This window comes from Gallinula chloropus (genome assembly GCF_964237585.1).
Source record: "Gallinula chloropus genome assembly, chromosome: 9".
NCBI classification, from domain to species: domain Eukaryota; kingdom Metazoa; phylum Chordata; class Aves; order Gruiformes; family Rallidae; genus Gallinula; species Gallinula chloropus.
Window position 1 is genome coordinate 8,357,182 of NC_140094.1, and position 72,089 is coordinate 8,429,270.

The 72,089-nt window shown below is 41.7% G+C and overlaps 3 protein-coding genes across 3 annotated transcripts; 2 read left to right on the forward strand and 1 right to left on the reverse strand.

Moving 5' to 3' along the window:
* Window positions 1-28,838: 28,838 nt before the first annotated feature.
* On the forward strand, window positions 28,839-37,391 carry SLC24A5 (solute carrier family 24 member 5; the record flags this gene model as incomplete). The annotated part of the gene is made up of 9 exons (XM_084268326.1): window positions 28,839-28,947; window positions 29,166-29,345; window positions 30,631-30,714; window positions 30,804-30,907; window positions 31,228-31,328; window positions 32,107-32,390; window positions 33,091-33,297; window positions 36,094-36,195; window positions 36,750-37,391. 9 exons carry the CDS (start codon window positions 28,839-28,841, stop codon window positions 37,070-37,072), a joined length of 1,494 nt encoding a protein of 497 aa, XP_084124452.1. The 3' UTR covers window positions 37,073-37,391.
* A 51-nt stretch (window positions 37,392-37,442) lies between these two features.
* Window positions 37,443-55,263, reverse strand: MYEF2 (myelin expression factor 2). Its single transcript, XM_084268185.1, has 17 exons — window positions 55,031-55,263; window positions 50,525-50,754; window positions 49,278-49,330; window positions 48,039-48,046; window positions 47,831-47,924; window positions 46,798-46,989; window positions 45,986-46,139; window positions 45,537-45,586; window positions 45,392-45,455; window positions 45,140-45,241; window positions 44,894-44,944; window positions 44,753-44,821; window positions 44,365-44,463; window positions 41,389-41,460; window positions 39,946-40,154; window positions 39,779-39,830; window positions 37,443-37,970 (listed from the first exon to the last, which is right to left on the reverse strand). The coding sequence occupies exons 1-17, from the start codon at window positions 55,246-55,248 to the stop codon at window positions 37,807-37,809; spliced, it is 1,881 nt and encodes a 626-aa protein (XP_084124311.1). The 5' UTR covers window positions 55,249-55,263; the 3' UTR covers window positions 37,443-37,806.
* A 13,240-nt stretch (window positions 55,264-68,503) lies between these two features.
* On the forward strand, window positions 68,504-68,752 carry CTXN2 (cortexin 2; the record flags this gene model as incomplete). The annotated part of the gene is made up of 1 exon (XM_084268000.1): window positions 68,504-68,752. One exon carries the CDS (start codon window positions 68,504-68,506, stop codon window positions 68,750-68,752), a length of 249 nt encoding a protein of 82 aa, XP_084124126.1.
* Window positions 68,753-72,089: the final 3,337 nt, after the last annotated feature.

Below are 72,089 nucleotides of genomic sequence, written 5' to 3' on the forward strand. Positions count from 1 at the left end.
ATCTGGTTTACAATTTCCTAGACCCACCCCCCCTCAGGCAGGTGAGAAGCTTTCTTAACTGTGTTCCAGCCTCAGGAAAGGGAGCAAAAATAACTGAAGCCAAACTTTTCTCCATTGTTTACTGAGTCCCTCCTTGGTTGGTTGTGGAGGTTTGGGTTGTTTGTTTTTTTTTTTTTGGGGGGGGGGAGGGGAGGGGGGAATGGGTTGTATTCTCAACATGCATTTTTTCCTCTTTTGACCATTCTTCTCTTTGGATCTTCCTGGTGTAAAAGTGAAGTTATTCTGTCATCTCAGGGCTTTCGCAACACCCATCGAACTCAGCCCCACCTGCCCTCTATGGCCCCTATTGGAACAGGCAGCTCTCTCCTTTCAGTCAATTTCCTATTGTTTACTCAAATTTTTTTAAGCTCAAGGGACCTGCCAGGAGGATTTGAGCACCTCAAGTCTCCTGGTCCTTCTTGACTCATGCTGTAATCCTCTGCTAGTCTACTGCAGAGATGTTAAGCGTGCTTTAACATTCCTTTTTAGAAAACAAATTTCTGAGATTAATGTTCCCTTTGTGTCTCACTTTTCCTCCCCTTAGATACTTCACTGCCTTTGGAGTATATAGCATTAAATTTCTAATTAAAGCATTTTAACACTCATTTTCACCACCTCCAACAAAAAAAATATCGTCTGTAACCTGCCACACCATATCCACAAAGCAAATAAATCTGGAATTTGTAGCACCTGGACTGAGGTCCACAAAGTAGTATTAGGCATTGCTTCAAGTGAATGAGATGGCAGGTAGAGGTTAATCCCTTCATAAACCCAATCCAGTGAACTACTCTAAAATTCCTTTTTTCCAGGCTGAAAGTATGGCTCAGATACAGCTGACTGATGCAGCACTATAACTCCCAAGCAAAACTGCAGCCCAGAAAGGTTTACTTTATTTTCTCCTTTGGGTTTGAGTCTAAAGTAACTTTTCTGCTGGATCAGATTGGGTTGTTTGTAGCTAGAAAAGCTCTTTCCTGATCTCATCATCCATGAAGTTTGGCCACTTTTCCCCTACTCTGAAGTAACTTACAACAAAATTGGATAAATGCCAAGAAGCATACAATACTAGTGTTAGTTTGGATTAAAAACTCTCCATGTTTTGTCAAACCCAGAACTTCAGCATCCTCCCTGAGAGATTCTGGACCAGATCCTCACTGTTTATGTGCTCATAGATGGAGTTTTTACCTTGTTGTTTAAGAATAAGGTTAAACTGTCCTGAATAAGCTTTAAAATTCAGTCATTGCAAAATAGATGTTGAGGGGGAATAGCAAAGTACAAGTCCTGTACATTCTACATCTTTTTAGGGGCTTACTGTCCCCAAAGGCATCTGCCTTCAAAGCCATTCCAATGTGAAGCCCCTCTCCCTCGGTATCTAGTGGCACATACTTAAAACAAGCTGCCATACATTTCCTATGACATCTTTTACAAAGACATTCCTAATATAGTTGTCACTAAAGCCCTCCACACTTTCAGAACAAAACAGCTCTATGTGATTCTGTCAAAGAAAGTCTCTTGCTCTGATCTTCCAGCAGTTGTTTCCTGTAGTTTGAAGACATTTCTGTCTCTTCTCTCCCATTATTTTGTCCTGCAACTTACTGTATTTTTACACCAACAGCAACACTACAAGCTACCAAAGCTGAACCCAGCTTTCAAGGTGAAAGCATTCTCTTGCTTATATTTTGGTCACCTCAAAGAAAAGCCAACAGACATCCTCTTCTCCTGCTACTTCCAGTCACATCACAGGGCCCCGTGCGGGGAGTCTGCAGGAAGATTCCCTAACCCACACAACACTTCCTTCTCTGTAGCTTCAGGCAGATGTGAAACCTGGTTTTGGTGTTCCTTGAACTTTTAAACCTGCAAGCTTCTAGGCTTTCCTATTCCTCAGAAGCCCACCACATGTCAGTCATGAACAATCTTTTCTTTTAAGATGCACCCAGGGACTATATGGCAGCAAGGACTTTAGCTAAGAAATAGTATTGAGCTATGCTTCCTACCTCCCCACAGCCTTCCAAACTACTATTGTGTTTTCATGCAGCTGTAAGGGGAAAACAGAACCTCTGGAAACTATCATAATATAAAGTAGTATCATCATCTACTTACTGTTCACAACATTTTTAAATATTTGGAGTTTTTTAAAAGTAAAATCTAAATAGGGATTCCACTTCACAAGGGGAATTTAAATTATAGTTAGCAGCTTATGAACTTTGTGATGAGTAGGTAAACCAGCAGACATTTCTGGAGAGAGTGTTAAAATTAGGATGGCTTCTCATTCCAATTTACTTAGGCCAGATCCTTTGTTAGCATAACCTAGTACAGCCATGCTGACTTAAAGTAGTCCATGGAAAAGGATGTAGCTTCAGTTATCCCAATGCCAGAAGGGGTCCATTACATGTGTCTAAGAGGTTTTTTTGACACATGCCTGAGGACAATACCTATTAATTCCCTCATCAACCCAAATAAAGCTTTCTTATACTATCCTAGAGTCTGTCTTGCATGTAAGGGGTACTAAAACCAAAGGCTGATGTGCACCCCAGTTTATGCAGTACACTACTTACTGCGTCAGACATGCATATCACAGAAGGCAAAAAAGGCAGTGAAGGCTCCCAGCCTAATCCTCCCTTTTCTCTCATAACACGCTCTCTGATAGTCACACGCCCTCTGCTAGACAGTCCTGAAGAAAGGAAGCAGCAGTCCACCACAAAAGGAGCCCTGACTGAACGAACCGTGACTTCATTTCACCCCGCGAGCTGCCCAGCAGCAGTGTAGCTGTTGTACAATTGTCTAGATTGCCTCTGAGGGGACTCTGTAATAGATATTCTTGTTTAGCCATTTCTGAAAAAATCCCAGGCTTTGTTACACAGTTGGACTTCCTTTGAGAGCTGGCTATTGACATCCCCTTGGAAGAAGCTGTGCTGCAAAGGGAAGCTCAGGATGCACAGCACCTTCTACCCTCCTCAGCACTACAGCAAAGGCAGGGCAATTGCAGTGTGGAGGGAACAATTTTGTTCAGCTCATCGTAAATTGAGTCAGGTTTAAGGAGTGGGTGGTTATTTTTGGAACAGATGCTAAAATGATAGCATAAACATACAGGCAGGACTTAAGTCTGACCTATGAGTCTATCTTTGCAACAGTATATTCATCCAGCATGATAAAAATACTGAAGTCAACCAGGGAAAGTTTTTTAAATATATATTGGATTCCTGATATCCTTGAGGAAATTATTTTAACCTTATATTGCTGAAAGTTCTCCCACAGTTATACTGCCAGAGCTCCTTCGTGGCATATAAGTTTATTAAAAAAAATGCCTGTTGCAGATTCTCTGATCAGAACCTAGTAATGCAAGTCAGAGGCTTCTGTTCAGCTGATTCAGTGATAGCTCTCTTCAGTAGGGAGAAATTACTTTTGTGTAAGAAGCAATACCCAGCTTGTTTCAAACCTCAGCCTCTGGCAAATCTGTCATAGCAGGAGACATTCCCTGTTTCTTTGACAGATTGGCCTGCGGCTGAAAGTTAATCTAACATGTCAGAAAAAGTACACAGTAGGTAAAGAAAAAAGCCAAAGCTAACCCTCTCAGCATTTTACATCAGGGCATATTTGAAAGAAATACTCATTTATAGACAGTAAAAATATTGCTCTAAGTCTTCAAATTAAAAGAAAAAAGGCATAAAGATATGCTAGCAATAAAAATAAGCTTAAAGAATGAATGGACCAAAATCTGTAACCTACACCAGAGATTAAAAAAATACTGCCACCAGCTAAGATGCAAGACTGTTCATTTTTGCTATTACAGATCAATTTTCTTTCTCCTTATCACTCAGTGCCAAATTAATAACTGGTTTCAACTATCATGATGCATAAAAGCATCAATTTTGGCTACAGCAACAATCCTGTTTAAGAGAGACACTTGCCAATGCTATCAATATGTAATTTTGCTGTTGTCACTGCTCTATATATCACTCTGCTCAGTAGCAGAAATTTGCTTCTGTTTGTCTATTTTTTCTTGCTGATAAGGTCCCTGAGGTTACATAAAGCATCGTTCTTAGAAATGCACAAACATATAAACACACCAAAACTTTTGCTTTAAACCGTACCCCAGATCTTAGGCAAAGTCAATAGGATTGCTGCTGGCTAGAACTAGTCTTAGAAAGCCAAAGCAAGCCAGAACTATGTTCTCTGTGGGAAATGCAGTTTTATCAAAAGTCTAAACATTTTGCAAGAATAGTTCAACCACTGAACTCCCTTGACAAGTACCAAAGCAAGAATGCTCGTGCTATTTTGTTCCAGTGACTTGATTTTCAGTTGTATCAAAACTGTAAGATTATATTTATGACTTTGTGTTAGTAAAATGAAAATAATGGATGTCACAAAAATTACTTCCCATTCAATGAGAAACCCTGGAAGCAGAGGGTGGGGGCTGGAGAGAGGAAGGGTCTGATAGAGAAAACACATTTAGCACTGTGAGATTTTCCCAGGGGGGTGTATTTCCAGGCAGCCACATCAGACCATTAAAACAGGATGAAATACTACATGCTTATTCCTATTCTATAGAAGGAAGGAAAATTTCATTAAAAAACCTTCTCCTGTTTCCAGCTTTCTTAGGCAAAGCAACAATTCTGATTCATCTATAAAGGGTTTATATTAAATGGCTAAAACTGAGAGAGGAGTGTGATAATCTTTAATCTCTATCATTTTATAAGCTAAAAAGAACACACAGAATAAAGCAATTCACCAACCAGTCTAAAAGTTGTGTTAAGTCTCTGAATGCCCTTTTTCATTGTCACCTGAAGTCTCATTTTCCACTTTTCAGGTCTTTAACTTCCTATTCCAATACCCTGACAGTTTCTCTCCCAATCCATTAATGCCAAAATAAGGGCAATTGTTAAGAGAAGTGGGGTTTGTACCAGATGTCAATGACTTAGTTCAGTTATTTTTCATTCCCGTGCCCTGCAATGGAAGGTCAGCCCCTCCCTACAGCTCTGGTCCCCACAGGACACTCCTGCACTCACACAGCTACAGACAGTGCACTGTTCACACGCGATTTTGGTTCACAGCACAAATCTTTACTCTGAAACAACAGAAGCCTTAGTCCTAGGTTAAAAAAAAAACCAAAACAGAAAATGGAAGGAAGTCTATAGGAAGACCAACAGCTGAGGACTTCTGGCAAGCCTGGGAGGACACTCCAGGCCCCCCTCCATCGATGGGAAACTGGATGAGGAGCAACACTCGGGACAAATGTGTGGCATCCCTCTCTTGCAGGGCACCTTCTCTCTCACTCAGCCCCACCAACCACAGCAACCTCTGCCCTGCCACCTTCTCTCAGTGACTCTGCAACAGTGAGTCTGTTGGGCATCTCCCACCAGGATTACAAGCCTCAACTAAGGATGGCAGCAGGGGCAAGGAGAAAGGAAGAAAGTTTTAAATGTTTGAGAAACAGACTCTTACTGGCTCATGCACTGACTAAATAAATCCTGAATTAAATGCTTTCCAAATTCTGCTTAAGCACATCCTTTGTATCTCAGAGGATGATTTCATGAATGGCTGAAAGCACCTTGAAAACATAAAACACTAAGCATTGTTCTTTCCATAATGTATGTTTTGAAAAATTGACCAGGCTCATATTAATCTAATAAATGGCAGCTTTCCAGCCTGATAGCTTCATAATGGGTATCTTGGCCTTTCAAAAGTCTTTTTTTTTTCTTAATCCCTCAGAGACTATGTACGTGCAATTGCTTGTGAACTGTCAGCCTCAGGAAGGAGGAGGTTCCACATCATGTTTTCCTGCTAGCAAGCTGCCTCTCCTAATGAATGCACCAATCTTCGTCTTTCCCGTTATGATTTTTCAGGGGAGTATTTTTCACAACAGGCATAAAGAATCACATCTGCTTTTGTATGTATTTTGTTCCTCAAAGTTTTGGAAGAAATTGCAACAAAGAAAAAAAAGTGAGGTTTCCTCTTCAGAGAAGGAGAAATATGAGAATTAACAGTTACCCATCAATGTAGCTCCCCAAATAGTCACTGAATGAGTTCTGCTTGCATACTGTGTGAAACAATTTTCACAAGCTAAGTCCAAGCTTTAAGAGACAAAATTTCATATTTTACAGTACAGAAAGTCAACGAGTTCCTGTTTTAGACAAATTCTCCTGCAGTGCAATTGTAGCAGACAGAGGGTCTGAATGAGCCTGCATCATAGAGATTAGATATTTCTGAAACTTCATTTCACATGATTGATCAGAAGAACCACTAAATCATTCATACTGCAAGCATGACAGTCAATTCTTACTGTCATCAGCAAGCAACAGGATCATATTATCTGTTAATCATCACTGCCAAACTTCAGCTTCACGGAAGTGACAGTACAGGTGTTGATATGGAGAGGACCAGACACTCCACACTAGGCTGAAGCTTTTGCTGAACTGCACACATATTGCTCACTACAATGTACTGCAGTAAAATGGGCAGAAGCCACTTGCAGGAACAAGCATGAAAACTGAGTGAGGAACAGAGGTTTAGTTCTGTGAAAGGTTTTGAGTTTTCAAACCATTGGCTTTCTGCCAAATCTGAATGGAAATTTATTAAAGTTTCCTGTAAAATTATTACAGCTCCATTTAAATGTCTGGTTTTTACTTCTGTTATATGTTATACATGTGCAAAAATGCTTTAAAATTAAAAGCTGCTTCCAATTTAGAAGGAGAAAAAAAAAAGAAAAAGCAAGAAAAACCCCACAGAAAATAGCTTTCTAATCCCAAAAGGTGAAATGAGAATGACATCATCAGAATTTTCTCTAATTTTCTTCCAAAACAATGTCCCTGTTCAACCTAATTTGGCAAGACTTTTTGGTTCATATGAAGCACCCCAGGAAAACATCCTTCTGTCAGTGTTTTGGACTAGCTTTGGCAGGCTTACTACTCCCCAGAAAGAAGGGCTGATACACTGCTGTAACAAATGCTGTAGCTGCTGGTTACTGAAGAGAAGAAACCACGCAAGCTACATAAACCCAAGTGAGCAAAAAGAAATTAAAACAAGACCCAGTCATGATCTTGGCTGTGCAGCCCTCCTGCTCCACAGGGAGCTTCCAACCACTGAATTAGAGGAAAATAGAGGTTGTTGGTCAGGGAGCTACGCACCGTTCATGAATGCTGTAAGACGAGGTGTCTTTTAAAGGAATAACCACTGATTGAAACCTCAAAACTTAGTATGAAGCCCTAATATTTTACTTGGTAAAGGACTACAGCCTCTAGAACTTTCTGAACAAGCTGTTACCATTTTCCACATCAGATACACACCACGTACACAATCTAGTTACTGTGTCCTGCTTCCCCATATGAGGCAAAGGGTCTAAAACAAACTTAAAGGTCATCATCCTTTGACTCCAAAATACCAGCTTTATGGAAACTGCTGCCAGCTACAAAAGCACGTCAGATTGGCATCAACAGAAGACAAAAATATTTCCCCTTAGGATACTGTTCCCAAACACTCCCAGCAAAAACCTTTTTCTTCTAAAGTCTTCCTCTTGGGAAGAAACAAGTCCAGAGCTTTGTCCCCTGTGGACTGGCATTTACAGCAAGAGCAGAAGAGCTCATATGAGAAGTCTTTGATTCCAGGAGAACAGTTGTAGTGCTGTCAGCACAGCACATGTGATTTTTCATGTGTCTGAGTAAGAAGGGAGCAACTGATGCTAAGAGGAGACCACTCCAATAGGGAAAGGATCCTGTTTCTAGTCTATATACACAGAAGGTATCACCGTGCAGCTTGCCCTCCATCTCAACACTCCTTTCTAACATCACAAGCTAAATCAATTTCCCCCTTCTGGACCAGAGCTGGAGGAAAACCTTAAGTAAAATGTCTTTGTCATAAAGGATATTACTCCCCTGCAGTGCCAGATGGGTCCACAGACATGCAATTTATCCAATATCAGGAGGTGAATATGGGGTTAGCAAAACCATTTTCTCACTACTCTCTTAAGCCTTTTTTTGCTTTTGCCATCCCTGGCTAAGGTTCATGATTTCAGGCTTTTCTTATATTGCAAGAATTAAAATCCTGAGCAAGCATAGAGGAGAGGAAGGGAGGAACAATACATGCTGAAGAATATTAACCTGAATTTGCTTTCCAGATTCAAGCATTAAGCATAACTTCTCTGCAAACACTCTCAAACTAAAATAATGTATTAAATGCACAATTCCTACTCCATACAGTACACACAATTCCATTTCTGGAGCTTTTGTCCTACTCAAGGTTTTATTATTTTTCAGAATCTGCAGAAGACATACATGGGGTATTGTAAAATCTCAGCAGTATCAAAGAGTCTGCACACTTATCTGTCCACAAGAAGAAACTGCACTGAACACTTGATGTTATCAAGAACTGGATAGAAAGGGAGGGAAGAGATTTTCCCTGGACTCCTGGTACTGCAACAGGAATACATTTATACTGTTCCTACCCCAGGTCACCTTTCTGGCTCCTGAGAGGCAGAGTAGGTTAACACCTTTCCCAAGCAGGAAGGCAATAGTCTTTGCTGTATTGAGAGTCTAGAAAATTAAGAGGATAAAGTAAAACTATTCTTTGGTTTGACAACTGCCACACCTAGAGAAATGCTGGCAGAGATACTGTGGGAAGACACCACCAGATCAGACTTGGATCATGCCCACAACTGGAAGGTGTTGCTGCATGTCTTAGGAGCAGATGTATTGCTGTTAGAGAAGACAGACATCTTGGGCAGGTAAACAGCACTCATCCTCAGTTATGTTTTCACTGTCTTCCTGCAACTTTGGAAGAGCAGTAAAGATTTGGTACACATTCAATTTAAGCCTCACTGTTCACAAGTCATTAGAAGAACATCAGATTCTTCTGAATAATCTAGTTCAGTTTTGCCCAGCCATAACATGACAATTTAAATGCAGGGACACATGCTTCAGCCTTTCTTTTCCCATCACAAACAGATATACTGCTCACACACAACAACATGGTAAGAGGAAAAGACAGCAGAGGGGAGATAGCTAGGAGCAGGCTACCCCAGCTAAAAAAACACTTCTTTTGCCTACAGACCTCTTCCAAGTTATCCTGGGAAGCTGGCCAGATTAATTACCCTGGTAGACCACACACAGCCCATGGGTAAGGAAACTTTGCTTTGAAAGAGTGACTTGAATTATGAAACACTCTCGTGAAAGCATTGTCAAAGGTGCCAGGCTTGGAAAATAATGCTGCACAACCCTACCCAGTCAGCTGCTCCGCTGCCAGTTGTACTAGTTTAGGATGCAGCCTATTGCACTGTGTTAGCAGACCGCAGTTAGAAGGGAAGTGCAGGGCTGTAGGAGGGGCATCACAAGACTCACCAGATCCTAGCTTGTTGGCTGGATGACTTCCAGAATACAGAGTCTGTTTCAATCACATGTATGCATTTCCCACCATACTTAGGATCTCACTGCCAGGTTCACTTTTTATGAATGAGTAAGGTATTGAAACCAGCAGGAATCCTGCTTACACAAGGTCCAGAAATAGGGAAATTCTTGGATCTCAAATCCTGCCAGGTAAGGGAAGCCAAGGGACCACACAGTGCACACTGGATGGGGCTGAGATTGCTGTTAACTTGACATGCTCCTGGGGACCCAGGATTTTGTCAGTCACACATGTCAGTGTTCATTTCCAGAAGCATCCTTTGAATATCATGCAGAAAGGATTATAATTTGACTGCAATGCATAACTGTGTTTTCTGTGGGTACCCAAAGTGCTAAATGAGTACCCAAAGTGGCACAACTGTACTACCAGGGCCTCACTATGGTAGCAATCCTGTTTCACTGCAATGACACAGCCTATGGGCACCATCTGATTTGATATAGACTGGAGCTTGCTGTTCCATTTGTCCTTATGCTATAGTTCACAGAACACCACATACAGCCCTGTGTGAAACACATGGACACATAGTTTATCTGAAAGTGAATTCTTCTAAGATGCTGGACTGTGAAATGGAGTGGTTACATTCCCTTACACCAGCTCCGCTGCAGGAAGGCAACCTCTCACAGGGACAGTAACAAGTCTCTGCAGGGCAATAACATCCAAGTTGTTGCAGCAGTTTGTTTGGGCATACAGAAGCCCCAGCAGTCAGCCTTGTGTCAGTGAACAGCAAGAGGTTTGATGACTCAGTAGTGGGCACCTCAGGCTACAGAGGGAGACAAATCCAGCCACCTCAAGAATGTTTCAAGTATTACACAAAATCAGGGAAATCTAGGGTCAAGAAGCAACTTAGGTGAGAGGAAGAGATTTAGTCCAAGGCAGTAACCTGCAAGTCTGTCATTAGTAAGAGGACTTTAACATCTTCCAAACTTGTCTTAGACATGGAAGAAGATTGCTGCTAGGGACATGTGGACAAAATCCCATCTTTATTTTCTATACCCTTCAGGAACGTTTTCCCTGTCTATCTGAATTAACTTTCCCAATGTACTGGACAGTCTGGCATAGGCTTGACATACTTAGTTTAGTTCTTGCTAATTACATACTACCTCAGCAATTGATTGTACACTAGTCAAATCCAGGAACAAGTTATCTCAGTAAGCAACTGGTTGCAGCAAACCAGTAAGTAAAATTCTAAATCAATGTTTGCAATACTTCTCTCACTCATGGTGAAGTCACAGGCAAGTTAATTACAACCACCTTGTTAAAAGCTGAGCAAAATCCTCTGCCACAAAGGAGGCTTGGAAATGAGTGGAAGAAAGAATGTGATATAGGAGAAAGGCAGTGCTGGTCTTTTGGCTACCTTTGACAAGAGAGTAGCAGGTGGTTCAGTGGAACAAATACAAGCTTCCTAGGAAAAGAAACTTTGTTTTCTGAACACAAAAAACTTTTTCCCATGTCAGAAACATCCTATGAGAAAATCTTGCTTAATCAAACTGCAAATGCAGTTAAAGCCCTTACTGTCTTCCTGACAGGGTAAGAAAATTCTTAAGTTGTGGAGGAGAGACACCAGAAAAATCACCACAGTGACTCCTAACTGCTGGGATTTGAGTTGAAAAAGTTCTGAGATGGAAGGGGACTAGACTCAAGGTTGACAAAAACTGAACAAGATATTCAACACAGACTCTCTCTGGAATAAAGGGAAGAATACAAAACAAGCCAAAAATCATCAAGCCAAAACAGCTCTAGAACTGTAATCTCACATTTAACACCTGAATCTACATTTGTTGTTGGAACCCATCTCTAATTCCACACTGTCTGGAGGGGTTAAAGCCATCTGAGCTGTCTTCAGAAATGGACACCTGCAGCAAGGACAAATAGTTACCTAGGCTGCTTAGTCTCCTCTTTCCTGCCCTTTCTCCCAAATCCAGGCTTCAGAGGATGCAAATTAATAGCTTAACAGGCTTTGGTGCTATTTCCTCCACATCACATAAAAAGAGTGGCATGACAAGAACTTAAAAAGAAGCATTAAACTTAAAAAGAAACGTGCAAGAGAAAAAGGATGTTTATGCTCTATTGCTACAATACTTTTGGCCAGCTCAGAATTAATTTCCAAATATTAAAACATTTGATACAGTATTGAAGACAAAGATGTTAATGAAGCATTGCAGAACATACTGGTGTTTTAAAACAAAATAAGTGCTTCTAGTAAATTACCATGTGTTTACATAGCTCTGTATGAAGTGGAGACAAAAAACAAAACCAAACCATCACACACAACAGGAAGCTTTAGAGGTACCTTCCTCTAGATACTGACACAGAGCACTTCAGGGTTTTACAAACTCAGATAAGGCCTTTTAACGGCATGGAACTGTTTCTTCAACATGCACAACTGCTATGTAGGTAACTATGCACTGGTAACTTTGACCTTTTCTTCAACTCCACAAAAGAGGGACTTTTTTTCTTTCATATTGTAAACATTTACCTAAGATGCACATTCTGCAGGCAACAGAACCAAACAAGAAAATTCTGCAATATGAAACTCACCAAGTCTGCACACACTTCCAAAGCAAGACTCAGAGTGCAGTTTTTAATAGATTTAAAGATATCAACAGCCATTCAACTATTCCAATTTATGTTACAAGGAAAGAGACATGTAAATAAAGCAAAAGAATTACTTACCAATACTGCCGACTGCTTTAAGATCCAGTGAGGGTATTAGGCAAGTTCTGGCATGTATCTGCTGCACTGACCAACTGGGAATTTGCAACACTTAGTCATCCACAGCAAAAGCAGAACATTGGGATTTTTTTCCAAAGATAAAGCCCACAATTTAAAGTACAGTCCCATTTTAAGTAACAGTACTGTTGCTGTTTCTGCCATGAGTTTTTGTTCAGTTCTTAGCCACTTACATCTATAAAGAATCCATAAGGTGACAGCAAGTGATGCTTTCCTGGGCACGTAATTAACAAAGCCCTGGTCCATCTAAATTCCAAGTACAGATTGCGTAGAATAGAGTGAGACTGTGTGAGAGAGGGAGGGAGGGAGAGAGAGAATGAATTATACATGCATCTAATTTGGCTATAATACAAGCTGCACATGTGGACTTAGAGTCCACAGCCCACAGTGTGTAAGCTGTCACCAAATTGCATTTGCTAATAATTCATATCTGTAGCCAGCAAATTAAGCCAGCCAAAGTGCCACCTACCCAGGTAGCTAAGCTGATTCATTTTAGATATCAGTTAAACAGCTACAGCTTGATTTTTGCTTAATATGTTTTCTTTTAAATTTAAATGTTGACAGCTGGCTGAATGCTCTAGTAGTTTTTAGCCAAATTATTGCAAGGTATCCATTTTCGTCTTAAACCCTGCAGATAGGTGTGCAATCATATTATCCTAATAACCAACCAGTGCTTTCAAGGTCATCAGAGGAAAGGGACTGAAAATCATACAAATCAAAAATATAAAGAAAAGTCTTAAGCAGACACAAATTCTAATTTATTTCACATTGGTGCTCAAGACTGTTGGTCAAAAAGATACTGTTTTGCTTTCACTTCTGCCATTCATTTTATATCCTCAGGTATTGTCACCAGCAAGATAACACTAGTTGTGATGGAACATTTACTTTGAGAGCTCTTAAATTCCTCAAGTGCCCTCACTGCAGTTTTAGGTATGCAAAGGTGAAGATATACCTGGAGCAAACAAACCTCAGAAAAAACATCATTTGGTTTATATGCATAACCTTACTGTCTATCACCACAAGCTAGTTACACAAGAACAAAATATTTAAGAGTATCTGTCTGTGACTGCTTCTCTTATTAAGAGACTATTATGGCAGTAAGCATCATTTACACACAGATAAATTGCTATATCTACAATGACCTAGAAATTAAGCATTTTAACAGAGTAGATTATGTCCCTTCAGAACTTGAGACAATAACTGAGCATAGTTCTTTCTGCTGCAAACACATGGGACCTATCCATCAGGTAAAGGTGGATGTTCTCATACTGTCCGTCTCTAATATGTACACATAGTATCTGATTCCACACAATAGAAGACAGCAGTATTCCCATCCTGGTCATCTTCTAAATCTTATTATTGTCCAAAAACTAACACACACACACACACACCCATTTTGCTATCTCTATTAATCCAGTGTCATTAGAATTCTTTTTTTACTAGTTAAACAAAAACATGGACTAACTACAAATGTTCATAAGCACAGTTGCTGATTAATAACGACTCCACTTGCACATGAGATCTGCCTGCAGTTGGATACAGTTCCCAGGCATCTGGATCTCTATTGGAAGCTTTGAGATGAGGAACTAAAGGTCACCAGGTTTGTGAAATTTTCTCTCATGAAATATTTTAATTATATAACCTATCAGTGCAGAAGAAAAATCAAGGCATTTGAATGCATGATTCTCATATCTTTTATTCACTATTTATATTCTATCTTCTATAAAGATGTATAAGTTACTATCTATATAGGTGTATCTATCATCAATGCTGGTATGGAACTAAGAAATCAACTTTTTCCTTAAATCTGTTTGCAATAATTAATTATCATTTGCACACTGCACTTGTATGCGCTCCAGTAGGGAATGCAGGATGAGGCAGCATGTGACAGCAGTGAGCTCTAGGGAGACAGGGTTACTCCACTAATAAATCCACCTGGACTTCAACAGATGCCATCTCCTGTCAAAGCTGTTAAAACACTCTAGATCATTTGCTCCTGTTTGGTTTGCCATGTACAGCATAATCAAGAAAATGACTTCTCAAGTAACACTTCTCTTCAGATGTTACAATTTTTACTCCTACACGTAACACGGACACTGTCCTTGTTTTAAAGGCCGCTGATATGGGAGGGAATCACTAAACTCCTCCAGCCAGGCATTAGCAGACCCAACTAACTGTGCTCCTGGGTCCCATCCAGCAATGCCACATTTGTTTATCATGCTGCTCGCTGTGCTTTGTGTGGTCACTGTCTCCAGGTAGCTGTGAGGTATCCACCTGCACAGAATCACACAGCACACATCTGTGCAGCAGCAGAAGTATAACAAAACATACAAGGAAAGAGGGATGACCTGCTGAAAGGCAAGGAGAAAACAGATCTACTCAGGAGCAAACAAGATAACATACACATACCTGGAGCAAACACCGAAGGCCTATGACACAGCTCTGCTTCAGAGACCCACTTCCCACCATTCCTCTGCCAAGTGCACAAACCCTAGAAACCACAGCAGATGTAGAAAAGAATAGTATAAACTATTTTTTGTCCTCCTCCAAGTCATCACAAATCGCAATACAGAAAGCTTCCCATCTATTGAAAGTCCCAGTACGCCAGTTACAGAAACATTCCCTGTACACTGTTACATTACCACTGTACATCTCTACTCCCACCGCTGGATTTTGAAGACACGTTTGGCATGACTGCTCAACAAGACCTGGGTGAAGATCCCAACACATTCATTCTGTACAAGTACCAGCTGCACAGAAATTGCAGCCACAGCACTCAGCCAAGCGTGAGTTGTGCCCATCACAGTGAGAGCTTGCTGCATCAAAAGAGACAAGACCACAATAACCTTGGGCCTTTAAGACAACAAATACTAATCACTAGCTGACACCAGCAAGTCCTGCTTTCTAGCACAGTGCTTTCACTTTTGTACGTGTCACCTCAAGAATCATCACATTTTTAATTGCTTCATACATTGCAACGATGGTGCCAAGGACCCTAATCTTGAACTTGCAAGTCACTGATCTTTCTATGCAATAACATGGAATGTTACTAACTGTGGCTAAACACTACCCATGGTACACCTGTCACAGAAAAATCATTTCCATTTTTTCTATGAAGCAAAACCAAAATCATTGCAAAAAAAAATAAACTTCAGAACCTTATATATAAGTTTCTGATATCTGATTATTTCTTGTTTGACTGCACACACAACTGTCTATAAACATCACTGGGAAGCACATGACAGTGACCAGGGGAGAGGGAGCAAACATCCTTTACTAATCTTCCTGACAGCTGTTAAAATAACCCTTCCCACACACATCCCCCCCTTCAGTTTTACATGATCTATGAGGACATAAATTATCTGAAAAATAGCTGTAGCCTTTAAACTCTCAAAGTATAAGCTCAAATGTATTTCCTAATAGTAAAGGATACTATCTTATTTAACTAGTTTTTAGACCAACATACACTGATGCCAGCAACTATTACAAGATGACACAATCAGTGACATTAATGGTTATTAGGGAATTATACAACATAAGGTATGCAAGAAGTGCTCTATAATCAACAGTTTGCACCTAACCACAAACACTTGGATAAGGGATTCTCAACCCTGGGATAACAGGTCACCAAAACAACAACTAAACAGAAGAGCAGGGCAGCTGTTCTATATATATGAGACTCAGCTTGTTATCAAAAGACCCTGGAGGAAGGAGCATTCAAAAATTTGTAAACACATAGCAAGAAATGGAAGAGGGTGGATGGCCTTTGTTGCACAGATGCACAAGGTGTCACGTACTAGCTATGCAAGATAAAAACATGCACAGAACACTCTGAAAGCATGTGCAGCTCACAGATGATAGACTAAGGGCATCCACACCACCGGGAAAATTATTCCCCAGTTTGTACCATTTCAGATTGATAACACAGCCAGCTATAAACCTTTCTTGGAATTAGATCTTTTAATTCTCAATTCCAATGAAAATTAAAATACTACTATTCCCTATCTGTATGACTGATGTGGGTTTCACGTGGGTCCAATGCTCTACAAGATGTGACAAAGCAGGAAATATCTGTATCACTTCACAAATATTTTGCATAGCTCTGTTTGACTGCTTGAGACAGATAGCTTGCTGTAGGTAAGATCAAAGAGGGGTGTAGGAGGACTCTGACAGAAAAGAAAAAACTATGACCTAGATAAGAAGCATCCCAACAAGCATTCAAACTACAACAGACAGGCTGTTAGCTGTGAAGAAACAACCTGCCTGCAGCCAGCAGTTACATGGCTGTTTCTCCAAAGCTAAAGAAGAGATATAACAAACATAAGGAAACACTGGTCTGTTAAACAAAGGGATGAGCAGGGCCAGGACACTGACACAGCATGCAGCAGTCAGCAACCAATCCAGCCTGCAAGATCTGAGCCAGCTGGTATGCAAACACTGTAAAGAAAGGTCAAAGATGCTGCGATTGCACAGAGGCCCTTGCTTTTCACTTTCAGGTAAAGAAATAATGTTTTAAGCTTCACACAGATAAACCACTTTGCTTACCCTCTGGGGAACAGCTGCTCTAGCACTAGACATCAACGCACCTCGGCAGATGAGAACTCTGATGCAACACGCGAGCATATTAGTACTAGGACAGCATCATAACAGAACATTGGCCAGCAGGGTTGAGACCCAAAGGCAGTCCAGCCATGCAGAGCAGCCACAGACAGCTAATGTGAAATACTGTCCATGCACACCAGACCAGGCTCTGCATGCCAGTCCAACCCACCACATATCCTATAAGCCAGACAGGAACCAAACCATGGTAAGGACCCTGTTAAGTCCATGCAACGTTCTTCATACCACCTGCCACAGAAAGAGGAGCGCAACATTAATCTTGTTTTACTCATTTCTGAGTAGGTACAAGAAGCATACAGGTATTTGGGTCACTCTTCCCTACCTACTTGGCCTCTGCAAGTGGAAAACACTCCATACTTCCCTTGGCAGAGAAACAACATGATGGCTGTTATCCGATCAATGGGATCAAACATACCCTGGAAGCCTCTAGAGTACTTCTCACTGCAGTGCAGATCGATGCTGCCCAGGCCAGACAAATGTTTAGCCAGTCTTATTGGTATGCAGGCTTGCATAACACAAGTTTATAGAACAAAACATATTCTTTTTCACCAAAAAAATGCATTTATACAGTTATGTTGGAATGCACTTCCTTGCCATGTACCTCCCTTCCCATGCTCTTTGCTGCTGGGCCCAGGTCCAGAACAGTTTTGATTTCTAGATTCCAACCTTGTTTTTCTCTGAATGAGTATCAGAGTGAGCAGACTGACAACAGACAACACGGTGAAACCCTCTTTAGGGGGAATGAAGGTCAAAGCCTTGTGTGGCAGCAAGTTTTCTGCTCCGCCAGCAGTAGCAGAAACACTAGGACATGTTCTGCATAGATAATTGGAGTTTATACCCACACACTCACATTTGCAAATACTGTCCTAGTAATATGATGAACAACACATGTGGTCCCTCTCAATAAACTATGCTTTGAAAGTTGTCTTCTCTGAACAGCTGGAAGAATTCTGGTCTCACAGTCCTCAGGCAGGACATAAGACATAAGACTTACTGACAGCCTAAAAAAAGCTCTGTTGCAGTACTACACAACAGAACTGGCTTCTTACAAGCTATTGCCGGCCCCATGTTGCAGGGAGATTTTTATGCTGTCAACTTAATAATGCAATAAAAAGGCAGAGGAAAGCTTTAGTTATAAGTATCAAAATACAAAATTCTACCACAGCATGGGGAAGATAAAGTCTCTTCTCACAGACTAGAAGTGACAGCTTTGCATTAGAAAGCAGCAGTAGATACTCAAAAGCTCCAGGAAAACCTGTAGTAAAGGCACCAAAAATCAAAGTGCAGCTGCTCTTTTTGCTGTTTAAATCATTATATATTAACAACAAATCTTGTTGTTGGCCAACACTCAGAAATGGCATATGGCCAATAAAAGGTTCAGTGGAGTTTTCCATCTGTCACTGAAATCAGCTATGGCGCCAGCTCATACATAGTAAGTTTAGTGTCACAATTATTTGTGTACTAGACGACAACCATTCAGCCTAACAATCATTTGACTACACAATTTGCTAAATATACTGCCCAAGCAGGGCACTACATAACACCTCAGGCATTCCAGTTATGTGAGCATCAAACATTAGCGCTAAAGAGAGGCAAGCATGCAAACGGACAGCACTGGCTCATCACAGGAGGTTGTGCAGCCAGAAACACACTAACACATCCTTCTGATACATAACAAAGACGTAAGAGGCAACAATGGTCTTTTTAAAAAATCAAAAGCATGCAAAATAGCAAGTCAGTGAGAGGCCACCACATCTTTTTTGTACCCCTGCTTGTTCGTTACCAATACTGAGCATATGGATTTACTTTGCTGTCTTCGCTGTCCTGCCAGCACAAGAAGGCTGACAGACTAAGCTAGAGAGTGTTTTATATCACTATAGAGTCAGGAAATACCTTAGTAAAAGCATTGTCTAAATTTTTTTAAAATTCTTTCTACAGCATTTTCCATTAGTTTTAGCAAATATGGGAACAGCAGTGATAGGTTTGGGGTTTTTTTTTTCCTCCCTCCCCCCATAGTACTCCAGTGCTATGAATCCTGCACTGATGGGGCCGTATTTAGATCTGGATTTTCCAGACACCAGGATTTATATTTCAATCAGCCAAAAGTCACAGTCTGCTTGGCCCCAGATTTGAGTGCAGGCACAAGCATATTTCTATTTTCTAATTCGGTCAGAAAAATGTGTAACATTCCCAAATGCAGAATTTTAACCAGGGAGCAGGGGAAGTAAAGTGTTCTCAACTGTGCTGGAAGTCAAAAGCAAGACCATTTTTGTTTGTGCAAGTTTGCAGCAATACTGTCTCTTCCCTGAGCCTCACTGGTCTGTATTTGCTCCGAGAGAACTGCCAAAGTAGTTCAGAGCTACTGGATCTGACCTGTGACTGGCTTTTAAAGTTTAGAACCTGGGAGGCTGGGAGCAAGGCAAGGAGGGATGCACGAGTTCACTAGAACTTTTTGTAGAATTTAATAATCCCTTTGTGGTTTGGTCAGAGCTGGCATAACTTCACAGCAGTAAGATGATTTCCAAAGAAAAGGGTTCATGGCTCCAAAAGATGATAGCAGCTCACAAGAACAATTTTTTGTTGCAAACAAGTTCCTATCTGTAGTGCTGCTTTGCTCATCAGAACAGGGAAGACAGTAAAAACAGATTATCTTAAAAAAACAAACCAAAAACGTCACCTCAAATAACGACAATAACTTACACGTTAAACTCGGGTCCCTACACACTGGTTATCTTGATTAGCAGTGGATCCTTAGAGTACCCAAGACACTCATGTGAGGCCAGCAGACATAGCAGTCCCTATTTCATGATGCTGTAGATAAGCAGGCAGGATACCTTCGAGTATCCAAAGATCAGCCTACCACAGTTATGGATCTGGACCCCATACCACAATCAAACTTTTGGACAACAGATCTCTCAAGCAGGTCTAGTATTCAATATCTCAAGGATAATTAAATTGAACATTTTTAAAGTCTGTCTGAATATGCACAATTTTTTTTCTTGCTTCTGTAAAATTGAAAAATATTTAAATCACAAAGCATATGAAAGAAGTATCTCCAAACAGGGCTTTTAAAAGCCTTGAGTCTAATATTGTCAATGGTTTGTCCTATCTTGAAGGTCAGAGATTGTGCAAGGTATCTTACCAAGAGCATCAACTCATTAGACAGGCAGGAGATTAAATTAAAAGAGCGTTCAAGGAAGTCCTTCAGGAAGGGACAGCTTTAAACAGGTTCCAGAAAATAATCAAAGACTACATAGTTCATGCTGTAAGGACAGTGTCCCTCACCTTGAATACAGAAATGTCTTCAAAACTAGGAACTGTTAAACTGAGTAGAAGAATCAGAGTGAGCATGCTCAGTGGTCATTTCAAAAGAAAAGGGGTCGGGGGAACACCACCAGAGTATTTATAAAATATACATAAATACACTGAGGGGAGTGGGAATAGCAATTGCCATCACCAGTTCTGGGACAGCTGAATAATGCCACATACTCTTCCTCATTTCATTCATTAGCAGAATTCAGGTCAGTGTCCCTAAATTCCAAGGGAGTGAAGATGTACACATCTCAGTCTTCTTTAGGAGTCACTGCTTCTCTCCACCATGTTGATCATAGGATTATAGTTGAACTTTCAAAGTTGTCACAAGAAAAACAAGAACCACCTAAAGTTGTTCCTTAATTCCTAATGATTTTGCCTTGGCTTCATTGGGCATAAAGACCAGAAAAGCACAATGAAAGGCACGCAAGCAGTCTTAGCCCAGACCAAACTCTTCAAGCACTAACAAATCAAAAATGTATTTCCAGCTAATGGAAATTATATAGCTGGGGAAAGGGTGGACATAATTCACAAACCCGAATCTGTCATGGCTGTTCTTCCTCAAACAGATGGGGAAATACAGTAAAAAAACCCCTACTTGTCCATTTAACTACAAGTTTCCAAATGTGGCAGACGAAATTTAGCAGCAACAGGCTTGAGAAAGGAAAATACTAGCTTTGCATTTATAATGACCTCTGAGCCAGCTATTCTCGTTCAAGTTGAGAATGTAGTCAGAAAAGGACCTAACAGATTAGAGCCAAGGCATTCGAGAGCAGACCCACCGGGTTCATCAGATGCCATCAACAGTGTCTATTACATTTCTAGCCAACCCACTTCCTTACTCCCCCACCATTTTTAAGCCCTGCTGGTGGCTTGCAGCCTGTTACGCTGAATCAGCTCTTCACTCAGTCAAGCTCTAAGAAATCTTTGGCAGTGGATGGGAATCTCTCAAAACGATCCAGGAAAAAGTAAGCTGGGAGTTGTTTGTAAAGAAATGTTTATCAGTAAACCAGTCAGTCCTGAAACAGCTTTCTTGGAAAGCAGGAACAGAACAGCAGCTGGACACTTGGCTGCCATTCCCATCCCCTGCTTACAAGCAAAATGGTCCATGGAACAAATCATGTAAACTTGCATATACTGTGCACATCATCTTCATGGTTGCTGATTATGTTTACCACCGGCAACTGACCAAAAAAAAAAAAGCTTCTAGTGGCCAGATGCATAATCTAGAGGCTTTTAAAATGGATGAGAAAACCCTAAATCATAGAGAGTTTATGATATGTGAGAATGAGAAGCCAGTTTTAGTGACATAAGGATATAATAACTGTTCTATCCTGAGGGAAAAACGTCTCAGCTCTATCACATCAGTTTGTCTGTCAGCACAACATGCTTCTTCTGAAAGCTACAGTATTATCAATATACTCTGTGCTAACAATTAAGACATCATTATGTTCATTTTTAAGGTCTGATAAAAACTTAAAAGTTACCTTAGAATATTAAAAACGTTATGCTCCAGCATATACAGCATTGACAGAATTACTATTAAATGTGTGAGGTTTTAAATATTCTCCATTTCACAGTGGAGCTTTTTAAAGATAGCATTGTGAATAATCAGTAATAACTCACCAGCAGTTCAGGCAAGCTTGGGAGAAGCTAAGTCCTCTGAAAAAAACACAAATTGCATTTCTGGTGATGAGATCTCTCATGAGGAAGCAGTGGGGGACTGCACCAAAGCTCTCTAAAGAGACACATTCTCAGAGTTTGCAAGACTTTTATGCTTCAGTTGTCTGCACTGCTCAGTTTGAGCAGTAATAGTTCTGTCATCTCAAAAGAAGCACAGAATTGATTTTGTTCCTTCATCCTGACGTAAAGCTTACAGCATTTCCAGAGGAAAGGCAGGCATCTGGACACAAGTATTGCTCCTGAATTAGCCTGGATATAATTTACATTAACTCCACCACAAGCATAAACTAGAAGAACCAATTTTGAATCTCAGCCAGTTTTCATGAACTCCAGGTTCACAGACCTATCTATCTAGACAATCTTTTTGGCATACCACTGCTGAGCTATGTTTTACCAGAAGTTTCCACTCTTCAATTTGTTGCCCATGGCCCCCCCTTCACTACAGAAGGCACAAAAGACTTACACTTCACTGTCTAGCCAAGCTGCCACAAAGGCCCCTGCTCCAGCTCCCAAGAAAACTGTTCTCCACTCCTCCTCTTCCCCCTCTCCTCAACAAAAGCTACAGACAAAAAACAACCTGGCTGTTTTTTCCCCTACTGTCCTCACCCCTAAGGTCGCACAGGGGTGAGGGGAAGAAGAGAATTTCCAGGAGTAAAGCACAACACACGCAGAGTAACAAAAGGTTAGCATCACAGATACTGCACCAAAACCTGAAGACACTTTAAAATGCAAGGAGCCTTTCTCTAGACTGATGCTCAATAACATAACCCAACACACACAAGTAGTACTTTGCAACAGACTTTTAGTAATCAATTTGTGAAACAGAGAAACATCCTCAAAACACCACCACCTATTACATTGTAAATAACATGAGCACATGCTGATGTTATCTAGTGAAACAACTTGGTAGCCTGTAAGAGAATTAAACGTGTCTGTTCTCTAGTATGTCAATAATAATTATTTTTCTAATGCTTGTTCAGTTATAGGAATACATGAAATGAAGCAACTGCATCAGAGAAAACATGATTTGATGTTGTTTATATACAGACTCTTAGGTACTGAGAGTTTGTTTCATCTCCCGAGATCTCACTGAGGTTACAGAACTTGCAGGCAATAACCATAAGAATAATATTATAACCATAAGAATAATAATTTCCATTTTATTTATGCAGAGTGTAAATTCCAAAGTATTTGCAAGCACAAGGTCAGCTGAAAGTTGCCAGAGCAGCTAGACTGTTTCTTTAACAACATCATGAAAAAGAGCAAAACTTGAACAAAGCGGGCAGACTCACCAGAACCGCAGAGGCTGACACGCAGCCTGCAGCACACACCTGCAGCTCCACCAGGGTTCAAGAGAAGCGTGCTGAAAGGATGGCAGGCAGGGGATGAAGCCAAGCCTCCAGACAGCCAGACTGAGAGCTAAAGTAAAAAAAAAAAAGAAAAACAAAAAGTCATAAAAAACACATGCTTGAAAGAGTGGGAAGAACAAGCACATACTCCAGTGTAAGTACAAGTGTTTGCTGAAGTGTCTGTGTCAACAGGAAGAGGAAACAAAACAAGTGGAAGCAAAAGTCACTGAGAGACACCAGAACTCCTTGGTGCACAAAACTGGGCAGGAAAAGACAGGCTTTGAAATCGCAGGCAGGGAAGCAGTTTTCTGCTCTTTGGTTCTTCTCTGTCCACAGGAGCAAGACCTTGCAGGTCAGGGGTGAGGAACAACACCACAACCAAACAAACGACACAAGCTTTTATCAGAGAAACATGTGACTCGCTCGTATCTGCTCTCCCATATGTTTTGTGGTGTATTTACCTGCCCCCATGACATAACATGTAGAAACAAAAGAGGTGGATTTATATTTGATCTATACACAAACTGCTGGAGGGATGGAACAGCGCAGCCGCAAGCAGTCATGGTGCAATTATCCATAGGACTCCCCTCACAAACCTTGATCTTTTGCCCCTTTCTTTGGCCATCCTGCCCACAACTACCTCGTTCACATGTTTGAGGCATGCCAGCTCTACTCACAGAGCAGCCACAATTTTTTACCCTTGTTAGACTATGTGCAGCCTTCTGAGTTTCACAGCTTTTTAAGATGTTCTAAAGGCACTGGGTATAAAGTACTACAGATGGAGGAGCATTGAAACACTACTGGGGAAGTTCTTATTGACTTAAATCTTAAAAACATTTAATTGGGGACATGTTTCATTTTGGATTGATTCCTTTGATGTCCTGAACAGATGATCAACTACCCAGGAACTAAGCTATGGCCATGAAATCTACTTGTAGAGATTTACCAAAGAGATGGCAGATGAAGTGAGAGAGGTCTTTGGGCCTGAAGATGGGAAGTGCAATTTTGTAAACTTGAATTACTGGGAAAACAGAAATCCCCAGGCACCAAAAAGAACAGTTTCAATCTTCTCCAACTAACAATAGGATGCTCTCCTTTCAGCAGGCATTCACTTGAGAACAAGCAAGTAAAAAAAATCCTGCCAAGAGGTTTCTAGCTTTTCTGACTTTGTGAGCAGCCCTAAGTCAAGCTCTGCCTTTATCAGGCCACGGTTCATACTATCACAGGGAATGACTTTACACCACAGCTTACATGAAAAATATGCCCCAACTGCATCCCCATGGAAGAAAGCAGCCTCAAGTAACTCCCCACCCTCACCTACCTCCCCTTGACTATGTAACCTGAATGGTCTGTGTGCCAAAAAATAACCTCATCACTCACTCTAAGTGACTGAAATACAGCTAGGGGCAGCAGAAAGGATATCTGAAAAGTTAGAAGTTTCCTGCATTTAGCTCACAGATGCTGTAACACTGAAGCCTAATTACAGACCACCTAAAAACATACACCCTTTGCAGCTTAGAGTCAACAGAAGTCACTCACCACACACAAGATCAGAACACGAAGGCTAGGAGTCCTAGAGTAAGCTTGACTCGCACAAGCTTGTACTGGCTACCACACACCATTCCTTCACAGCTCGGCTGCTTTCCTGGTCGTGACCAGGGACTGCAGATAAGTCGAACCTTCCCATGATCTTCAGAGGTGTTCACAGCAAGAGCACTCGGCTCTTGTGCACTTCCGGTAGCTAAGGGTCAGAAATCAAATCCTTCCCTTTGACATTGTTCTAAAGGCATGAATTAACCTATCACCCCTTCCTCAAGTCATGAGATTAGCTTGAAAATAATATTGTCATGTGTTTGTTTGCCTCCAGCATTAGATGTTCAGATTACCATTTTTAACTTTCTCTACAACTGCTTATTTGAAAGAAAAGAGACAGGAAACCAGGATTCTTGTGTGGCTAATATACATCAAGCTGATGCTTTAAGAAAAACAGCAGCCATCATGAGAGTTGGCAACTCTCAAATCACTGGGTATGGAGGAAAGAATATTAAGCAGCTACCATCAATCTATCTAGATCCAGGAAGTGAGCCATGAAATGCTGACAGAGGGGAATATCTGGTCTGACAATGACGGTATATTTATCTTTTAAATGAAGAATAATGGAGTTACACTGAAGAGACTCATTTTAACTTTGCAACAGCAAAGTATCGCATCACCTTCGGGTGATAGCTGAGCCCCTCAGGGTAAGAGAATTTATTCTACCAGCTCTTCTAGAGACCACCATTTTACACAGTCACTCTAGCCTCAACAGCAGCACCAACAGAAGAGGAGTAGTGGAACTGGCAGCCTCCCACGGCAGCAGCAGCCCAGGCTGTCCATTCCCTTCCCATCCTCAGCTTCTGCTACATAGGGATAACACTAAGCCCTCACAAGAACATTGGGATTTGTAAATTTGGGGGATATTTTTTGAGAATAAAACCATCTTCACTTTGGTTTCTAGCACATTAGGCCTTGTGACTGGGAGTACAAGTAATGCACGCATGCACAGACCACCACATGACTGCACACAGGGTCCATACACTGGGACAGGGGCCACAATACCTGGGTACAGTTAACACTAAGCTGCACCCTTATCAGCCCTGGGATGTCTGAGCACACTTAGCTAAACCCAGACCAGGCTACTTTTCTACAGGCCACTATCAAAAAACCCAACAAACAAGCAAGCAAAACCCCAAAGCCACAAGGAGAAGATGACACAGACACTGAAATGTGATTAAAACCAGAGGCCACAGCTCAAGTTAGAAGAAAAACTGCAAGTGCATTTATAATTAAGGAAGCCAGAGAAGCTCAGTATTTCTGTGTAGCTATACACAGTCACCTATACCTTAGCTATATGCAAATCCTATACTAGGATCTCTGCCTCCTTTTTCTTCCCCCAGCAAGACCAGAGTCCAATCCAGGTAAGCTTTATTTCTGTTACTGCTTAAGATAGCCATAGATTTATTGTACCATCCCCCCACCTTTTCTACCTGAGGACTGGATCCCACCAACAAGAATTCACCCTCAAGTTCTGATAAACTCACCCATTTTTTTAGTTCACTACCTGTGGCCTGTCTGCTGGTGTTATGAAGAAAGCAAAAGATAAAAACCTCCAGAAAAACCAAGCAAATTCACTGCTTACAAGAAAAACTCCTTCTCAGGCTTGTTCAGAAGTACTGAAATCCCACCCTACTCACGAGACAACAAATACCTACTAAGTAAAGGCACAACAGCTGGTCCCAATATATAATTTTCTCCCACCTGCCCTCTAAATAGCACACAGCTGTAGTCAGACCTCCAGACAGCCAAACCCTCTTTTGCTTTAAAGGGCAGCAAACCAGCTCCCTGCCCTCAGCCAATGGGGCATTCAGATGCGTACAGCAGCCAGTTCACACTGGAATGTGGTCACTAAGAAAGGAGCTACAGCTGCTATGGTTTGATGCTACCATAGGAGCCTTCCAGCACATCCCTGGGGGTAGCAGAGCATTAGCAACCTGACTAGCAAAAAGTTGCCCTTCTATCTCCTTCAGAAGCTCTGAAAAATTTATGTATCTATTATTTTTACTATTAAGGAAAATAGGACTTTGTCTTAACAGCAGCCGAAAAATGCAGCAGCACACATTCAATCTGCACTGTTAGTTGACCCACCTCAGTTTCGTGGAATGAAAGAAAGTCTGAAAGAGCCCAGCCCAGGCAGCCAGCCATGCTGAGCCCAAAACACATGGGCTGTCAGTGTTTCTGTGCTGGGTCAAGCATGCAGATACATAGCGCGTGGTTCCTCATGCTGGGAGACTCTGGAGTGTTTTTTCCTATCTGTTGCTCTCTCCAGGGGCGCGCTTGGCAAGGAAGGTGTGAGGGCGGCAAACTCACTCACGACTTCTCAGCAAACTAAGGAGCCTTTAGTCTTCAGCAAAAATCAAAGCCCTGGCTTTGCTTCAGTTATGCATGGAGAGGGGGGTGCCTATAGAAAGGAATTAGAGCTTGAACACAGAGCAAAACCAGAGCATAGAAAAACCTTCAAATCCTGAAGTCGCATGACTGAGCTTTCCTAGGTACGCAGCAAGCACACTGCTGTGCCAGAGAGCTCGTTCCTGTCAGAGCAGCAGGCTCGTAAGTAATTTAAAGCAATAAAAAAAGAGCACGCCACGAAAAAGTATCTAAATTGAAATGAAGCAGCTGATATCAGAAAACTGTGCTGAGGTTTTAAGATTAGGCAAATGATAAACTGTAAGGGAGAGAGGCAATGGCAAGGAAGCCGCTTACCTTGATAACAAAACCCTTTCTGTTGACCTACGTAAGGAACAAGCCACCAGTAATTTAGAGAGGAAAATTTGTACTGTTTTACTCTGGTGGAAAGTGGAATTCAGAAGAAAATCCTTAAATCTTTCAGGACCAAAATGACTGGTTTTCTCCTGTAAAGCAGGAGAAGCAGCAGCTGCCACAAACTCTGCCGCAGTTTGCTTTTCAGAGAGCATTCAGAACTCGTTTCTGAAAGTTAGCTGTCACTCCTAAAAATCCTGACCACTAAAATCATTGCTGCTCTGGTAAAAAGCATTCTGGGCCACACAGGGGTCAGAAATAGGCAACAGCGATTGCCACAGAATTTGTTGTTCCAGAAACTTTATTCTTTGGGAGCCAGTGTTCATATTCCAGTGGTGCCTGAACCATTCTGTCTGATTCAATCGAGAAGAAAAATGCCCACTTTTTCACCTTATCTCATCTCCGGTATCCCAGAGAGAGAGGCTGATCGCGCATTAGCCAAATGCCACGGATGCAGGGAACAAGAAGAGTTTAGAGGGATTAGATGCAATGAAGCAAAACAGTATTTTCCAGTTCGCACTCCCCTCTCACAAACATGAGCATCAGCCCTGCGCCTGAGAAACGATTGCCGATAGCACGGGCACCTCAGGATGTCATTTGGCCTAATGGGGTTGGAAACGTTTATGGAGACGTGTCTGTAAGCGAGCTGAGGGGAACACAGGTCTCTTTCTTTCTGAGAAACCAGCGGCCAGGGAGGAGCAGGGGGAACAGCGTTACGAAGCCATCTTGCTAAAAGCCTGCATTTCACTATTTAATCCTCAATTATACGCGTGACTTCATGGTGGAAAGGTCGCCAGACAAAGTAGCTCAGTGAAGTGGGTCTGAAGGGAGGGATTGTGTGGCAAATCTCGGCTTTGCTCCGCCTGAATCGCTCACCTAAGGAGCACAGACGTGTCCTGCCCCAGCGAAGGGCCAGCCCGGCGCGGGCAGGAACAGTCCCGGCAGAAGAAAGGGCGCGGGGGAGAAGCTTCGCCTCACCTTCACCTCCCCCGGCACTAGCTCGGCACCCAGGCGAGGCGGGCGCCGGCGCTGGCCGAAGCCTCGCGCTCTGCCCGCGAACACGAAGCAGGAGCTGTCGGCAGCCGGCGGGCGGCTCACCGCCCGGCCCCTCGGGCACGGCCCGGCCGCGGGAGGTGCTGCCCGCTGCCCCCGAGCCCCAGGCGAAAGAGCTGGCCGCGGAGCTCGGGGCACGGCGGGACCCCCACGCGCTGCCCCTGAGGGGGGGTGGAGGGGGGCGGCCGGTACCCGCGCGGCGGGGCGGGGCCGGGCGGGGGCACGGGCGCGGCCCTCACGTGACCGGCCCGGCCCTGGCGCCGGCTGCCGCCGCCCCGCGCTCAGAGCCGCGCGGGGGTCGGAGAGATGCGGGCGGGCGCGCGGCGGCGCGCGGCGCTGCTGGTGCTGCTGTCGCTGTCGGCCTGGCAGCCGCCGCCGCGCGGAGCGCGCGCACAGCCCCTCGCCGTAGACGCAGGTAGGGACCGGCCGGGGGCGCGCGGGGCGGCGCGGGGCGGGGGGCGCTCGCACGCGGCGCGGTGCTCTGCTCCCCTCCCCGGGTGCGCAGCGGCTTGGGGACAGCGCTGCTGCAGCCCTGCCCGCGTCCCCCCCGAAAGGCAGATCGGCGCAAGGCGGGCACCCAGCGCGGAAGCTAAAGGCACGAGGCCGCGTAACCCCTGTGTACTCGATTTTCAGAGAACAGGACGGGCTGTGTCCTTTCTTCTTCGTCGGAGTTTCCTGACGGGTTTTTTACCCCGCAAGAGAGAAAGGACGGAGGAGTCGTCATCTATTTCATTATTATCCTGTACATGTTCTTGGCCGTGTCCATCGTGTGCGATGATTACTTCCTCCCTTCTCTAGAGATCATCAGCGAGTGTAAGTGGACAGCAGCAGGTCTCTCCTGCACAGCCAGGCGCGTTGATGCCAAACGTTCTCTTTAAAAAGCGTCAGTGCTCTGGAGACAAAACCGGGCTGAGTCTCCACACAGCCAGACTGAGGGGCAGTGTTGATACAACACACCAACGTCCCCCTCAAATCCCCGCTGCCCTTGCACTCTGGGCAGGTGTTATTTAAAGTTTGCTTTCCTTGCGCCTCAAGGGAAACCTTAAAACTTCCTTAGCATTAACTGAACTGATGCCATGGCTCTGGAGAAAGCAGTAGTATGTCCAGGTTAGTAGTAAAAAAAAAAAAAAAAAGGAGGGAGGGAACCAAGCCAAGAAACCAAAGCCTTGGTGTTGAAACGTGGTGACCAAGTACCGTGCTTGAGTTCCTGTGTTTCTCTCAGTCATGAGCAAGTATCAGGATGAGCTGCTGCTTACGTACTATAGGTATGACCCAGGCAGGAAAGGAACATCACAAATCAGCCTGCGTCAATTCCCCCAGCTTCAGCTGACCACTGAATTAAGAGATGGTCTTGACCAGGAGTTCAGCTGCACTGCCAAGAATTTTAAAAAAATCCCTAAGGAAACTCATCCCTGAACACTGGAAAATATCCTCTGGACCATAACACTTAGAGAAAATGTAAGCTTAAACATCACTGCAGAGCTGGCATTTTTTTATTGATGATAAATAAGCATTTGTCAGACTTTTTTCTGTAGCCAGACAGAAGTCCCTGTTCTTAGTGTGCAGAACTTGATCCACAGAGTGAGATGCATCTCAAGAGGCTGTCAACTTACCAGGTGAAAAATTTCATGAAACAGGTTCTTACACTGTCCATATGAAGTGAAAATGTGGTTTTAAGATAGTAGCACTGTTTTGAATTTAACTATTCTGGTGTGAGAAGACACAGTAGCATGGACTTCCCTGGAAGACAGACAGACTTGACACAGATCATGTAGCAGTACCACTATAGAGTCCAAGGAGCTTCTCCACAATTAATCGTCACATGAAACAAGAGTTAAGCCTGCATACATATGCCTACCTTACATTTTAAGTTCATGCTCTTTTGTGCTATCACTACACCTTTTCTGGGATTTAAATCAATTTATGTAATAGTTAGAAATAAATTAGCCCAATAAACAAGGCTATGTTTTCAATATATTACCACTTTCAAATCAATGTATAAACTGTAGGAAAGACAGCAAAGTGCATTCTGTTAAACCGTAGGCTACAGACTACTGCAGAACTATTTTTTTTAGCAATTCTTTTGCTCTACCATCAGGCCTTGGTCTCTCTCAGGATGTTGCTGGAGCAACTTTTATGGCTGCTGGAAGCTCTGCTCCAGAGCTCGTCACTGCTTTTCTAGGTAAGAGACACACGGTTTGACTCCTCAGAACCCATTACTCTTTTCCCTGCATGCCAAAACAAACGTACCAGTCATTTTCCTCCTTACAGGAGTCTTCGTGACCAAGGGAGATATCGGTGTCAGCACCATCCTCGGATCAGCAATCTATAATCTTCTTGGTATTTCTGCAGCTTGTGGGCTGTTTTCCAGCATGGTATGTATCAACTTTGACAGTTCTGCTCCTGAGAGCCAAATGGTTATCCTTTCTAATTTGCCAACAAAAGCCAAGAGAGACTTACTATGACAACTGTCAAGTTTATTATTTAGTAGCAAAACCAGCATGTAATCATTTTAAGATAACTTGCTATGAAAGTTTTTAAAAACACTAACTTGTTAAATATCATACTTAAGTCATTCCTAAGAATCTTAAATTTTTACAGAATATAGAAACAACATATTGATGCAGCATTTACAGCACTTAGTGAAAGTATCACAGACACGTTTAAGAAAAGTAAATGGATCTGTGGTCTGCAGGTTTCGAGGCTATCCTGCTGGCCGCTCTTTAGAGACTGCCTGGCATACACCGTTAGCGCAGCGGCGGTCCTTGCGATGATATCTGACAACAGAATCTACTGGTAAGAGCACAAGTAGTGTTGAATTCATGTTGACTGGAGATTAGCGAGACAGTATTTTGAAAAACAAACAAAAAACCCCAACCCCCCAAACTTCAAGTAGCCTGAACTGCCGTTCCCTAAGAGAAAGGAATGTCCTGTTGGCTTTAAAAAACACGGAAAGTCACAATGCTTGTAAAGATTGATACCCAAACATTCAAACCCTGCGTATTTCTGAAGTTTGATCTGCATAGGTGTGTCTGCACAGACTTCACAATTTTTATCATAATTATTTTGGCAAAGCAATTCAGTCTTCATAGTTTACTCCTTTTGAGCCTTTCCTTTAATAGCATCACTGTTAAGACAGAAAACATTTGTCTGCCAGAAGCAGATCATGGGTTCCTGATGTCTTACCTCTCTTCTGTCAACACAAACTCCTGTTACCTCAACAAGTCAGTCTGGTCCAGCACTAAGCCTCTGAAGTTTCTAACCCAAAATAGCATGTACCATTCCTGTTTAACCATCACACAAGCGCTCCATTCTGCAACCACCAGTAAGGTGTTCAATTGGCAAGATGCCCCAGAGAACATGCAGGGGAGGGGAATTAATCACACTGCTGAAAGACATGGAGACACTCATGAACTTCCACAACTCCAGCCATACAATTGCAGATAGATGCTTTTGTGTTTTCCTTCTGCTACTCATGCAAATTCTCTCTCTCCTTACACCAGCCATTTGAATGCATTAGGAAGTTGGGGGGGGTTACAATACATGTTATGTAAAAATCTATTTTTCATTCTAGGTATGAAAGTGCATCCTTATTATTGATATATGGGTGTTATATTCTGATACTATGTTTTGACATTAAAATCAACAAATACCTCATGAAAAAGTTCAGTCCCTGCTGTACGTGTTTTACAAAAGCTATGGAAGAGAACGCTGAGCAGCAGCCACTGGTTGGATGGAGGGAGGACAGTGGACCTCTAATCCGTCAACAGTCAAGGACAGACAGCGGAATTTTTCAAGATGAGCTGGACTACTCTCAACTTTCAACAAGCTTGCATGGGCTTGATCAAATCTCTGAAGGTACAAGTATTACTACTGTCACCTCCAGCACTCTGCATGCCCATTTCGTTCAGTTCTAGTAAAAGTAGATTTTGAGATACTAAGATTTTGTTCACCAAAGAACACCAGTATAACATTGAAGTAAATAGTTACTCTTCCCTGGGATTAAGCAGAATCGGAGTGGTTATATTTCTGTGAGGTTAGAAGCTAGAGGAGTGCTAGGATAGCGGCTCGTTTGGGTTGGGTTAGAACAGCAGACTTCCATCAGTGTTTGCTGTGCACATCTGAAACTTCCCAGCCACGCTGCCTGCAAAATGCAATCAGTTGAAAAGACACAGTGGTACTGTACAACAATGTACTGTTTTCTTATGACAATGGCAGGTTCATAGCCTCAAATAAGCTTTCTGCAGGAGTAAAGGAATAGCTGTGACATGGCCACAGATTGTTTCCTTTTCACTTAGGCAAAAAACCACCAGGTGGTACTTACTCTTCATAAACGTTTTGTGTAAACTTTTCTAGAAAAGGTCATTTTTCATCCACCCTACGTCACTAGGGGAGAACTGGTAATAAAGAACATCTGATCTCAGAGTTTTGTCCAGTGTGATGCAGGTGCTGGGCATTTAAATCTTTTTCCAGTATCCTCACAAGTAGAGGCCAGACTGTACACTATGGATTCAAACTCAATCCTACCATGTAAAATAGCTACTTTGTCTTCCAACAGATCGTCCAAGCGTCTTCACCATGCCTGAAGCAGATATGAAGAGAATTTTGTGGGTGTTATCCCTTCCTATTATTACACTACTCTATCTGACTATACCAGATTGCAGAAGACAGTTTTGGAGGAATTGGTTCATGGTGACATTTTTGATGTCAGCAGCGTGGATTTCTGCATTAACTTACATTCTTGTGTGGATGATAACAATAGCAGGTAGGTACCAAACGTGCTGCTGCTATACAGAATCGACCCATTGAGAATCGCTGAAAAAAAGAGTCGTCTTCCTGTAAAAAAAGCCTTTGGTGTAAAAAACCCCAACTACCAAACCACCAAAACCAATGTTTGACTGCTTAGTTTTTGCCACCTTCTTCCATCTAAGGAAAGACAGTTTAGAGTTTAGCTGCTTCAGGCTGCTTACCATCACATGAATAAGAATTTGTTTACATAGCTACTAAAAACAGCCTGTATTTAAAAGGACACAGCTTCATGAAGTGAAACAATTATACAGCAATAAACTTGTCAAGCTCAAGTCTGACAAAAATGGAACCCACCCAAACTGCTATCAAAGGTTCTGGGTTCCATAAAAGATCAATTTGGTTTTTTTTTTTTCCCCTAAAGCTATGTTTTTCTTAACACTATAGTAAGAGACTTGGCATTAAATTAACTGAAAAAAAACCCTCTCAAACTTTTGTACTACGTTATTTCAACAGTAGCATCATGTGTTTATTAAACATTCTTGATGTGTGTATCTCAAATCTGCATCACAAAGCGAAGCAGCAGAACTGCATTTAAATGAGAGGAGTATGAACTTGGTGTAAAAATATTCTCTTTAAAACATCTTAAGGTATTAAAGGTCTTCTCAATTCACTGTTGCTCCAGTCAGCTTGAGAAAAATCCAGTTTTTAATCATAAGAACAAGCAGAAAACAAATCTCTAAACAAGAAAGAAATGCTACAAAGTTTGCCATTTCCACATTATAGCTCACTAATCCTACTCAAGTATTCTGCTAGTTCAGCATCCTAAACTTATTTTCAACCTAAGTTCAATGAATAACTCCTTGTTCAGTGCAGAAACAGACCTACACAAACCTTTGAGAAATTACTAGTAGATCACTGGATAGAACACCCACCAGGTTCACTCCTTGGTCAAACAATTTTCCACTTGTATCTAAAGAGCAAGGGTTTACTGTCTGAAGGGTAGAAGCCTTTGAAACAAGATTCAAAGGAAAGTTATTGCTGTTCTACTAGACAAAGTACTAATTCATATGAAAGCCAGGTACACTGGAGATTCAAACAGCGTATTAATGTTAGTCCACTTTGAAGAGTCATCACAAGCAGCACTGGGGTCTCTGGCCCACTACTTCTAGGTCAGATATGTTCTATTTACACGTTAAAATGCTAAAAATTACACATACGTTATATTCAAGTCCAGGTTCTCAAGTCCAGGGTGACTCAGAGACTCTCTCATTGCATAACAAGTCTATCAATGTCACAAAGGTATCGTAGCTGGGGACTAAATTTTGATGGTTGAGAGCAAACCTAACTTAGTACACCTTTTTGTCACTAGCAAAGAAAATTTGACTACTTAGAGCAAGATATCACTACTGATACACAAATTAACTAGAAAGATAAAGACCATTCTCTCTTTATGGTCAGTTGCCAGGAAAAAACCCTACAGATTAAACAGAAGATACATTTAATAAAAAGAAAAATGAGATTCACCTGAGTTTAGATCCTATCTTAGAACCTTCAGAGGGCCAGAAACTACTGCTGTGTACATAAGACTGGTTCATTCCTTTTTCACCTTGGTTTGCATGGCACAAACCATTATTTTCCAGCCTGGGTGGTTTACAGAAGCTGATCTTTTTGGTCCCTCATCCTACAAATCTCTCATATTAGGAGTGGTGGAAGAATAAATAACAGTACAAATTCTGCAACGGGATCACATTAGTCCCTCTGAACCAACAAACAGTTTCAAATATGAATTTACTGGCCTCACCTAGACTAAGGTCGTATGTACTAGGCAAGCACTGCTGCCCTAACTTACAGATTACTGCCTCTTATCTTTAAGGAAACTGTTCTTACTAGTGTCAAAACACTGCATGAAATAATTTAAAAGATACTAAGATAAACCTTTTTGTTAATTAAAAGGTATGAAAAACTAAGTAATCTGACAACAGGCAGGAAATACTTCAGCAGACTAACTTTTGTGACTCACTGAACTGCTAAAAACAGTTCTGAAGATTTGAATCCCTGTATTTGAAGTGAGAAATTAATATGCTTACAGGGTACGAGGGGATAAAACAAAAGGCAGGGAAAAATAAGATGGTGTTTTAAGTAACAAAACTTAAACCAGTATTCATCTAAAGAATCTCAGACTTCTAAAGGATCAGTTGCACTTGCAACTCGTAAGAGATCTGCATTTTCATTCTTCTGAATCCAACAAAAGAACTTTCTAATTGGAGTGAAATGGTAAAGCCATGTAGTTACAACAGGACTGTAGTAATGATCTTAGTGACTCTTCTGAAGAAAACTCATGTGCGTTTTCCCTCCCCCTTTACAGAAGGTGATTAGAACTGCATCATGAGACTTCTGAGCACTAACAATAAGATGGCCAAAAATATAGAAAACTTCTATTTTCTAGACATTGAGGGGAGGAATAAATTATTAGATATTTTAAATTCTACTGTATTTGAAAGAAAAAATGTAACTGGTACCATCTTCATCACTGGAGACATTCCAGTCTTGTCTTAGAGGAACTTGTTAATATGGTTACTATAATTCCTTTTTTATTTGACTGAGGAACAAAGACAGGATGACATTTCTTTGTTGTTCTTGTTTTTTCACTACTTCTTAGTCCAGTCACTTTATATTTAGTCAAGTTAGCTGACAGATTCCTTTTGAAATTACGATTACTGATCCTTTTTCCAGCAAAACAAAATCCAAATCAATTTCTTTGGATGAAACTTAAAACATACTTGCATCTTCTGCCATTATTTGTCAACTGCAGGTGAAACACTGGGAATTCCAGAATCAGTAATGGGTCTCACATTACTAGCAGCAGGAACAAGTGTACCAGATACAGTTGCAAGTGTGCTGGTGGCTCAAAAAGGTAAAGATTTTACTACTCACATTCAATCCAATTGATGCATTTAAAAGGTATTACAAGAAAAAGAATTCTAGTCAACACTTCCAGAAATTCAAGCAGTAACTTCCAAATGTCACTCCAGATTCTAAAGCTTAAGTTTACCAATAATAAATAAATAGCTTACCTGAAGAAGCTGTGGCTCAGACATTAGAATACTTCTCTGAGATACTCTGGAGAAGTTTTTTTAGACTGGTTTGTTGTTGATCACGTGTTACAGTTTTGCAGCAAAACACAACTGTAGGTCTTGGTATTTTAAGCATGACTGGATTTTATAATAGCCTGTCTAGCTTATTTTAAGTGCAACTGTGCAGATGCTGGTGATTTAGGGAGACTTTCTTAATGCTTGTAGTACCCAAAACCATGGTCTGTAGAATCCTGACTATAGCTCTTTCAATGAAAAGCCTGAATGAAAAGGGTGCTCTGTGAGAAACTGAGGGCTGACAGTCTGTTCCTCCAAAACAGCCAGCAATTTCATACAATACAATTAAGCAGACTTACATGTATTTCTTCTTTTACAGGAAATGGAGATATGGCTATGTCTAACATTGTAGGATCCAATGTCTTTGATATGCTATGTTTGGGAATACCCTGGTTTATAAAAACTGCCTTCATAAATACATCAGGACCCATAGAAGTGAACAGCAGTGGTTTGACATACACAGCCATTTCTCTTATCTGTTCTGTTGTTTTTATTTTTCTAGCAGTTCACTTAAATGGCTGGAAGATAGATAAAAAATTGGGAGCAATTTGTCTTGTACTGTACTTAGTATTTACTACATTATCAATTTTATATGAACTTGGCATCATAGGGAACAATCCTACAAGAGTCTGTGGTAACTAGTTTTAATTGGTGATTCTACTGATGAAAAAAAATAAAAGGAGAGAATGACCAGTTTCTTCATTTAGCCAAAATAAAAAAAATAAAATCAAAACTCCTGTTGGGCTCTAAATCTTATTTACATAACTAAGCCATGTCATTAAAGTAATATTAAGTAGAACAAAAACATCACAGCCTAACTGGAGCCCTTTCTTTTAGAGTCAAGAATTACACTATGACTACAACACACACATAAAAACAAAATTCTGAAAAAAGACATCTAGTTTTTACATTACAATGTTGATACACGCTGGGGGAAGAAAAAAATAAAAATCAGAAAACACTAAACAAATCCCACTATGCAATCTTGAGATTAACAGAGAAAATGGCTTATTTTATTAAAAACAGTATAACCATTCATTTAAACTGAATGACTAGAGACACTTGGCCTAATTTTCCAAAGGCACTGAGCATCCAGAGCTTCCATGGTCTAGAGAGACCTGCAGGTGCTCAGTGCCTCTAAAAAAAAAACAAAACAAAAAACCAACAAAAATCAGGCAAATTGTCTTTAAAAACCAAACATAGTAAGATTCCGTTAACAAGTATCACAGTATATTAAACACTATACTGTTAAAGGCTGGTGGGATTTAAAAGTTCTTTTTTACAGCTTTTGTAATCATACAATGTTACTAAAAATGACTTACTAGGATAGAGAAGCTAAACAGACAAAGGAATGTTCCTGAACACACAGTTTTAAGTTATGCATTGCGATCCAAGCGTACATCAATTTCTCTGCCACTGATTTTTATGCCGTTCATTATCCTACAGGCCTTTTCAGCAGATTCTGGTGAGTCAAATCTGACTGTTCCACAGCCCTTTGATTTTCCATTCTCCATTTTTATTTCTGCAAACATTACATGACCTGAATAAATAAGTTAAACAGCAGTTATTTCAAATCTTCAGTGCACTAACAACTTTAACAACTCATCAGAAGCTATAAAAAAGCATTTTTAAATATAGTCTAAAGGGATATAGGAAATTAGCACTTTCAGGCTGATGGCATATTCAGTCATTCAGGGAAGATGACACAGGCCAAAACAGCAGCGAAGAATCCAAATTAACTCCTGTTACTTCACATCTTTCCTTCTCACTAGTGTAAGAGGACGTCTGCCTGCAGTTCACCTCAAGGCTTAAACAAAGTGCCCTATGAGGCTAAGGGGAAGTTCTGTGTTCCATTTGCAGACACTGCCAGAGGCACAACTACTGACAGGCATTAACTGAACTGTAGTCCAACGCACCATGCTCATCACAGCACCACAGCAAGCAATCACAGCCATCAAGCAATTCTGTGACAAAGCTGCTGAGCAAACTTAGAGCCTTTAGAATAGCACGGTTACCAGGCCAGGAGTGCTGGAAAAGTCTCCTGCACTATTCAATTCCTGCAGTGTCTTCTTGAGCCTGAACACTCAACTCAAGAGGCAACATTTTAATGTAGATGCCTTGGTACCTCAGAGAATGTCCAGTGCCTGGAGCTAATGAGTTTTTGCGTATGGTCTGTTGTAGCACACCACTCCTGAGCCCCCAAATGCCACCAGGAACAAGAAACTTTTCCCTAAAACACTTAGCTTCTTTTTTTTAAATAGCATATAGCAGAAGACTGGCCTTTCAGTGAAAGAAATTGAACATATGGGGACACGGTCTTCATATTTCCTTATGATACTGGCAAGAAAACACTCTCTTCCTTGTATTTGTGCTTTTAATTCTTAAAAAACAATTCAACAATTACTACATCTGTTAGTTGCCAATGAGATAATGGGAATAATAATGAATTATCTGAAAGTGGCCCAAACAGTTAAGACTTACAAAACGAGAACCTGTTTTGCTGCATCTTCCAGCTACAAAACGTGAAGACCTGAGAATTTTTCATTGATGAACTGAGAGTTCTCATTTATATAAAATCTGCAAATAGCTGTATGAAGACTGTCTTAGGTATCAGTAGTGTTTTGAATTATTTGTTTTTTCTGTCTCCAAAATAAGAAAAGCAATCCTGTAATTCAGTTAAAGCTTTCTCTTCTGAAGGTGTGTTCCAAAACAAAACAATCATGTATTTCTACTTCATTTTTCATTCACTTCTGTGAAAAGACAACTTTTCTGAATTAGATAAAAAGATTGGATAGTTGTAGCAATCCTTTATCTTACATAGAAAGGGCTTTTATTTCTTAACATAAAAGAGAAGCCCTACAGCCTGCAAATATGCTAATAGGGACCACCTATTTGCATAAAAACAATCTGCCACTTTGGCAAAATTACTAACTCTGATTTGATGCAGCGCTGTTTCTTGAAGTAATGCATCACCTGGACAGGTCCAGGTCCCTGCATGCATTTGTCTCAGACTAAATGCTACTGTGTTGGCCAGAAGATACATGATAACCTTCTCTTAAAAAAAAAAAAGCTCAAAGACTAATTTTATTAATTGAATGGGTCAAAGTTTATAGCAGCTGATCACTCAGCGAGTCAACACAGCCCATACTGTACCTAGGTCTCATATGTTATGTCATGCCTAAAAATTATGTATAAAACTCAGGAAAGCTGGGGGAAGTAAGAAAGACTAGCTAGACAGACTATTCTTCGGGATAGGGCAACAACCTTGTCTTTCTGTCCTGACCTAAAGAACACCACATAAGACATGAAGTCGATGGCCCTCAGCAGGGATCAGATTAATATACATACCACATTGACTGAATTTCTCCTTTAGCTTCTGCCAGGTCAAGTCAAAAGGAAGCTAAAATAAATAAAAAAAGCCCATTCTTAATCACAAGGTATTGCAAAGGAAAAAGAGCATGCAGTCAAACATGCACACAAAACAAGCTCATGATTTCTATTATTCAAATGCTTACATTTCTCACAAATATCTGGTTGCCTTTAGAGCCTAATCTCTCTCTCATGCCACTTCCCATGGGGCCGGGCACAAACCCTCGATCGATATCGATGTTCCTGTCCAGGCCTCCACCCATAGCTGGTCCCATTCGATCAAAACCAGAACTCATCCGATCCATCCCCATTCCCATTCCTCCAGCCATACTGTTCATACCACCCATTCCACCACCTACACAGATAAAGAAAAGGAGAATAAAATAAAAAATATCTTTTTAGTAAGAAATGCATAAGTACTTTGTAAAAAAGATAAATAATGAATTCTTTTGTGTCAGGAGAAAAATAACTTTAATAAACCAGCTGTAATATAAAACATAACTTCATACACACAGAGTGATTTATCCAACAGCATGGCTAATACTTTAAGGCAAAGTATTAGAAGATACAAAGTGTCAGTTCTAAAATAAAAGTAAAAACCAAACTGCATCAAGCTATTAGTCACGCCATCTAATGCAGTAAAAAGCTGAACACATGAATTAAGATTTAAAGGCTGTCCAGTTTAATTAATAAAAATTAAACCCTGTACAAAAAAGAGATCAAGTAAATAACTGTGGCAATGTCAAGATACAGATAACTCGACCATATGTGCTATTGTTTATTTTGCTCCCTGCACTTACATTCAGCTTTATTTAATGCAGCCAATACCCACATTTAACAGAATCTTCTAGAGAAGCCATATTTTGCAGAGAACAGACGTTGCTGCAAGTACTGTGAGGAGCATGCACTTTCCTATGATACATGCAATGAAATAGTTCTTCATACAATATACAATCATGTAAGACCAATGGCATTCCAATATCCTATTACAATCTTTCTGGGGCCACAATGAAAAATTCACGTAAAGCAAAACTATCGAGATCATTCATGAGGGACCTTCTCTCTTTAAGCCTTATGCCTCTCACAGCTGCCATGAGCAAGATTTTAGTTTTTCATCTGTTCTAGCCTGAGGAACTCAGACATTTGTTTTAATACAAACTCAGTACCGGAGCTTTGCACAAAATTAAACTGAGAGATAACCTGAAATTCCAGGTTGTTTTTTTTATTCCAATGGTAAGAGATTACTGAAGTTCAGCTTCACAAAGCTGACACAAATAACTGTGCCTATTTGTCTTTTTTTCCTTCAGCACAAGTTTACTTGAATCACTTCTCCCTCCAAATCAGGAGTTAAAACCATTTCAAAAACAAGATTAAAGCAAAGACCATATTAGCAAGTTTCCTCTGAACTTTTACTTTTTAAAGCTGTTCTTTTGGGGTATTAGACTTGCAGTCACATGCAACAGAATTCTACTTCTTTCAGCACTGGCAGACACTACACTATCACAAAATCCTCCAACACAGTTACATGTACACTGTATCATTACACTGCCGATGCGTTTACATTCTATTGAAACAAGTTGTTAACCTACTCATTCCAGATCTTACTGGGCCCATGCTAGGTGCTCCCATTCCTCCTGCAAAGACACCAATCATTGCACCACCTAAACAGAGAAAAATAATTAAGTGATACACACTGAAACCACCAGCAGTTAGTGACAACACCAAAGCACACACTGAACAAGTGCACTAGACTCAACGTTACCTGGCAATTCTTTTCTACAGAATACTTTATAACCTGTGCTTTCATTATTCAAACTAAACAGAAAACGTCTACAAATATTAGTTCCTTCTCCCCTATTATGGGATTTAAGCTACTTTTACTTCTTTCTAGCTCTTTTCCCCTCTGACAGTCTGCCAACAGCACAAACTTCTTAAAACTAAATGAGCCACTTCCCACATTCAGAAGAGCAGCCTCAAAACTGATGGGTTCATCTTATTTGAACTGCTTGGTACAGAAGTGCTCTAGTTTCTCCCATTTTTTTTTGAAGAAACCAATGCAAAAGTTAGAGGCTGCTCTCCCAGAGTCTCTCTCTACTGCACATGAAGAATCAATTGAAAGAATTTGGTGGGGAAAAGGGAAGAAAGGGAATCGATGCCTAATAAAAGCTGTTTGGCAGAATGCTATCAGAGACCAAATCTGGAGTGGGATAAAAACAACTCTTTGCATTGAAGCACTAATATTCAGGAAAGTAATCCCAAAGGAACTTCTAGAATTGCAGAAGCTCAACAGAACTACATTCCTGTCACTGGAGAACAGAGTGTAACTGACAGCTGCATGTTTCTTGCTGGATTTTCATTTCTAGAAGAAATAGGGCAGTTTTTACTGATGGCAAAACTCATCAGTAACTGTTGTCTTGGGTATTAAAACAATGGTGTCTAGCATAAAAAACCACCACTGCTGAGTCTTCCCTTGGATTTGTTTTCTCCACACAGTTCAAACAGAAACAACTGTTTTAAAACCAGTTTCTAGTGGGAAATGCTTGTCTCCTTTCTGATGACATGCTGTCATGGCCATACCTATACCTCAAAAACATGGACTAACCTGTTTAAAAAAAACAGCCAAAGCCCTATCAATTTTCAACACCAGCAGGACTGCTCCACGTACTTCAGCCAACGGTTTGCCTATGAGGAAGATCTAAATAGTTATTTCATAGGCCACAGATGGTCTTGCAATAAAACACCAAGTCAAATCTTGAGATTGCTGTCAACATGACTGGGTTTTGCCCTCAAAAGGAATTGTGAAGATAAAACAAACACCTGACTTTTTCAAAGCTAGAAAACCTTAGTTGTTTGTGAGTGCACCCCAGTGACACCCACTTTCTTATGAAAGGGGAAAAAAGTATCTCCAACAGCCTATGATGCACTTCAAAAAACCCACAAAAAAACCCAGCCCACACCAAAACTGAAGGCTCAAATAAACCTAATAAGTAAGACTTCATCTGTTTCTGACCTTAAGAGATATCCTTTACCAGTACATTTTTCCCTACTGGCTTTTCACCAACAAAAAACTATATGCTCAGAGATGCTCTATGATACCACCTTTGTTTTTTGTTTTGGGGTTGTTGGGTTTTTTTTGAGACTTTTAAATCTTGGCAACTTAAATAGCAATTCCAATGGTTCTCCTGCAAATCAAGCATCCTGATTTGCACTAATTCATGTCACAGCTCAAAGACTGTCTTTAGTTGCCCTCCTTGAGCCTGGCAAGTTACTAAAGCCAAAGGCACTTACAGCATTTCCTTTAAGATACTATTAACCAAAATACTCTAACAAATACATTAGAGTCTCCCCTGATTAAACACAACATCAATTAACTACATTATTTGTAAATCCCTACAATTTCTTTCCATTATTTAAGGATAGTTGGAAAACCGCATTTAAATGGTAAGACTGCTGGCAGGTTTCAAGTTGAAGGTTGCTGGATCTCATGAATGACTGACTCCCACATCAGTTTCTCATAGCGGCCACGTTCAAAACCAACATGTCTTACCAGAAGACTCAGAAGTCTATTGCTTGTATGAACATTTATAATTGAGGTGGAATCAGATTTTCTTTAGGAAAAGATGCTTATTTTATGTTGTAAGTAAACAGAGTGAAAGCACACATTTTATTTCTAAGACATTAATTGCAAGACGTTAAGAGTAACTCAACTGGCAAGCCTGTTACCTTATCACTTCTACCAAACTGCCACTGCTTGAAGAGAAGCAGAGAACACCCTTTGTTACGACTTGACCAAATTAAATAATAAAACAAAAAAACACAACATTTTAGACCAGATGAACTGGCAGCTCTTCTCTTTCACAGTGGGGAATTAAGGGAGGGGGAAAGGGATAAAAATGGGCAGGAAGGGGAAGAAAACTTGTTTTGCTATAATGCATTAATCCAGGTAACAGCATAGTAACAAACTGCACTGTACTGTTAACTACTTCCAGGCCTCTTAAGACGGAAAAATACCTAATTTGAGGGAACCCAAAAGCAACAAGCTCTGTGAACAAGACAATCTATGAACAAAGCTGGTGCAGTTACAGAAGAGGCAAATAAATCCCATTCCAAACTGCTTGAGCTCAAAAGGCAGGAAAAAAACTGAGGGCACCAAAATTCACTGTTCCTATCCAATGCTACCTGATTTGCAGTTAGGACAGTTTTCCAGAATGCATTTGCAAAAGCAGGGTCCTAGAAGTTACAAACTGGTATACAGGCAGCTTGTTCAGGATTACCAGAAACATGTACTGTAATACCCAAAAGATTCAATACCTCAACAGGATGCTAAATGCTTTCCTCAAATTGTTATTCTATTTTACAGAAGGAAAAAAACACCCACCACACTTGAACCTCCATCCTAAGCAATGGCTATAATGAATACTCAGGTTGCATCCTTACAGCAGTGACTGACTGGGGGAGAGGGGACAGAGGAAGATGACCAAATTAAACCAGGCCTCCTCTTCTCTAGTAAAACTCTTCCAACACTACATTGTAATTTGCCACAGGAAATGTAACAGCTACCATACCCATTCTTCCAAAAGAATCTCCAAAACCACGGTTCAGTGCCATGTCACTACGACCAAAATCTCTGTCCATGTTTCCTCCCATTCCACCACGGAACATTTCTGTAGAGAACAAAGCAAAAACCCAGAAATACTCTGTAACACACAGCTAAGCTGAAGTTCATACACCACAACTTGTTTCACAGATGCTTGTTTAAATAGAAGTGGGTTTAATGCACAAACCAGAAGCACCTACTAAATACTCAACTCCCATGCCAGTTCCTATGCCTCCACTCATGCCACTGTCACTGTATTTCCTTTGGACTCATCTACAGGATGCATCCCTAAAGGGGCTTTTAATAAATAAATAGTAGCAAACTTGTTACACATAGAGGAACAGTGTTCACCTTACCTCCCATTCTGTTCACTCCAAATCCTCCCATATTGGGCATTCCTTCCATTCCACGGAATCCAGCAAGTCCTGTAAAATAAAGAGTGTTTTCCATACAATATTAAAAAAAATACCTAATGCAAAGAACTGCACTGCACGTACCGCCTCCCATTCTGTTCACTCCGCCAAATCCTGGACCATCTATGCCCATACCTTCAAACCAAAAAGACAAACACCATTTAGAAGACAGGTAACATCCAAAGTAAGTTCAAAAATGCAGGAACAGTTAGTATCTCAAAAGCACACTACACAAGGCCTGCTTTGTCAGGAGTAAATCATTCCTCCAGAGAAATGAGGATCTTAAGTTTAAAGCTCTGTAAAACATAAAAAGGTAAAACACAGATTTACCTCCTGGACCCATGCTCCCCATTCCACCACCCATGCTCAACTGCGTTGCACTAATGGGCTGTCCACCTGGTCCAAGTCCCATACCAATGCCACCAAGTCCACCTTGGAAACAAAAATAAGCATCACTAGAATAAAGAATGTCTTCTGTATCATAAAGAGACCACAGTGAGCAGAAGTACTACTACTAAACTGTTCTGGGACTCAACATCAACACATATTAAGTGCAAGGAGTAGGAAACAGTGTGTACTCACGAGGTAACTGTGAAGTTTTGCTGTCTGTGGCACGGAAATCTTCATGAGGAATTGATTTGTCATCCTGATAAAAACCAAGGCTGTTACATTATAATCCTTCCAACATTTTGGCAGAACACATAAAAAAGAAACATAAGCAACTTACCATTTTTACATGCATGGGCCTATCAAAAAGGAATTGCCCATTGAACATAGCTGAAGAAATCCAAGTCAAGGAACCGAACTACAGAAGATAATTTAACGACTTTGGATGAATCACTGTAATCGCTAATTCTTTCCATACCATTTTTCAGAGTCTTGCCTTTCCTTACCTAATCTTTAGAATGCCAATTCAAAGGCCAGAAGAGAATATACAAGCCACATTAGTCCCATGTCACATTCCCACATATATTTATCTTGTCCAACATTATCAGAAACACCTTTTCAGACTCAGGCAGTAAACTCAGTCACTATTACAAAAACTGCAATCTGCACACAATCTAGTCCCTACACACCAGCTACAAGGCACATAAACACCATTTGCAAGACTATGCTAGCAGAAGCCCTTGAAGACTAATCCGTATTTGACCAACTATTTTTCAAAGCCAAGGATACATATTGCTTGAACAGCTTCAATTGCTTGCTCAAAGGTAACTGTTCCCATGCCTCGACTCTTGCCATCCTTATCTTCTTTGATGTCTGCACGCTTTACAGTTCCAGCAATGCTGAATACCTCCTTCAGTTTCTTCCAGCCAACTTTAAAGTCAAGCTTACACACAGAAACACATTAGTGATGTCAGTGCACATGTCTGTTCTGCAATTACATTTGGAAAAGGTTTTCTGCATTTTTGTAACTCTTCAGCTCCACAAAATGCTTGACATATGTAGACGGCCAGGATTTTGCAATATACACACACTGAAACTAAGTCCAAACATGTCAACTAAAAGCAACAATTTATGCCACGCACATTTATTTTACTTTAATTAGCATACTAGCATTGAGAAATGGATGGGTTCTTGTCAAGAGCAGCTGGACTCCTGCATCCCCTTGCAGACACAGTCTTTTGTTCAAATAAAGAACTTAAAAGTCCCAACAAGTATAACATTTTAAATTAGCCTACAATAACTAGGCAAGATGAAGTGTCTATTTAATTAAGAAATGCAATTATAAATAGATAGCAAAAGATATAGAAAACATTTTTTAAATCAAGAGATGATCATGCAGTAATTAAAAGCGCATGTCAGCCTCATGAATTTAACATCTTTCATGTCCAAAATCTGAATGCATACCCAGCATTTTTAGTTGACTATATTAATTGTGCACTAATTTCCATTTTCCTCTTTGTATTAAAACTGAAATATGCAAGAATAGGAGATGATTTACAAAGATCAACCGTTACAATTATAAAGTAGCGTTTTAAACTTACATTAGCAACAAAAATAGTGGACCCAAGTCTGCCTGCCTGCAAGTTACTGATAACCTCAGGAGGAATGTTTGGATTATTGAGAATAGAAGGCGGCAAATTCATGATTCCAGGTGCCACATCAGGTCCATGTCCTCCTGGAAACTGTCCTCCTACACGCTGTAATGCCCTACGCGCGTGTTCCCCTTCAGGATCCTGAAACACGGGCAAAAATACAACCAAGTTAATCATCAACAGGAGGACTAGCAACAAACAAAAAGGTACTATTTGAAATTCTACATAAACCCATCAAAATTAGCAACTAATATCCTTGTCCATGTCAGAGGGATCAAGAACTGAATTAGCATGGAGACCTAATTCCCTCACCTCTAGAGGTGGGTCCTTTCAGATGAGGGTTGAGGCATATTGGCAAAGCACTTGTTGAGGAAGCGTGCACTGCCACTTCACATGCTGTACCTAGCCTATGGACAAGTAGAAAAGATTTCAATCTAAAGGACTGTCAGTCTAGCACCTTCTTCCAAGAACTGAATTAATTTAATTAGGTTGTGTTTTTTTTAATTTATAAATACCGTTATTAAACTTGTAACAGGACAAAAAGAACTGCATCAGACACTGTCATACACTACAGCACTACAATAGAAATGCTGACATTAATTCCTCTTCCCAGTCAGTGTAAGTTCTCTACTTCCAGCCCCACTTTTTGCACACATGTAGTAGTCTGATACTCAGCTCATCATGCGTCATATATCCAAGCAGGTCAGCAACGCAAACATAGACTAATTTAGGTTGGACAAGACCTCCTAATGACACCAAGGTAAGAATATGAAGCTGTTTTAAAGAAAAATAGCATTAGCTTACTCGGGCTTTAGGACAGATTTTTTGTCAGTTTGCATGGCATAGTATCAAGACTTTCTACAAGCCAGCAGGTACTTCAGCCCATTATGAATGCGTTAAATAAAATTATACTGGAAATTACACAGCTACAATGATCAAAAAGTGTTACTGTCATCTTCACTATTTCAAATTAAAACCATACCTCTTTAATATTCAGGGGTCTTCCACTAAGATCATATTTGTTCATAGTTTCTAATGCTTTCTTAACAAATTCTTCATCTTTGAATTCAACCACACTTTAGAGGGAACAAAACATTTACAGTATTAAAATAAAGTTTCAAATGTTTTTTAAATTAACAGAATATTTGGATAGTAGTGTGTTTCTACACACACAGAAAAATAAAACTTACCCACAACCCTACATCCACGATGATTTGTCATCATATGTGAAGAGGAAAAAAACAAAGAGAAAGCCGTCAGTCAGCACATATGATAGAGCATTTAAGATTCCAGTTAAAGATCCCAGCTCACTGGTAAATAACTATTCAAGTTATTTTCGGCTTCAAAATCCGTAATACATGCTCTTTCCTGGTAGCCAATCTGAATTTCTCCTACTTTCTGAACATACATACCTTTCAAATGCAAGAGAATACATTATCATTTATTCTATTTGAGCCAAACCAGAATTGAAAAAATGCCACACAGATCCATGTAAGGTCAACTGGGGAGAGGAGGTGGGGGGAAAAGGGTGGAAAGAAAAACAACCCAAAACTTAACCAAAACCGATCAAAACACTCATCATGTCAGTAAAAGCTGCCCAGTGCCTACGAAATTCAAATCTACCTACATCAACTATACCAGCACAATGAACAAGGAATCTGCCTACCTCCTCAGTGATAACTGAGACATTACTTTGTAAGAAAATAACCTTTACTGACTGCACCAGAATCCTTCTAATAAAGAAAAAAGTTGAAGATTGCTTTAAGAAAAGCAAAGCTGACAGCATGTTTGGATTTTAACAAGCATTGAAGTCATTTACAACAATTGATACAACCTCAGTTAAAACTCAAACCCGCAGTGCTCATGTTCTCACTGCAGGTTCAGAGCTACTATGAGAGAAACTTCTGACTATTTTTATGAAGACAAAGGAGCCTTAACAATCTTCACTCTTAGTGCCTCATTGCTGGCACTCTTATTGGCTACCAACCATCTCCATCCGTTTAGTTTTAAGAAAGCAAAGACCCTGCAAAGCTGTCAAATCAGGCACTTCAAACAGTATATTCTTAGCTAACATTTTATACTCATTGGCCCAAGAAGAGAATACTGCTAACAGAATTGAAATAAAATCAGGTTTATTGGATGTCCTTTGTATGAAACAGACTTGTACCAAAACAAAGATGTTTGCTAAAAAGAATTAAGTAAATGCCATTTGTTAACATTTACAGAAGTATGTTGTCCTTTCCAGCCAGCTACTTTGAGTTGTGTGAAAGGGTCAAGACTACTTCTAACAGAGAATCCTCAAGGCTACCTTAATGAAAATCAGTGTAAAAATGAAACTTACTTTCCAAAAACTGGTACAGGTATTATACAAAAATAAAACTGCTGAGGAACTTTTAAACCTCTAGCAGATTGTTGCCCACGGCACTTACCCTTGATTTTCCTTCAGCATCCTTAAACAGCTCCACGTATGTAACCTCACCAACTACATAAGACATACAAAGGGAAAATACCAAGAGACAATGCATTTAAACACCAGTATCTTTCTTTACTGTGCCCCTGTGCACAACTCTACAGAGAAGCACCTATTATTCACCAACAATCAAAACCAGACCAACAGACCTCCTGTCAATGGCTATGTAATTTAGCTAATTTTCAGAAATATGCAGCAGCCACATTCTCAAAAGCTAAGAACAAACAACTATATTTAACCTAATTCATACTACAGATCATATTTTGGCCAGTATGATATAGTTGGTGAACAAATTCAGATATACACAGTCCCTTAACCTAACAAATGAAACGTCAACGTTCACTGGAAAGTGTTAACATATATCATCCTACTCACAACACCTGTTTTAAGGTGACTTTCTACCTGAATGTCTTCAATCATAAGTTTGCCTTCGATAATAACCAAATCAAGTATTTCACAGCAAGCCACTCACTTTCTAAAGTAGAAGTTTCAGTAAATAACCCAATCAAATAGTCACGTCACCTTACAACAGATAAACCAGCAGTTACAGAAAGGGGGCTTTGGCATTTTTCACAGCCTACAAGCCAAGTGTGCTTTGCATTACTTTTGAAGAATCAATTTATTTCAAGGAAAACACAAAACTAACTTTTTACATAACTCATATATAAAGTTATTTTACCCCAAACTTAAAATAAAAACGTTCGGGGTAGGAAGATTACTCTATCAGAACTGCAACACAAGTAACAAGCTTTTAATACAAATCTCCAGACAAACAGTCATGGAAGTAGTGACAATGCAGACAAAGTTAATTCCACAGCCAGATTCCACCAAAGAAATACAAAACAACTTTTGAAAGACGTCCTTTATTATTCACGTTAACACACTAAATGTGTTGCTTGAATAAAATCACCCTTAAAAATCTACAGAAACTACAACTAGACAAAACACAATCTCTTTAAGAAGTCATGAGGTCATGCATATACTCTCTACTGTCACACTAGAATAGCAGAAGATTATAAGCACTTGGTTTACCCATCCTACCCTGCAATGCAATTGTCTCAGATGAAAGAGGGGGAAGGGAGATAGATGTACCGAGCAAAGGCCAAAAAAAAAAGTCAAATCAAATCTGTGTGGCTCAAAGGACATACACGTTGTGTTTGAGTTCTACCCCTTTCTATGCAAAGTGTATTATAAGGAGTAAGTTACCTTTCTCTCTCATGAGATCTTTAATAGCTTGCCACTTCATGTCATATGGGATGTTGCTAATAAAAACTCTATTGCGATTGACAGCCTTCTTCTCCGCAGCGCCTGCACTCTTGTCCTTTGAATAGGGGTGGAATCTATTCTTGTTTCCAAGAGAAGGGATTGCCTTTGGTTTTGCAACATACTTTTCTTTCGCAGGGGCTTTCTCTTCCTTTGCTGTCTCATCGTTATCCCTACATTAAATCAAACAAACAAAAAACCCAACGAAATATTAGTCTTGTGGTGATACATTGGACTATTACACCTCCTAGATATACAGCTGCATACCTCCTATGCTATTAGGACTAGCAGGACATACAAAGTTGCTTTTCAAACCAGGAAACATAAATTTGCATTACCAGCCTAGTTCCAAAATACACTGCTCTGTCCAGAACCCAAAATAATGCTATGATAGATTTACTCACTCCATTTCCATTCTGTCTGTCAAGACGCAGCAAGATGGTACTACGAAACTACTACAAGTATCAAAATACGGTGTCTCAGCTGAAAAATAAGCCACACCATCCATGCTTTGCTGCTTCAATATTTTCACTATTCAGTCTTGGCTGAGTTAGACAATATTCACCACAGAAGGCAGAGCTGAAACAATCTCACCTGAGGGATGGCTTGGTGTGCTTCACTCAGTGTAACCCTGCCATCTAAGCTTTCATTGCTTAACCTGATGAGAATTTGCTGCAGGTGAGGAAACAGGTGTGTTACCAGGTGTGTGCTCTGCATCGAAGGCTAATCAAGTCACCAGGTATTATCCACTAGAAGCAATAACAAAACACACAACTGGCCCTCCATCTTTCAAAAAATTTATCAACAGTGGCTGCTGTCCCTGTAAAATCTTTTAATTTTTAGATTGAAAAAAAGCAGGAAAATGTGCTTCCGTTCTTTTAAAGCAGCCCAAATCTCAGTGTTGATAAAAATACACATTTTCAACAGAACCAGATGAAATATTCAACACACTTTAGCACTCTTGATAGTGCTGTCACAGGGGGATTAAACATACTAACAGAGGATCAAGGTGCTCCAACTCTTACTTAAATAAGGTGAACCTGAACTGAACCAATCCAGTGATTGTGCCACACAAAAGCAATCCACTAAACTGATGCTACTGAAGAGATACACATCAACCCCTAATTCAAACCTCATAGCAGTTACTGAGAAACTTGAAAAGTACTTTTACACACAGGTTTATTTTTAAAAGCCAGCTTTAGTGCTAGAACAATTACAAGGAAATGTCCTACAGGACTGTCAAAAGTGATTGACTGCAAACCCTCCTTCTTAAATTACACCGCTGCGTTCCCCACCTTTCAGAAGCCTTAATTTTTATCTCATTTTGACACTTTGGAAGGTTTCTGAAGTAAAACTAGCCAAAACAGACATTTCTGTTTTAGAACCACAACGTATGGCAAGATCATGGATTTTGATTAATTGAAATTATTATTTTCAGCTCTCTGCATAGTTATTAACGGAAAAGGAAGTGGCAGTCTTGCACTCAGGAGCACATGCAAGCAGCCTTTCATGAAGCTAAATGTATTATCCACTCAAACTCGGGCACTTTTCAGGGACAAATAAATTCAAATACAACCACATTTCTCCCATGACTTTTCCCCAAATTCTGAAGTACCCATATGATATGAACTTCAGAGTCCTTGTGTTTAGAAGTGGATTAAAAGAGGTTTAACAAGTGAGAAATGCGTGGATGCTCCTCCAGGCTAAGTATTTGTAAAATTTAAAACGTTCAAAGTCAACAACCTATTATCAGGTTCAAGCATCCTCCAGCTTCCCTCTACATCATCCCCCCTCCACACCACCCTGTCCGCTGAGGCAACACAACTCCTGTGTGGCTGTGTCATGAAGTGAAATAGGGGGAACAATGCTGGGAGCTGGAGAGCAGGGAGGGAAAGAGCAGAGTATCAGGTTTTCCAGTCAGATCAGCTCCTTCCAATCCAGTCCCATTCATGAAAGCAAAACTCCTGCCCAATGAGACCCCTAGTAAAATCTGAGCTCTTCCTTCAGTTTTAGGATTAGAGCAATGGATTCTCTTTAGCCTTTTAAGCTCTTTCCTGCTTAAAGGATTATGAATCAGCCCCTACATGCCCAATGTAGTGCACAGGAAGAGACAGGTCTCCAAATACAGAATCCAGAGGCTCTACAAGATCTGGCTGTACAAACCAGCACAGTCTGGCATAACCTCTTAAATTTGGTAAACAAGAAGATACTTCATATAATCTGGGGATCACAACCAGTCTCCTGAGAACAGAGGATTAATTAAAATAACAATCCTTCCTGCAAAACTCATCTGCCAAAACCAAGGGGGCCAGTGAACAAGCCGGGGGCAGAGATCCTTCTGTGGATGTAGCTGTCACCCTGCTCCTTGATATCCAAAGCAATGTCATGTTAGTCACTTACAGACCACAAAAAAGAGCCTCACAAACTATGAACTGACATTTTAATGGAGGGAAAACGGTAATAATTTCTATTATTTACCTTTTGTACAAACTAGTATTTTTAAATATTTAATTAATATTTGTCTGTGAAAACACTATCAGACTTCTAGGACTAAAAAAGTGTTGTCTATGTTAGTATCTTTAATTTTTAAAAAAGGCATGTCCACACTGATTAAAATGAGCAATTTTTACCTTTTTAAAAATATTGCCTTTGCACTTCCATAAAGCTTTGGAAGCAAAATACAGGGTTTCCATATATAAATACAGAACTAGCAGCATACAAAATAATAAGCACAAGATAAATCAACAGGAAAGACTTAAAACCTGGTATTTTTTTTATAAATACTTCTCTGCTCCCAAGTGCCCATACAAATAATACCAACAGAGACAGAAATGCAAGAAGCTCACAACCTATGATTCTAAAGCACACAGATCAGTTTAGCTTTGTTGCACTGAACGATTCCACTGCACACTACTATAAACTTAAATTGAGACCAGGTTTCATCCTCCAGTTTGATCTGAGTGCTAAGCAAACCTGGTTACTGGAATACTTAAGTAGTACATTTCACCTGCACACTGACAGCTTCTTTGCATTCCTGTTTTGGGGAAAACCAGAAACTGCATGTGAACGAGTAAGACCTGAAAGTCGATTACCAAGAACTCTGCATTATTTTCAAATGTAAAGTTGTGATTTCTACCATGCAGAATGACTGAGATTTTTCATTTGCTTCTAATTAGTTTTGGAGGGACAAAAAAAAAAGAAAATTGCTGACAGAAGGAGGGACACTGAGAATTTAAATCGTCATGTTAACAGTAGCAAGCCAAAAAGGCAATAAAATGTTATAAGCTTCAAAAGTGCAAAAGGGTCGCAATCTTCCTGGAAAAGAAATCAATCATAACTTGTGGAGCTGGAAGCTGGGGGCCAGGCTCCAGGGGAAAAAATAAAACTCCTGTTTAATGGCAACATGAAATGCATAATTTGTAAGCTATTTGAATTGCACAGGGAGTCAAGTAAAGGCAAGAAGTATGCCTTTATCCCTCCAGCTTTAAATTGAACTTGATCCCACGTGCATTTTTTAAACCCAACAGTATCAGACCTGGGCTGCTCAGAACATGTCAAAACTTCACAGATCTCAACAGCTTTTGAAGTACTGCAACAGTAGGTCTACTATAATTGTATTTTCCCTCCAAGGTGTGAATTAAATTAGAAGAGGTTCTGAAATTCCAGCAACACGAGGCCAAAATCTAGTTCATGGAAAGAACGATGACCCCTGAAGCCTGACATCAAGAACAACGAAACCTGTAGGAGGCTGGGATTGTTCTAGAGCTGGTACTTCTAGCTCTACCTCACGCTGTGTTCTCTTTAGAGCTGATAACATAAGGCACATATTCCACATACGATTTACACGAAACGTATGTGGGGGCTGTTGTTCGCTTTCGAAACGCAAATCGCTGTAAGACCATCTCACCGTTCTCACGTAAACAAAGATTAACTCCGAGGCTTTACAAAACACGCAGCTGCAGTAACGAGCGCGGGAAGGATCCCGAACCCGGGCAGCACAGACCGCGAGAACCCGCCTGGCAGAGCCCGGTGCAGCTGCCCGCAGGGTCACGGCAGCCTCCGGCCCGCCGGCGCGCTTTCACTCCAACAACACCTGCGGCCTCCCCGAGCAGAGGCCCGGCCCTCGGCCCGACCACTTCACCAGGAGACTTCACCTTCCTTCCCGGCCCCCTCCGTGCACCCAGCAGTTTACCAGGCCGGAGATGCCCTCGCTACCCCACCGCCCCAGCCCCTCCGGCCGTCCCCCAGCGCCCACCGGGAGCTCCGCGCTCGGGCCGCGCAGCTCCGGAGCGACTCAGTTCCCCGGCGGGGGAGGAGCCCGGCGGGGCGTGGGGGAGGAGGGGGCCGGCCACCTTCCCCCCGCCGCGGCCTAGGCGGGCCCGCCGCATCGCCGCGTTTCCCCGGCCGCGCTGCGCCCCTTCGCCCGCCCCGGCTCGGCCCCGCACACACATTTTGACGCCATTGGCGCTGCCCCCGCCGCTCTGGGTTGCTGCTGCTGTCGCCGCCTCCTCATCCTGCGGCGGCTGTTGTGGCGGCTGTTGTTGCGGCGGCAGCTGGTGCTGCTTTTGCTGCTGCTGTTGCGGCGGCGGCTGACTGGCGGCGGCGGCATCCTCGGCTGGGCGCTGCGGGGCAGCGGCCGCAGCCTCCGGCTTGTCGTTCTCCGCCATTTCGTGGCCGAGCCGCGGCCCCGCTACCGCTGGGTTTGAAAGGGCCCCGGAGCGCCTCGGCCTCTCCGCGCCGGGCCGGCGAAGTCTCGCGAGAACGGAGCTTGCGGCGGGGGGGAGGGGACGCGCCAGGAGGCTTTACGGGTTGCCATGGCAACGCCGATGGGCTGCTGGGACCGCGGTCGCCATGGCCGGGCCCCAGCCACGGCGGGCGCTCTCGCCTCAGGAGCGGCTCGACGCCGCCATGGCCCAAGGGAGCAGCAGCGGCCCAAGGGAGCCGCCGCTCGGCAGTGTGACCCGGCGGTCCGGCCGGGCGCAGGGACTCAGCCTCAAGCGCTGCTGTCCGCCTCTCACCGCTGGCCCGCAGCTCAGGCCTCCTCCCGAGCATCCCCTAACTCTCACCCACTCAGGCCTTCTCCCTGCACCGCACAGACTCCTAATCTGCAGCCAGCCCCCCTTGGTTGGGCAGTGACCCCCGCCCCGCGAAGCTGCAGGCTAACTGACCCCCAGCCGGCGCAGGCAGCGGGAGCACGAGCACTCTCACAAGCTGGCGGCCTGAGCATGGGAGGCACCATGTAGGTTTTGCAGCTGCAGGGTGCTAACACAAAATACACTACTGCACCTCTCCAGCTTTTCACCTTTACGTCTGTAATAACACTATCGACACCACAAACGTCCGCCTGGCCCTTAATTTAACTGAGGAGCATGGCGCCCAGTGTTTGGGGACCACCTGCGTTCCAACGCAAGTCACTGTGGTCACTGCCTTCTCTCCTTCAGAAAACAAACTGTAACTTACTCAAATTCTATGATAGGAATACTCCATAAATTAAGTCATGACCCCCTAAAACAAAGCTTGCCTTGCATTTTCCTGTATGTGTAGTGTCTTCGTTCCTTCAAAAATCTGTGTAGTCACAAGTGAAGTGCTCCTGCTCAGATGATGTTGTATGGTCTTTTCCCAAACAGTTCAGTATCTCCCACATTAACAAGATCCCCACATTCATGAGGAAATGAAGCTTCCCAAATCCCATGGACCCAAATCCCCCCTTAACCTGTGCTGAGATAGCTCGCAGACCAAATGTAGGGCCAGTCCTTACACCTAGCCTGTGTACGGTGCTGGGACACTCTTCTAAGATTGGCTAAAACACTATCAGCTTGCACTTAAATTCACGTCCAACTGCAGATACCTGATTAATTATAAACACATAAAGCTACTGGGCAGGTTAAGCCACAAGTTCAACTATGGAGCTTCCAGATGGACACTGTTTTATTCTTAAACATAAATAACAAATACATATGAAAAGTTGAAATTCTGCTACAAAATTTCAAAATTGCATAGCTCCACCACCCCACCCCCCACACACCCACCCCCCTAAACATTTTGCATTCTCTACCACTCATCCTGGAAGATGTTTATTTACTTACAAGGTAGAATCTGCAACATACTCCACTTAGCCTCCCTTGGTTTCTTCAATCCCAATTTGTCTCTATCACTTGGGGGTTTAATGAATATTTTTAAAAGAAAAAAAAATCAATCATTTGGACAAAGTTTAATCATTTCACTAACCATACGTACCAAAGTATTTCTAAAGGAGTCACCAAGTGGTATATCAACATCTATTATGTAAGGAAAATGAATTTTGATCAGTGGCTTCTGGTTGCAGGAACCCACTCACTTCTTTGCAGAAAAGCTGAGCAGTACAGGGGCTCCATATCTCTGTCAGGGTACGTTTCTGGAAAGAGACAGGTAAGTCTCACTGACCTGCACAAGTGTGGGTTTTGGAAGTAAGCTCCTTATGAACTGCTGGGACTGTCTTTTGTCCATGTGTCCCCATGCTTGTCACACCAGGTGTTGGTAAGACCTGCGATTTTGGAGAAAGCTCAAAGATACAACGAAACTCCCTAATAACCTACATCCCAGATAAAGGTAGAAAGGCATGTTAGAGGTCTGATAAGAGGTGTAATCATTTCCATTCACACATTAACCATAATTAGATAAATAACTTGGTATTTCTGATAATAATAATCCCTGAAATAGTTAATGTTTACTTGAAATTGCTGCCATTACATTTTACAGCTCTCACTTCTACAGGATGAAAGGAAGTACTTCTCATGTTCAGGTGACTAAACCCTGTTACCAAACCCCTGTTCAGTTGTGCTTTGCACAAAGCATCTCACCTGTTGGACTCGTGTGCTCCCTAACCCAGTATTATGGCACCAAGCAGCTGATGCTGAATTCCTATGCCCACAGGCACGTGGATACTGGTAACTGGAAGTACTACTGACTCTCCAACACGCATTTTGCCTACTTGTTCCAAATAATCTACAGGCTGTTTCAACTACTACCTTCTTAAGCTTGTTTGCCTTTTTGGCCCACCACACACAGAGTTCTGCACCAGTAAAATTAGTTGCCACTCAATATGCTTTGTCATAAATCCTGATAACATACAACCTGTACAGTGATAAGGAGAGAGGAGTTTTGTCCTGGAGCTGCGCAGAGGCATGGTTTAGCTTAAAGCCTGGAGGAGTGCTACCAGCTTTGCTTGGTCCTCACACCACAACTCCTATTTATAGGCTTCTGTTTACCTCAGTTGCCTGTTTCAGGATTTTTATGGGATTCTTGCATCCTAGTCTCACATGTAATCACTCAGTATTTCTGTTCTTGGTATTTCTGTCTTCAGAGAACAATAATAAAAATGGGGAGTAATGCCACAAAGAGCTGTTACGGAGCCAATGGGTAAATTGGGATTAAAAAGTGAGTCTCTGGTCTACAAAACTGTGTTGAGAAAAGCTTGAGTTTTCCCTAGGAAGATTTCTGCGTATAAAATGACTGCAATAAAAATTTAAAAATCTACTTGGCACAGTAAGTGAAAGAAAGGAAAAAGAGTATCTCTGCTTGTATTCGTGTTGAGAAAGTCTCTTTTTTTACACACTACTGATCCCTCCTGAGACTATTATTTTAAAATAACCTTTTGATACACAGGCTTCCAACATCTCTTCTGCCTCTGTTCCTGTCCTTTCAGGAGATAGATGTGGTCTCAGAGGAATGCTCCTGTTAGAAGGGGATCCCTCGTTTAATACAAAACTGCTGAAAGTGTTCTTGATCTTCTGTCCTAACAAATTCTTCTCATCCTCTGCTAATGTAAATAGTGTTCTCAGTTACAGGTAGGGTGTATAGCATTATGGCTGTATATTCTTGGCGAGCAGAGAGCTGACAGTACTAATTTACACAGGGAGCTGAGGATAATGGAATATTATTACTGTTCTTGTATATATATTTAAATAGAAGCAACTGTAAAGGAACTACCCTTGGAAGTCTATTGTACAAGCAGTAATTACAGAGTTAAAATAATTACTGGTGTTGTGTTAGCATTCTTTTCAATATAATAACTCTCCAGTAAATTCAAGTCCTCACTGACAAATCATTGCTCTCAACTTGCTATGATCAAATCTGTATCACCATCCTTTTAGAATAATTTTAATTGTTTTTTTGTTTATTTCAATACTGTCTTTATTTTTCTTCCCAGTTAAGACATGATCCATCAATACTTTCATCAGGTGGTACTCATGGACAAGTTCCAGCTTCCTGAAAGTCAGTTTGTATGGAAGTTGAGGGAATGGGACTTCCGAGCCTCCTACATTTCAAACACCATTGACTTTTTCTTTTGTAAATGACTGTTTCCAGTCAGTAATTGTTCTCATCTATATGATGCCTGCACGGTGAATGATTCCCTGTAGTTTTTTCTTGTTTTGTTTGCTATGGTGACCCTGACCTTTCTCCAGAAAGCCCTGAGTATAAGTTGGAGAAAGGTTGCTTAAACAGGTTTGCTCTGTAAACCATTTGACTTTTGCATCTCATTTGAAGATTCCTTTTTGCACGGCCACAATACTTTCCAAACCAGTCTGCCTTGCCTAAGGCTGCACCCAACCTGCACTGGTTTACTTTGTGCTTAAAAAACCCCAAACCCCACAACCCTGCTCTGCAACCGACACCTCCTTTGCATAGTTGTAATGGACCTTAAGTAAAGCATATATGATCTTCCTCAAACGCTCTCTTTGCAATTAAATGTTATCTTTCCAGGTTGAGAAAAGTGTTGATTCGTTGATTATTTTTTTTTTAACTTTGCAAAACAAAGTATTTTACACTTCAGAAGGGCAAACTCTGAGATGCAACAGCCCGTCCTGCGGCAGGCATCCCACCCGCGCTCCCTGCAGCGCGCCCAGCGCACAGACCTGCCCACCTGCGGTGCCGATTGCTTACTCCTCGGTCCCGCATCCTTTCCACACCTCACCAGTTTGCCTTCTCTGGCATTCTTGCCCTCCCCCTATATCCCGAATAAGTCTTCAACCGCCCCTCTCCCGGCAAAGGGGGGGTGCAGCAGCCCGCGGCAGGAGCGCAACCCGGCGCTGAGCTGTTGTGCTGCGCGTTGTGTATGTACAGCCACAAAAATGGAGCAGCTCCTGTGCCCACAACATGGGATCGGTCACAGGAACCTGCTCTATCTGGGCTGCAGGGATCTAACCCCTTTTTCCCTCCTCTGAGGGCTTAAAGCTCGCTAATTCTCATATTATTTTTTTCCATTGTTATGCAATTCTTGACCAAAGTTTAAAAGCCTAAAATCTAATGACGTATTTTTTACCCTTAAAAGGCTGCACAACATCAGGGGCTTATTAGCGCTTTTACTGGTCTTCTGTTGGAAAAAAAATTCACATTCCCCTCTCTTCCCCTAAATCCTTACTCCAGCTGCTGAAGTTACAAAAGAAAAAAACCCTGAGCAACCTGCTTGCATTTTGGTCCTTCCTCCCACAGCAGATGTGGTCCTCAATGACAGGCGGGGTGCCTCTAATTTACCCACCACCTCCCCTTTTCAGTGCCGCAGTGAACACCTCCCTGCTGCAGCTCTAACGAGAGCCCACCCCACCGAAGGCCACAGAGGCCCCTTGCCCTCCCCATCCTGGCCCGGGCTTGCCCCAGCCCCGAGGGGGAGCTGGGGGACACATCTGGGGACATCTGCCCTCCTCATGGACCAACTCTCCTGTCCCACTCACAGCAGGTGGCACTGTTGTTTTTCACTCTACTCATGCACCCTTCCACCTTCCCCAACTATAATATCCATGTGTGCTGGACCTAAAAGCCACCATTTTCAACCTTCTTCAGTTTCTGAGCCACTACACTTTTCTTATTTGAAGAGTGGGCCCACTCAGATGTTTAACATGGGGAGATTGCTTTGTAGAACTTGCTTTGCTGCTTCATTCCTGGCAGTCACTAAAGGAGTTACCCTATGGACCCCCAGGACTGTAGACCACATGTTTAAGATGCCAGTGAAGCCAGTACCTAGTAAAAGCATGGCCTTTGGACAAGCACAAAGAGAGATTCAGATCTTTTGAGACTACAGAAAAAAAACCCATAGTAGCATAGAGGTGCTTATCCTTTTAAAAACATTAAATACCTGAATTAAATTACATAAAGTAATTCCCCTTATAACTCTGATCGATACACAAATTAATATATAATCTTCACTCTTTTGCTGTGGCCCTGTATTACAGCTTTTATCTCCCCCATAACTAATGCCTTCTGATGATACATGCTCTCGTAAACTTGCTTAGACTTGCCTAAATTTGCTTAGGAAGGGAGTTTCAACTTGACCTGTTTCTTCTGTGCACAATATTCTTCACTGACCCCACCTCCATCAGCCCATTTCAAATTTCTAGCAACTGAAGGGAGAGTTTGCTTGGAAGGAACACTGTTTAAAGCTAAACTGATCAAGTTACAATGGAGTTATCCCTCAAAACAGTTACATTTTCTTGACACTTCCACCACTCAAGTGATGCTTAAACATCAAACAGTATTAACCAGCTAACAGCTCTAAGAATTCCCTCTTGCATTTAGCTTGCTGGCACCCACTTGGCTTAAGTGCCTTGCCCAACCTTAAATTAGGCCCATTGAATTTGCAAGGTAAACCTCCCAAATTACTAGATTATTATAAAATATTTCTATTCAAGAGCTCTGCTTTGAGGATGCTCTTAAATGAGGATCAAATCAAATGGCAAATTAGGATCAAATCAATGACAAATATGATTGAAGTCATGTGGAAGTAATAGCTATTGTTCTGCTGAACACAAAGAAGATGGAGCCTGATAAAGAAATAGAAAGTGAAGAGCAGTGAATGCTCCATTTGCCCATGTACCCAGAACAGCCACACCTACACTGCTATCCATTTTGCCTTACAAAAAGCAAAATATAAATCACTATTCCTCTACAAGAGCAAAACTAGTGACTTTCAAGTGAAAAAGCAATAAAATACAGGAAAAGATGAAGTCATACCATCACACTTCCATTTTAAAATATAATATTTTGAACTGAAACACTGTTACTTGCCTGCTGACAGCCAGTAGCTGAAGGAGACACATTCCCCCTTGCTGTCTGCCAGCTTCTTTTCCAGTTTCATTTCCATGAAAAGTGGATCTCCAACACATAAACCCAAAAGTCTTTAAAATTGAACACAAGTGCCATATTCCTAGAAAGAATCACATGATTTCAGCAACCTCCACCACAACATAGTACAAGAATGGCAGTTATTTAATGTGGGTTTTTTTTAATCTCTTAACATTCACTCCCACAAGAATAACAAGAGGAAAGGATAGTATATTTATAGGGAGGGAGATCCCACAAGTAAACCTTTTGCAGGAAAAATGGTAACGAAAGACCCAGCATCCATGCCCAAAATCTGACAGAAGAGGTAAGACATACCCACTCAGAGGTTATGTACTACTGTCTATACTGTCCCTCATTCCAAGCCAGAGCAGGCATAGTGGTCCTGGCAACTTCCAAGACCTACATACAGTAAGGTACTCCAAGTATAGCAATACTCAGCAATTACAGGAAAAGTCTGGATTTATGTTACTCTCCCAAAACAGTTGTGCTAAATTGGGTGGCACCATGAAATTCTGAGCCCTTGTGTGTTTGGTATAATAGAATCCCAAACCGTAGCTGTTTCCCTCTAGTGAGGGACATTCACAGGGCACCAAGTAAATCAGGGACAGGGCTAAAAAAGAAAATTAGATCTCCTTAGGACCAGAAGAGGCTCCTGATACACATATTCTGAAAGCACAATCTTACACTATTTAAAACAGCCTATTTACAAAGTCGTCATGGATCTTTAAATATGAGAGGCACTTCAAAAATTAGCTTGACTTACAGTTTCAAAACCAGACATTGCTTACCATGTGACTGATGCTGCCACATTAGAAGATCAAACTAATAGCCATTAGCAACCGCATAGTTAACCATTAGTGTGACCATTAGTTTAACCATTAGTTCTACTAGCAGGAGAATACTTTTTTCTTTTTTTTTCTTTTATTTTTCGAGACTACCCAGTGCTTAGAAGCCCACTGCAGCCACAGCACAAGAACCAGGCATTAAAATGGCAGGCAGTGCAAAACCTTTTTCCCAGATCGTATTAGGAAGGAGAAGGTTTAACCTAGCCTGTAGAAACGTGTGGAGATTGTAAATTCCCTTCTACAGAAGAGATTCTAGCATCTCTACACCAGTATTCAAAAATCTCATGATGCACAGCCCTGATACAGTCCCGTTCCACTGCCCCACGTGCATCCCTACAGGGGTGCATTCACCAGGGTGTCATACAAAAATGGAATTACTATCATTTAAAACACATTTGCTGTTTATTAGTGCAATATAAAGATCCTGCTTTGGGAAAAGAAATCCTCTTTCCTTATCCACCATAAACACCTGCTGTTGTGGCAAATGGAAGCCTCTCTCGTACACAACCTGCATCAGCTAAACAGAGCTAATGAAAGGATGTAACGCGAAGTCTAGTCTGGGCTTCCACACCGGCAGTGGCTCCCTGCCATATGTCGCCGCATGTTCTACGCTTTAATCGTTATTACTATTAAAGAAACGGGGAGGACCCGAGGCCACGCTGCAGGTGCAGCCAAAGAGGCTTTTAGCTCACTCCACAAAGCAGCTCGGCACCAGCGCATAAACCTCAGCTCGCTGCTTGCCCGGGGCTGTTTCAGCAGCGCGGCCCCGCCGCACCTAGCGCGGCTCTACAGGTCCTGCTCCGCACCGGCGGCGGAGCTGCGCTGCTCGGTACCCGGGCTCACGGCTCCGGCGAACGGCAGCCCCGCACCTGCAGGCACCGCAGCCCAATCCTTCGCCACCACAGGGACCACCCTGCCTCTGAGGGCCCGTTAGCCGGGGCGGGGGGGGGTGAGCGGGGAGGAGGAGGGCCGCTCCCGCCCCGCTCCGCAGCGGCCCGGGGCCGGGCCCTTACCGATGCGCTGCACGTAGTGTTTTGCAGGAAGTTTCCACGCTCCTCAGTTTAATCCGTGCAAAGGGGGGCTGGAGAGGAGCGCGGCTGAATAGCGATGGAAGGGGGCGGGCGGGGAGGAGGAGGAGGCGGCAGCGGCCGTGTTTAATGTTTTAATTAGGGCAGTTTGAGCATCTCCCGGCGGGGTCGCATCGCCGGGCGGCGAGGGGACCCCCGGCGAGTCACCCCCGCCGCCCGGGACCCCGTCCTCCTGGGTCGGAACCGTCGGGGCTCCCGCCTGGGCTTTCGACACCTGCGAACCGGGCCCGGAGCCGCGGAGAGCTCCGCACTCCGCCACCATGGGCAGCGCGGGCGCGGAGGAGAAGGGTTCGTACGCGGGCGGCGCGGCGGGCCGGGCCGGGCCGGGCGGGAGGCGCGGCGGGGCTGACCTTGCGGCACCGCCCGGGCCGCACCCCCCTGCGGGAGGGAGGCACCCGGGGGCTGCGGCCGGCCGGCCGGGGAGGGTGGACGCGTAAATGTGCTCGCCCAGGGAAGCCTGCGATGCAAGCGAGGGCTGGGCGTGCAGTCCCACAGCAACAATTGCTTTGCAGGTGCTCGGTCTCTTGTAGCCTCTGTGCCCGGGGAAGCAGGCAACACTTCTATGTTGACAAGTTAAGGATGATGCTAGTGAAGGCTTTGTTTGTGTCCCTCTCTGTATTATCTACATCTAGACCACGTATCTGAAATCACAGCACAGGAGCTGTCATCCAATGGAGACTCCAGGCTAGTGTGCTTACCAGGGATAAAGTCTCATTTCTGCAATTCACTGCTTGTCTGAAGGCTGGAAATGCCACTGCCTGGTTGCTGCTTCTTTGCAGGGGAATGCCATTTATCTGAAAAACTGTTGCCTGTACCCTGCATTAGCATTCTGCAAAACCACTGTTATTGTGGGGCTCTGCTATCCTTGCAGAACAGTTAGCCATGCTTTCATTTGCCAGGCAGTCCCTGGCCTTCCTGCCTTATGTGTCCCTGAATGTTGTCTTAGAAACCTTGTCTCTTCAGGGGAGTCTTCACAATAATTTAGAGAATTCAGGCATGTGGTGAGCACATGAGCATGACAGAGTGGCTGTGTGGTCACAGTGCTTTTTTTGCAGCATTTCTGGCCGTGTGTTGTTAACTCAGTTAGCTCAGACCCTTTGGAGAATTCCAAATTCATGTTGATTTCTATTTCATTAGGTCATTCTGTTGCTAATCCTTTCATCCTACCACCTCCTTTGCCAAATTTCTGCAATAGCAATTCCTGGAATACAGTTCAGTTTCCTTGACCAGATAGTCAAGTGCAAATGATGTGCTTCTGAAACTCCCAGACACCTTTCCAAGTCAGGTTTGCTATCACTGAAACACAAGCCTGGGACCAAAACTATTTGAAATACCTTCAGAATGACCAGATCCATGAACCATCAGCTGGGCTGCAGACATTCAAGGGGAGAACAGATGGCAACTGATTTGGTCCATTTTGTTGCATGCTATTATTTATGAAGTGAGTTTTCAGGCACTTGAGGCTTAATCATACCAAGAGGATGAATGCTCCCAGCTTGAGCAGATGATAAAGGTACCTGTTTCCAGTACTGAGCCATTACAAAAAACCCCAAACTTTTATGGGGTTCTGCAAGGGAAGGACTGAAACCCAAAATACAAGGAAGATAGAGGAAGTCTTTATTTAACAGTTAGGGGCTACTTAATCTTCTCTGGAAACACAAGGCTGGGACTGAAAAAAGTGACACCCAAACCACCAAAGAGTTGGGGTTGGGATTGGTCCACACCAGATTGGGCGGTGATGCTGTTAGACTATTAAGAATTTCAACATCTTTTTTTCCGTCTGCCTCCCAATACTTGGTGTCTGTGGTCCCCTTCAACCTCCACAGGTGCAGCCAGCACCCCCAGCTCTCTTCTCCTTACCTTAGTTGTCTATGTGCTAAGCTGTTTTCCTGATTCCTGTTTTTTCTAGGACTCTCTTCTGGTCTCACAAGGGTCTCCAATGGCCTTTTATTTTCTTTATGTGCTGGTTTTACACAGCCAATGAATCAGAGGATAAGCAGAGTCTTGACCTGTAAAAAGAAGTCAAGAGAGATCAGCCTGAGACCAGTCCCTATAACATGACTCTGCAGATTCTAGCTAATATAATGCCTGTCCCCGTTGTACTGCCCTAAAGGTTATCATGAAGGATTTTTGGATCCAGGCCATGTTAGTTAGTATTCACAGCCTTCTGACTCATGATTGACATATGCACTGCAGCAAATGAAAGGGAGAGGACATCTAACCTGTACCCAGCACAAAAATGCAAAACCAAAAAGGCACTCAAGGTCAGCCTTGGTACCACAGTTTTGGGGATATATAATTAGAGCAAAATGTTCTGTGAACTTTAAGGCTTCAATTAGAATTTCTGGAATTCAGGACAAGAAAGAGAAGAACACAAAGCTGCATATTAGAGTTTCCAGAACCAATTGCCCGCCCCCAGGGAAAATGCCCACTGTTCTCTCATGCAGCTGTTTCAGCCAAACTCTTGCCAACTAGGTCTAAGATATCTATTTCTTACCACTTCATGTTTCAGCATCAATCAAGCTTTGGACACAGAGATCTGTTCCATAACATCTCCTGACAGTCACAGAATAGACAAACAGATCCCATCAATTCCAGTGTGTAACCTGCAAAATTAGTACGAGTGGAAGTCATGTTCCTGGAAAAGGACTTGGAATAATGATGAAATGTCACCTCAAACACATACTTCTCTGGACTCAGCTCAAATGCAGGGCTCTCCATGGCCAGCCTATCCCTAAGATTTCTCTGCAAGTCTTTCAAGATAGCAATCAATTTTTTGGGGTCTTGCTTTCCCAGGTAGTGTCTACATATAATTTTCCCATATAAGCCTTTAATTTCATTTTTGTAACCAATTCTCTTAGGATTTTTGGAAGGTAATTCTTTTTTTCCTTGACTGGCTCTTGTTCAAATCAACTGACTTGTGACATAAATTTGTGATACTGAACTTTCTGTGATTTTTTTTTTCCCTACATAAGGTCAAACATAATAGAAAAACTGGAAGTATGCCCAGTGAAATTCCACACAGCAGGTGGGCTTTATCAATGACATGTTTTCAGAAGATAAATATTGATTGTTGTTGGGATTACTTCTAATTCCCATAGGCTGTATATCTGGATCTTTTCTCCAACTAAGCAGGAATTAAACCAGCATGACCCAAAGAGCAGAATGTCATTCAAAACAAGGATGGATCTCATACACAGCTCTCTAAAATAAACAGAATGTTGGTGATTGTGCTCTGGTAAATGTGTGAAGACTGTAAAAGGAAACTGTATTATTTAATAGCTATTATACTGGGGGTTATTGCAAAAGTAATAGAGAGACTTATGTCTTGTCCTTTTAATCTTTGTTTTAAAATTTTCATTATATTAAGGAAAATACTCAAAACTCCCACAAATTCTGAAGTGAGAAAGGAGACACCAAACAAGATAAAAACTCTGTCCATTTCTGTTTTCCCAGGAATACCGAATTTTATTTTTTATTCTTTCTGTTGTTAGGATCTGTGGGCTGACTCGGGATGTGGCTACTTTCAGCCATGACTGCGGTACAGAGTAGAGACCCTGGTGCTCCCGATTAACTGGCTAGCAGCACGGGTACCTGAAGCAGTGTAGCCATGGCAGCACAGGGCTCCTAGTGGCCTAATTACTCTGCCAAGAAATAAATGGATACTGGGAATTCCCTGAGGGAGAAGTCTGTTGAATTCTTAACAAAAAGAGTTTTCCCCCTGAGGCACATTAGTTAAATAGGTGTTAACAAAAGCCAAAAAACTCAAGCTCCAACCTTAGAGTAATAATGCCTTTGTCCTTTGGCACTTCTGATGTCCCTGTCCTTCCCTGACTCTCCGGCTGTCTACAGAGACAAAAGAAATATGTGATCTCAGTATCTGACGGAAAACCCAAAATAATAATAAACAAGTCCCACCCCCAATTAAAATCTGTACATAAGATCTCCCTAAAATTACAAAAATAAAAGTCTCTGCTAGCTGGAAACACATGGAGCTCTACTGGTGGCGATGGCAGGGTGAAGATGTTTGTGCATTCTGCCTCCTTAGGAGGTGCATCAGGGTCTGTCCCCTAAGCTCCATGAGGAGCTCCTTTAGACCTGGTATTTGCTATCCCTGCAAACATGGTAGGCTATCTATGCATTTAAGGAGAAGACCAAGGAGGAGAAACAAATGACAACAAGGTTTGGGGAACAGAATTTACTTCTGTTATCTCTTCTCCCACCAATCTTTCCTCACACACAAGAGTGGACACATGTATAGAGGAATGTGAAGGGACCATTCTGCCAGTATGCTCAATTTCTGACAAGCTCAAAAAGCACACAGCATTTTCCTGAAAATGGAGCCCAAGACTGAAATTGCACCCAGTGTGTTTTAATTTACAAGTTGGATCTATTTATTTAGATTTATATGCTAAGTTACATGACTAAAAGCCACGTTATTTGGCTGAAACTCCCTTTGAGGTCATTGCAAATTTAACTAGTTTAAGAACTGAGCTGTCAAGCCATTTCAGAAGACACAGTGGTTTCTCAAAATGGAGACCTTGGGGATTACTGGCTAATCATAATTGATGTTTTCAACAGTCATGTGCTGAAATTGTGCTGTCTTGAGGAGACAGGAAGCCAGAAAATGGTGTTTGTAGCCTTGTGACAAAGGCCAGTAAGCAGACGGTGTGTAGAGGCTAAAAGTCACAATTTTATCACATTTAAATTAATGTGAAAAAACAACAGGACACTACTAAACTCCAAGCTGTTTTTTGTTTCCAAATGTTCATATGCTACAGCTCAGGTATACACACTCCATTTAGAACTAACCAAACTGATTCTACTTCTCTATGCAGGCAAAGAAGCAATCAAGGTGAAAACCCCACAGAGTCACCAGGATGTGATGCCCAATGATGAGCAGTAATTACTGCAGCAACACTTCAGCCAGCATGAGTGTCAACGAAATGTCTGCTTTCCCTCTGACTTTAGAACAAAAAACAGGCTTTGCCTTTGTGGGGATTTTGTGTGTTTTCTTGGGACTTCTAATTATCAGATGCTTCAAAATCTTGCTAGACCCCTACAGTAGTATGCCTTCTTCTACGTGGGAAGATGAAGTTGAGGGGTTGGATAAAGGAACATTTGAATATGCTCTTGCATGAAAACTCACAAAATATCCTGCCTTATATTTGATGTTGATTTCATTTTGGAAACCAACTGTTGTTACATTTGTTATACATTCCTGTATTTCAGAGATATGTTGGTGGCATCCATTTTGTTAAATAAATATTTGTTGCAAAGTCAAAAGGCATTCCATGTTGCTTTTATTTGAGGAACAGTAGAATGGTAGGCAAGAAATGGTTAGCAGCAGAAAAATACTCCAATAAACAGTACACTAGAAAGTTACCATAGTAAAAAGAATTTTAAGAATTAGATGACATCTGCCTCTTCAGAGGAGGATCTAATTTCTACCATGTCTCATGATAGAGAGAAAAGTGAAGGACAAAAGACAGGTGCATGAATGGGGAATGCTTAAATGATAACTCCCTCCCCTCCTCATTCGATACAATTTTCTGAAGCTTAGGACTGTGCTTGTGTACTGAGAATACAAAAGTAAAGGACAACAAATGACTGTGTCTCAGACGTGGTGTGTGTCCATGTTGCTGAGATGAGACAAACAAGGCTTGGTCCACAAGGAACTAACAAGAAAGTTAATTGCTAACTCACCTTCCAAGAAGAGCAAGTGCTGTACTACTGACTGTCTGTAAGGAAAGCGTATGTTGCTTCTCCTGTGTGAAGCTTGATGTGGTCTTCTGCAAACCATGCATAGTTCTACTCCTCCCTGAGTATTTTTTTATAGGTCTCCATCCTCTACAGCAACAGAAAGTCAAATAGAATTAGTGGAAGGGAAACAAACATCATTAAGGAAATTTTTGACTCTACAAACATTCAGCAATACAAAATACATTACCTGCTCAGAACTCAGGTCTGAACCAACATGGCCACAGTCCCAGTCCACAGTGTGTCCCATTTCATTCAAATTTTTAGGCGAAAGAGAAAATTAGATGTTAAGTAACCAGTCTTAAGGCTAGCTGAATTGGTCCAGGCATGCCAATTTTTTACTCTGCTCGGTTACAGAAGATGATTCTGTTTAAGCCGGGTCTTAAACTACCTGGTTAACAGCACTCAACAGTAATTACACCAGTGTGGCCAGGCCAAAGCAGAGATGACCATATTGCATACCCATTTATACACAGCCCCCAAAAATGACAGGGGTCCAGAGCTGACTGGAGATGCCTGCACTCTCCAGCCACTCTCCACAGCTGGTCCTTCTGTTTGTGCTCCTGCAACTTTAAGTAGTGTATGATCTGTACTTTCAAACTGAAAAATCAGTCATAGGAGATCCTATCAAAGCAGAAGAACTAACAGTGTAAGCAGAGACTCAAATCTGGGTATTCAAGGTCACCCTCCTATACACAGCTGTTTAGCAAGTGTGACAGTACTTGACAGAAATTCAATTCAGTTTTTAAGAAGGTTGGCAACAGAATTTTAAGCACCATCACTTTTGCTAAACAGCTCTGTTTGCAACAAGGAGCAAAGACAAGGAGATCAGTTACAGCAGCTGGTTTCTTTTGCATGTATTCTGAAGAATACATATTGTCCCTTTTGCCCTATATACCAGGCAGAGGCAGCCAGTGGAACAGCAGACCTCAAGTGCCATTTAGAACATGAAATACTTGACTGTACAGGGAAGAACATGGATATCCTGTCTGAGGAATATTAAAGAGGCACAGACAACACAAATCTACCCTGGTCCATTTGAATTATAAACCAAACAATTCTTTTCAGCTGCTTCAGATTCTACATTAAAAAATTGCCATACCCTCAGATGTTTGGTACATTGCATTTATCCTAGTTAATTTAACCACAAAATCAAAGGTAGATATCAGTACACCTATTCATGTGATCTGTTATTGCTGGATAGGATCATCCACTGCAGAGACCTGACACTGCCATTCTTTTCACGTACACCTAATCAGCAGAGCTGAGCTCTCTGCTCTCAGGTTAGAGTGCTGAAGGTACTTATGTTATCTGGGTTAAAGATAGTTCAGTTATCTCTAAACTACACAGCACACATACCCCAAAGAACCCCAGTGCTGTCTTTTGTTCTTGACCCAATCTATTGCTGGAAGCAATTATCGAATTCCCTTATGATTACAAAGATTTACCATTTCCTGTTCACCCTGCTCTGCACCCCCAAAAGGTGAGGGAGTTGGCCTTCCCAGAAAGAAAACACAGAGCATGGTTTTTCAAATGTTTTCCTTAAATATACAGGGTAAATGTATAAATGTATAAACAGAGTTAAGAGCAAATGGTTCAAAAATTCATGTAGGGCAAGGGGACCCACCAATGACAGGTCCCACTGACTTCACTGGAATCTCTTCTGCATAAAATGTACCGAGCAGAAGCCTGAACTCTTGTTATCTCCGTTACTATATATGCAGAGCTGAGAAATAGATCACAATCTGTGCACTGAATCAGGCATAGCTGGGAGGGCATGGAGATAACAAAAGTATTTTCAGGCCCCCTTAGAAATTTTGCAATACCATAAACCCAGTAATTGTAATGGATAGGTACATTTGCTGGTTAATAGTTAACAAGCCAGAATGCCTCTCTAAATCACCATCTAGAAATGTTTTGAAAGAGAATGATTGGATGGTCTATTCAGTGTATTAAGCAGGAGAAAAATCTGGCCAATAAGGCAGAGACTTTAATGCCTCAAAGAGAAGGACACGCTATATGCATGAATAAAAGAGGCAGATTGTCTTTCTCTAAACCCACAGGATTGAATGGTAAGTTAAAATAACCTGAATAAGGTAAACTTGATTATTTATGCATAATGCTAAAATACTAAACACAAAATTAATGGCAAGTAACAGTTGAGAGACCTCTGGAAGTACACTGTGAAAATCAAAGTATTATTTTTGAGAACAGCAGAAAGGTAAGAAGCTTTTCTTTTCCTAGCACAACAGTAATATTATGGAAATAAGATAGTGAAATTATAGAATCATTTTACTTGGTAGCAAACGTCTCGTTGTCATCAAAGAATCAGTATTTCATTCAGTCATGGAGATGGAAACAAACCTAGCTTCACTGACCTTAGTGACGAAGGATTTGGTTTTGCTTCTTCGTGCCTGAAGATGAAACGCTTCTTTACAACTTTAGAAGGCTGAAGGAAGCAGAATATTATCTCTGATCAGAGATGTGTAGTAGTAGTATCCTCAGAAGTAGTAACAGTAATAATAACAACAGTCATCCAAACTCAGTAGACATAAAATAAACTAAATAAATGTAATATGTTGCTGTGAGGCTTACAAAACATTAATCAGGAAAACCAACATAAATATGAGGGGGTTATAAAGTGATATGATAGCAGAGAGCCGACAGCAGAATATTATATATAGCTGATGGAAGAAGTAAGAAATATGCTTGAGCTAT

Bases quoted from the DNA above. Each gene is read 5' to 3' on its own strand.
- MYEF2 (XM_084268185.1), bottom strand. From the start codon at position 55,248: ATGGCGGAGAACGACAAGCCGGAGGCTGCGGCCGCTGCCCCGCAGCGC. The intron at 46,990-47,830 runs GTATGGTTTTAA...CCCGTGTTTCAG, and splicing joins GACCCCTGAATATTAAAGAG to GATCCTGAAGGGGAACACGC. The intron at 45,456-45,536 runs GTAAGTTGCTTA...GGTTTTTATCAG, and splicing joins GGCCCATGCATGTAAAAATG to GATGACAAATCAATTCCTCA.